This window comes from Carcharhinus amblyrhynchos, chromosome 8 (genome assembly GCF_965287045.1).
Source record: "Carcharhinus amblyrhynchos chromosome 8, sCarAmb.v2.hapA, whole genome shotgun sequence".
Taxonomy (NCBI): domain Eukaryota; kingdom Metazoa; phylum Chordata; class Chondrichthyes; order Carcharhiniformes; family Carcharhinidae; genus Carcharhinus; species Carcharhinus amblyrhynchos.
The window spans coordinates 121,611,047-121,683,135 of record NC_137331.1 but is presented as its reverse complement, the minus strand read 5'-3'; the positions used below and the strand labels follow the sequence as shown (position 1 = coordinate 121,683,135).

The following is a 72,089-nucleotide window of genomic DNA, read 5'->3' as shown; positions in this document are numbered from 1 at the left end:
AATTGAATTCAAATTTCACCATCAGCCTTGGTGGGATTCGAACCCAGGATCCCAGGACCATAACTGAGTTTCTGGATTAATAGTCTAGTGATAATACCATTAGGCCATCGCCTCCCTGTTTGGCCATGTTATAAACGTACTTTCCTTGGACTCAAACCCAGAGCTTCTGACTCAGAGGCAGGGGCATAACCCACTGCACCACAAGTCAACAATTTAGAATCATAGAATGACTATAGTGCAGAAGTAGGCCATTTGGCCCATCAAGTTGGCACCAACAACAGTCCCACCCAGGCCCTGCTACCCCACGTATTTGCCCTGCAGTACCCCTGACACCAAGGATCAATTTAGCCATAGCCAATCAACACCAACCTGCACACCTTTGGACTGTGGGAGGGGGAGGAAACCCACACAGACATGGGGAGAATGTGCAGACTCCACACAGACAGTGACCAGGAATTGAACCCGGGTCCCTGGCATTGTGAGGCAGGAGTGCTAACCACTGTGCCACCATGCCACCCAAATTTAGTTGAATACTTTTATTTATTTGATATTTAAGACCTGATAACAGAACTGGGGGACATGAAGGCAACATTAACTTCCAGACCATGCACGCATTTCAGAGGAAGCTAGGAGGGTCTATGGGATGGAGAAGAAGGCCGAATAGCCTCCTTCTATATTCAGTGAGGAAGAAAGGAATGGAAAGATACGTTGATGGGTTGAGACGATGGGCAGTGGCATGTATGAAGCATAAACATCAGGGACGGCACGGTGGCACAATGATTAGCACCGCTGTCTCAACAAGAACAAGAACAAGAACAACACACACAGCACGGGAAACAGGCCCTTCGGCCCAACGAGCCCGCGCCGCCGTCCCACTGTCTCAGTGACCTATTCATGATTTTAGTCTACGCCTAATGTGCGAGGATCAGGGAGGTCCAATATAGGGACAATTTAGTACCTAATCAATCAGCCTAAAAGCACATCTTTGGGGATGTGGGAGGAAACCGGAGCACCCGGAGGAAACCCACGCAACCACAGGGAGAACGTGCAAACTCCCACAGACACAGGCCCAAATCCATGTGTCCGCACAGCAACAGAGATAGTCTCTGAGCTGTCATGTTGCCCTCGAGATGGTCCAGTTTAAGCACACTAACGACAAGAAGCAATAGGCAACTCCCGAAGCAACGTCCAAGAGCAGCCCACTACAACCTGCCGCATGCATGCCCCTTGCTGGACTTAAATGCCTGTGGAGACAAAAAATTCATTATTAAACAGACAAAGACTGTAACATCCCTGAGGCAAAACGTATTCCCAAGCCTACAATGTTTAGTAAGGCCTACTATATCCCCCTATATGTAGCCCGCTCATGTGGCTGTCTAAGTGACTCTTAAACAACCCTAGCGTGCCTGCTTCCACCACCTTACTCGGCAGTGCATTCCACACCCCCACTACCCTTTGCGTGAAAAACTGCCCTCTAATATTTGTCTTATACCTAGCCCCCCTCACCCTAAGCCCGTGACCCCTCGTTCTATCTATTTCTAATAATGGAAAAAGCTTACCACCATTTACTCTATCTATCCCCTTCATAATCTTATAAACCTCTATTAGATCCCCCCTCAGCCGACGTCTCTCAAGGGAAAACAGCCCAAGTTCATTCAATCTTTCCTCGTAAGACAGCCCTTCCATACCAGGCAACATCCTGGTAAATCTCCTCTGCACTCTCTCCAGGATCTCTACATCCTTCCGGTAGTACGGCGACCAGAACTGGACGCAGTACTCCAAGTGAGGCCTAACCAACGTTCTATACAACTGCAACATCAGACTCCTACTCTTATATTCTATACCCCTTCCTATGAAGGCTAACATACCATACGCTTTCCTCATCACATTCCGCACCTGCACCGACACCTTCAGGGACTTGTGCACTTGCACCCCCAGGTCTCTCTGCGTATCTATACTCCGGATAGTTCTACCTTTTATCGTATAACTCCCCTCCACATTATTCCGGCCAAAGTGCATCACCTCGCATTTCTCCGGATTAAATTCCATTTGCCATCTATCTGCCCAATCTACCAGCCTGTCTATGTCCTGTTGCATTGCCAGGCACTGCTCCTCAGTACCCGCCAATCCAACCATCTTAGTGTCATCAGCAAATTTGCTGATCCCACCACCTACCCCCTCTTCCAAGTCATTAATATATACCACAAACAGAAGAGGTCCTAGTACCGAGCCCTGCGGCACACCACTGGTGACAGACCTCCAATTGGAAAAGGAGCCATCCACTACTACTCGCTGTCTCCTCCTCCCAAGCCAGTTCTCCACCCATCTACATACCTGGCCTTGTATCCCATGAGCCTTCACCTTTTCTATCAGCCTACCATGAGGGACCTTGTCAAACGCCTTACTGAAAAGTCTCATAGACTTCTGGATGAGTACACGGGATTTAATAGGATTGAGGGTTATAGATAGGCCTGGTAGGTAGGGATATGATCAGCGCAACTTGTGGGCCGAAGGGCCTGTTTGTGCTGTAGTTTTTCTATGTTCTACAGCGCCAGGGGCCCAGGTTCGAATCCCAGCTTGGGTCGCTATCCGTGTGGAGTCTGCACATTCTCCCCGTGTCTGCATGGGTTTCCTCTCAGATCTCCGGTTTCCTCCCACAGTCTAAAAATGTGTGGGTTAGAGCCAGGCTAATTTACCATTTAGTGTTAGAGGGACTTTAGGGGGATTAATAGGGTAAATATGTGGGGTTACAGGAACAGGGCCTGGAGTCCCTAGACATGGAGTCCACTAGAGGTAGACAAAAGTCGTAGGTAGAAGAAAGACTTGAATAAGGCACTCAGTGAGTGTTAAAATGGGCGGCGCGGGCTTGTAGGGCCAAAGGGCCTGTTTCCTGTGCTGTGCTGTTCTTTGTTCTTTGGGTGGGATCGTTGTCGGTGCACACTTGATGGGCCGAATGGCCTCTTCCTGCACTGTAGGGTTACTATCACCAGGATTTGGTTTGATTTATTATTGTCACATGTATTAACATATGGTGAAAAGTATTATCTTCATGCTACACAGATGAATCCTACCGTTCATAGAGAGGGAAACAGGAGGGTACAGAACGTAGTGTTTCAGGGCCGAATGGCCCTGCTTCTGAGCAGTGGATTCAAATGTAACTCAGTGTCGTTGGGCCTGTGTTTGCAACGCTGCAGTTTTCCAGCAGTATTATGCACTTGTCATTGAATACAGGCACAATTGCCAGCTGCCTTTGCTGGTTCAGCCTCACGCAGGTCACTGATAGGATCTTGTCTCAGTAAACACAGGTGCAAGAGGACTCCGGATCTCACGCGGATTTGGCTTCAACACAGCTGGAAGGGACACGAGGAAACTAGCACCACTGTTACAACCAGAAAATGTTGTTTCAGGGTGGGCCCTGAACCGAGCTGTTTCAAACAGAAGCGCTGGCAGCACTGTGAGGGTGAAGCTTGGAGTGAGGCCCAGGATTGAGGCATACGTACTTACCCAGAGGGCAGACCAGTCAGCCACCCATAACCGACCCAGGTTATACACTGTCCATCCCAATGGTACGGATCCCACCTTTCCCAGTACTGGTGCCATTGTCCCACGATCCAGAATCCATTCCTTCCGCACCAGTGAGGGATGACCTAAGTTCCGGAAACCCGGATTGGGTTGAGATGAGAAATGATAAAGGCAAGAATTTAACTGTGGAAATGGTGTACAGGCCTCTTAATTGTAACTTCACATAAGAAATAGGAGCAGGAGTAGGCCATCTAGCCCCTCGAGCCTGCCCCGCCATTCATTAAGATCATGGCTGATCTGTCGTGGATCAGTTCCACTTTCCCGCCCTCTCCCCATAACCCTTAATTCCCCTGTCTATCAGAAACCTATCTACCCGTGACTTAAATATATTCAGCGAGGCAGCCTCCACCACTTCAACGGGCAGAGAATTCCAGAGATTCACCACCCTTTGAGTGAAGAAGTTCCTCCTCAACTCCGTTAGTGCAGAGTATAAAGAAAGAGATAACGAGACCTTGTCAAAAAGTTATGGCGATAGTCATGGGGAATTTTTGTCGTAGAATCGCTACAGTGTAGAACGAGGCCATTCAGCCCATTGAGTGTGTACTGAACACAATCCCACCCAAGCCCTATCCCCACAACCCTGCTGAGGAATGCATTGCCAAGTGAGGTGGTTGAGGCAGACATGTTAGCAACATTTAAGGCTTATCTAGGTAGACACATGAATAGATGGGGAATAAAGAGATACAGATGGTTGGTCTAGATAGGACAACATCATTGGCACAGTATTGAAGGGCCAAGGGAGCTGATCCTGTACAGTACTGTTCTTTCTTCTTTGTTCTTGTTAATTTAGCGTGGCCAATCAAGCTAACCCGCACATCTTCGGACTGTGGGAGGAAACCGGACCACCTGGAGGAAAACCCACGCAGACACGGGGAGAATGTGCAGACTCCACACAGGCAGTGACCCAAGCCGGGAATTAAACCCGGGTCCCTGAGGCAGCAGTGCTAACCACTGTGCCACCGTGCTGTCCCTAAATCAGTATCTGGACATAGGTGGGAAAGTTGAATGGGCAATGGTAGCGTAGATGAGTTCATAGAATGTTTTTGGGAAGGCTTCTTAGAACAGCGCATTTTAGAGCTAATTAGAGGATAGGCTATACTAAATCTGGTACTGTGCAGTGCGAGGGATTAATTATTAACCTCAGAGTGAAGACAGCCCCAGGAAGCAGTGATTATAATGTGATGGAATTTTACATCCAGTTTGAGGGAGAGAAGAATGGGTCTAAGACTAGCATTTTAAATGTAAATAAGGGCATTTATGAGGGCATGAAAGCAGAGTTAGCTAAAGTGAACTGGAAAATATGCTTAAGGGATGGATCAATAGAGGTTTAGTGGTAGACATGGAAAGGGATCATTCAGAATACACAGAATAGACACATTTTGATGAGAAACAATTCCCAGGGGAGGGTCCATCATCTGTGGCGAACTAAAGATGTTAAAGACATGGCAAGAGTGGGTAGTCAGATGCTCTTTCCTAGGGTAGAAAAGTCAAGTACTGGAGGACATAGGTTTAAGGTACGTGGGGAGAAGTTTACAGGAGATGTGCGAGGCAAGTTTTTTACACAGAGGAAGGTGAATGTCTGGAACACACTGTCCAGGAAGGTGGTACATAAGAACATAAGAAATAGGAGCAGGAGTAGGCCATCTAGCCCTTCGAGCCTGCCCCACCATTCAATAAGATCATGGCTGATCTGAAGTGGATCAGTTCCACTTTCCCGCTTTCTCCTCATAACCCTTAATCCCCTTGCCTACCAAAAACCTATCTACCCGTGACTTAAATATATTTAGCGAGGTAGAGTCCACCACTTCAACGGGCAGAGAATTCCAGAGATTCACCACCCTTTGAGTGAAGAAGTTCCTCCTCAACTCCGATTTAAACTGCACCGCCCCCCTTTATCTTATGGTGGAAGTAGGTACAATGGCAGCATTTACTGGGTATGTGGATGAATACATGAATAGGATGGGAGTGGAAGGATATGAACTCTGTAACTGTATGCGGTTTTAGTTTAGGCAGGCATCATGATTTTCCAGCATTTTCTCATCTAAACTTAACATGTTGGGAGCCTCAGGTTCAATTTAGCATGGCCCATTCCACCTAACGCGCACATCTTTGGACTGTGGGAGGAGACCGGAGCACCCGGAGGAAACCCACGCAGACACGGGGAGAACGTGCAAACTCCACACAGACCTGAGGTTGGAATTGAACCTGGCGCTGTGAGGCTAACCACTGTGCCACCGTTCCAGCCAATCTAGATTGCTAAGCTTTGGTTGGATAAGTGCCCAATGTTTACAGATAGGAGCGGATAAGTAAAGCTGAGATAAAGATCAGTTGTCATCTAATTGAAAAGCCGAGGCACTGAGATCCCTACCCTAATTACCTTTCCATCGGTGCACTTTATTCTGTGCAAATGTTTGTAAGTGCTTCGATGAATATTATTATTTTTTGGAATGTTGAACACAAAGTAAATAACAAAATATCATTCCAGTTGATAGTCACACACACCGTTCCAGGACATCTATTCAACAATAGACTCATGTAAGGTATCATGTTGTAGGATTAGATTATTATTGAGAACATAAAGCACAGGGAGCCACTCCCTGGTGTGTGCAGTGTTTGTGATACTGGAGAATGTGTCACTATGTCCTCAGTCACAGGATATGACTCATATCCTGAGACTGCGCCCAATGGCCGTGTACCTTTCAGGCAGGAGGTAAAATCTTCTCAGCCTTAAGGCACCGCCTTCAATCGGGAAGGAGACTTAAAGGGAAAGTCCACTGGCTCCCGGAGGAATTCCCTGTTTCCCCGTTGGTTTTCCCACAAGTGGCTTCAGAGAGGTGGCGAATTCTCTTCCCCCAAACCCACAGCCCGAGGCAATTTGAGGGCAATTCTGCCACCACCGCTTCAGCCCCCCCCCCCTCCCCCACCCCCCCAACCCCCCAGCAGCCCCCCGACCCTTCACCCCAACCCCCAGCCTGCTTTATCTGAAAGTCCTCCACTCGCAGGAGACAAGAGGGCAGCAGGAGATCAGAGCAGCGTGAAACGCTGCACTGCTCACATTGACGGACCAGCTTCACGGTAGCACAGTGGTTATGTCACTGCTGCCTCACCGCGCCAGGAACCTGGGTCTGGTCCCCGGCTTGGGTCACTGTCTGTGCACATTCTCCCCATGTCGGTGTGGGTTTCCTCCGGGTGCTCCAGTTCCTTACAAAGGTCTGTAAAATAATGACGGGCGTAGGTCAGCTCGATAGCCAACATCTTTTCCCAAAGGCAGGGGAGTCTAAAACTAGAGGGCAGAGGTTTAAGGTGAGAGGGGAGAGATACAAAAGGGTCCAGAGGGGCAATTTTATCACACAGAGGGTGGTGAGTGTCTGGAACAAGCTGCCAGGAGGCAGCAGTAGGGGCGGGTAAAATTTTGTCTTTTAAAAAGCATTTATACAATTACATGGGTAAGATGTGTATGGAGGGATATGGACCAAATGTGGGTAACTGGGACTAACTTCATGGTTAAAAAGAGGGGCAGCATGGAAAAGTTGGGCTGAAGGGCCTGTTTCCATGTTGTAAACCTCTATGACTCTATGACTCCCACAATCCGAAGGACATGCTGGTTAGGGTGCGTTGGCCGTGCTAAATTCTCCCTCAGTGTACCCGAACAGGCGCCGGAGTGTGGCGAGAAGGGGATTTTCACAGCAACTTCATTGCAGTGTTAATGTAAGTCTACTTGTGACAAATTTAAACTTTAAATAATCTGCAGCCTGCATATCTCTGCGATTGTGCAGATAGGTCCAGTGGACAGCACTGGGCTTGAGGGTTGGGTTCCAATCCCACCTTCAATATCGCAACTCCAGCTCACGCTGCCCAGAGGACAGTGGCTCAGCTTCCTTCTGGAGATGCACTGGTGATATGGCACCGAGACAACCGTGTAGATTTCTAGTCTCTTCGGAGAGTTACACTGAATGCGGCTCAGAGAAGGTCCACGAGGCTGATTCCTTGGATGAAGGGGCTGGTCTATGAGGAGAGGTTGGACCTATCCTTATTGGAGTTAAGAAGAATGAGAGATAATCTCATTGAAACATAACTTATTGAGGGTTTTTTTCTAATGGTGAGTACCCATAAGACTCTTCCCCTTGTTAGAGAATCTAAAACTGGGGATCATAGTTTCGAAATAAGGGTTATAGAGTCCCTACATTGCAGAAGGAGACCATTTGGCCCATCGAATCTGCACCAACGGACTGTCTGACAGAGCATCTCATCCAGGTCTAGCCCCTGCACTATCCCTGTAACTCCATACATTCATCCCACTGATCACTCTAACCTACACATCTTTGGACAGTGGGAGGAAACCAGAACACCCGGAGGAAACCCAGGGAGAACATACGGACTCTGCACAGACAGTGACCCAACCGGGAATCGATACTAAGTCCTTGACACTACCAAGGGGCAGTGCGATGGGTAAGCATTAGTGAGCCAGATGGGTTTTAATATAAATTGATGATAGGTTCATTACTGAGACTAGCTTTGTAATCTAGGTTTATTAAGTGTGGGCGGCACGGTGGCACAGTGGTTTGCACTGCTGCCTCACAGCGCCAGGGACCCGGGTTCAATTCCAGCCTTGGGGCACTGTCTGTGCAGAGTCTGCACATTCTCCCCGTGTCTGTGTGGGTTTCTTCCGGGTGCTCCGATTTCCTCCCACAGCCCAAAGATGTGCAGGTTAGATAGATTGGCTGTGCTAAATTGCCCCTTAGTGTCCCACGATGTGTAGGTTAGATGGATTAGTCTTTATAAATATATGGGGCTATAGAGATAGAGCAGGGGAGAGGGCCGAGGTAAGATGCTCTGTCAGAGTCAGTCCAGACTCGATGGGCCGAATGGTCTATTCTGCACTGTAGGGATTCTACGATTTTATGATCTAACTGGAATTTGAATTTCACCTGTTGTGTTGTGATTCGAACCCACATTAGCCTGGTGTCTCTGGATTACTAGTCCAGCGACAATACTACTGTGCCACCACCTCCCCTAATGTAAAGCAGCAGAAGGTTTTTGGAGGTAATGCAGGAGATGGTGATCTAGACACCTGGAGGCACAGCCAGAACTGACAAGATGATCATATTTAGGGATAGACAGGACTGGAGGAGTGCAGGGATTCTGAAGGATTGGAGAACAGTAGGAGGGTAGAATGAGGGAGGGGAGAGGCCTGAAGGAAGGGAGAGGCCTGAGGGAGGGGAGAGGCCTGGGGGAGGGGAGAGGCCTGAGGGAGGGGAGAGGCCTGGGGGAGGGGAGAGGCCTGAGGGAGGGGAGAGGCTTGAGGGAGGGGAGAGGTTTGAGGGAGGGGAGAGGTTTGAGGGAGTGCAGAGGCCTGAGGGAAGGGAGAGGCCTGAGGGAAGGGAGAGGTCTGAGGGAGGGGAGAGGCCTGAGAGAGGGGAGAGGCCTGAGGGAGGGGAGAAGCCTGAGAGAGGGGAGAGGCTTGGGGGAGGGGAGAGGCCTGAGGGAGGGGAGAGGCCTGAGGGAAGAGAGAGGTCTGAGGGAGGGGAGAGGCCTGGGGAGGGGAGAGGCCTGAGAGAGGGGAGAGGCCTGAGGGAGGGGAGAAGCCTGAGAGAGGGGAGAGGCTTGGGGGAGGGGAGAGGCCTGAGGGAGGGGAGAGGCCTGAGGGAAGAGAGAGGTCTGAGGGAGGGGAGAGGCCTGGGGAGGGGAGAGGCCTGAGAGAGGGGAGAGGCTTGGGGGAGGGGAGAGGCCTGAGGGAGGGGAGAGGCCTGAGGGAGGGGAGAGGTCTGGGAAGGGATTTGAAAATAAGGAAGGGAATTTTAAAAACTGAAGCACTGTTGAACCAGAAGCTAACACACAAGGAGCGGTTGAGTAGCTTGGGCTTGTACTGGTTGGAGTTCAGAAGAATGAGGGGGCGATCTGATTGAGGTATATAAAATGCTAAAGGGAACTGATAAGGTGGGTGTTGAACTGATGTTCCTCCTTGTGGGGCCAGTCTAGAACAAGTGGTCATGGGTATAAAGTGAGAGGCGGTAGGTTCAAAACTGAAATGCAGAGAAAGCACTTCTCTCAAAGGGTTGTGGAGCTGTGGAACTCTCTGCCCCAGAGTGCAGTGGGGACAGAATCAATCAACAGGTTCAGGAAAGAGACGGATATATTTCTATTGTTGAGATCAGGATAGGATCAGCTGTGATCATGTCCAATGGTGGACCAGGCTCGAAGGGCAGAATAGCCTACACGCTCCTAATTCCGAAGTTCCTACAAGTCAGCAAGCATTGTGGGTGATGGATGAAGCAGACTCAGTGAGAGTCTCAGAAGAGCACAGAAGAGTTTTAGAATGAATCAACGAGTTTAAGGAGAGGAGATGGCCTAGTGGTATTGGTGCTAGACTATTAATCCAGAAACTCAGCTAATATTCTGGTGGAACCCGAGTTCGAATCCCAGCAGATGGTGGAACTTGAATCCAATAAAAAAAAATCTGGAATTAAGAATCTACTGATGACCATGAATGTGGGCAGCACAGCGGATAATGCTGCTGCCCCGCAGCACCAGGGACGGGGATTCGATTCCCGGCTTGGATCACTATCTGTATGGAGTTTGCATGTTCTCCCCATGTCTGCATGGGTTTTCTCCAGTTTCCCCCACCCCAGTCTGAAAGATGTGCTGGTTAGGTGTATTGACCCAATCGGACGCTGGAGTGTGGCGACGAGAGGAATTTCAAAGTAACTTCATTGCAATGTTAATGTAAGCCTTCTTATAAATACGTAAATAAACTTTAACCATTGTCGGGAAAACCCATCGGGTTCAATAATGTCCTTCAGGGAAGGAAATCTTACCCGATCGGACTTACACATGACTCCAAAGCCACGGCAATGTGATCAACTCCCAACTGCCCTCGGGCAACTAGGGACGGGCAATAAATTCTGGTCAGCCAGTGACACCCATATCCCAAGAATGAATAAGAAAATTGAGGTTTGCATAAGGTGAAACATGGGAGTGACTGTGTTATTTTGTCTCCGCAATATTGCGGTCAAAGTGTTGATTTGGCAGAGAAACAGAGATCCTCTGCGTAGCTCCTTTCTTAGATTTATAGTTAAGATTTGTTCCTGATAAGGTTAACATTAAGGAGTTGATAGCTGACATTTCTGTTCTGCTGCAGAGCGTTTCCGATATTCATTATAATATTGTGCAAGCCTATAAAATACTTCCACATTGCCAAATGTATTCTGACGGGATTTGGCTTTCTGGCACAGCGGTTAACACTGATGTCTCACAGCACCAGGGTCCCGGGTTAGCGTCCCAGCTTGGGGCCACTGTCTGTGTGGGGTTTGCATGTTCTCGCTGTGTCTGCGTGGGTTCTCTCCAGGTACGGATTGGGGATTATAACTATAAAGGTCCAGAGTAGATGGTAATAAGAAGAATCTTGTTTACAAGATGGTTTCATTAACTTAGGGATCGAGCTGAGAACGTATTTTCTGAGAGGCCGGGGACGGAGCAGGTTTTGGTGGAGCCGCCAGTCAGCCGCACTTGATACTATTTGGCATTTTGACAGAGCCACTTCAGAGGGGAGTTGAGAGCCAACCACCTTGGAGTGACATTGGAGTCACACAGGCTGTATGCTTGATCATCCAAAGGACATGGTGCCACAGAGACACAGTGGTTAGCACTGCTGCCTCACAGCTCCAGGGACATGGATTCAATTCCTGCTTTGGGTCACTGTCTGGGTGGAGTTTGCACATTCTCCCCATATCCGCGTGGGTTTCCTCCGGGCGTTCCGGTTTCCTCCCACAGTCCAAAGGTGTGAGGATTAGGTGGATTGGCGATGCTAAGTTTCCCCTTAGTTTCCCTCAGGGGGACTAGCAGGGTAAACGCCTGGGGTTACGGGGATAGGTCCTGGGTGGGATTGTGGTCGGTGCAATCTCGATGGTTCAAACGGCCTCCTTCTACACCTTAGAGATTCTATGATTCTACGTTGCTACAGTTCAATTAAATTTTAACTAACGTAGCAAAATCTCCTGAAAATTTTAAAAAACTATTCACAAATAATGCAACCAGGTACACCCACAGTGCTGTTAACAAACAAAACAAAGAACAACCCAGCACAGGAAACAGGCCCTTCGGCCCAACAAGCCCACGCCGCCGTTTTAACACTCAGTGAGTGCCTCATTCCAATCCTTCTTCTACCTATGGCTTTTGTCTACGCCTCCTGGACTCCACAATAAAGGGGTACAAATTTAGAGAATTATATGTGCACCAGAGGTCTAATTTAGGGACAATTTGTTAACACCAAATTAGGGAGAGAGTTCCAGGATTTTGACCAGTGAAGGAAGAGCGATATATTTCTAAGCCAGCACAGAGAGTGACTTGAAGAGGAGTTCCAGGTGGTGTACTGGCTAGCCTTACCCTTCCAGGTAGTAGCGGAAGGTGCTGCCTAAAGAGGTTTGGTGAGTTCCTGTTGCTACAGAACATCAATGGTGGAGGGTGTGAATGTTTGTGGAAGAGTTTTTTAATTTATCTATTAGGGTCACAAGTAGGTTCGTATTAACACTGCAATGAAGTCGCTGCAAAAATCCTCAAGTCGCCACACTCTGGCACCTGTTCGGGGACAAGGAGGGAAAATTTAGCAAGGCCAATGCACCCTAACCAGCACGTACTGCAGACTGTGGGAGAAAACCGGAGCACCCGGAGGAAACCCACGCAGGTACGGGGAGTGTTCCTAAGTGACCCAGGCCAGGAATCGAACCTGGGTCCCTGACACTGTGAGGCAGCAGTGGTAGCCACTGTGCTGTCATGGTGCTAGTTATGCTGGCTGCTTTTTCCTGGATGGTGTGGAGCTTCTGTTTGACCTTCATTCATCAGAGCAAGGGGAAAGTACCCTGACTTGTGCTCTGTAGATGGTGGACAAGCTTTGGAGGGTCAGGAAGTGAGTTACTCACCACAAGATTCCCAGCCTCTGGCCTACTCTTGTAGCGATGTGGAGATGCCAGCCTTGGACTGGGGTAAGCACAGTAAGAAGTCTCACAATACCAGGTTAAAATCCAACTGGTTTATTTGGTAGCAAAAGCCACTAGCCTTCGGAGCGCTGCTCCTTCATCAGGTAAGTGGGAGTTCTGTTCACAATCAGGGCATATAAAGACACAAACTCAATTTACAATGTACTGGTTGGAATGCGAGTCTTTACAGGTAATCAAAGTCTACTCTTGTAATCACAGTATTTCTATGGCTGGTCCAGTTCAGTTTCTGGTCACCGGTAACGCCCAGGGTGTTGATAATGGAGGAACTAATGATAATAACTGGCTGATTGATTGGGTACTAAATTGTCCCTAAATTGGACTTCCCTGATCCTCGCACGTTAGGCGTAGACTAAAATCATGAATAGGTCACTGAGATAGTAGGACGGCGGCGCGGGCTCGTTGGGCCGAAGGGCCTGTTTCCCGTGCTGTGATGTTCTTTGTTCTTTGTTCTTTGTTCTTTGTTCTAATAACGCCATTGAATATCAAGGGATGATGGTTTGATTAGGTGTGCATTTTTTGTGTATAGGATATAGCTGGGCAATTTTCCATATTGCCAGGTTGATGCCAGTGCACTGGGTGTTGAAGTGGAAATTTTCCTGCTTCTTGACTGGAACTCAACAAAAGTACTTCTGACAAAATAACTTGTCTTTATTCATGAAAGACTGCATGCAGTATTGGCAGTAACTTGAGTTTGGAGAGCAGTCGTTACGACTTGCTAATTCCTTTTCAAGTCCGCGTTTACATAAAGAATCAGTTCAATATTTATACATAATCATTATCAGTTTGTGTGACCAGGGCTTGTTCAGGAATTCGATCAGTAGTAGCGTCATAAGCAAGGTCATAAATCATGACCACCGAGAACTCTTTGTCTCATCATTCATACCTTTATCTTGTCCATTGATAGAACAGAAGGTCGGTGACCCCTGATCTTATCTTGTCTCACTCATACAGCCCTAGGTTATGTGGAGCCAGCCTTATCAGCTCTTGACTTTCTCTGGTCTTATTCATGTCTCCGGTTATGTGGAGTCAGCTTTCCTTATTTTGTACCAAGTAGTTGACCAATTTTCCCATCATGCCATTACTTCATTCGTACAGCTTCACATTGGAATAGTTTGGCTAAGGGCAGGCAAGTTCTGAAGCACAGGTCTTCAGCACTATTTCCAGACTATTGCAAGGGCCCATAGCTAAAAGACTGACGTCTGTGATGGTGGGGTTCTCTGGAGGAGGCCAACATGAATCCTCCATTTGGCCCTTCTGGCAAAAGAAGGTGTAAATGCTCCAATCTTATATTTTGCACAGATGTGCTGGGCGCCTCCATCATCGAGGATGGGGATATTGTGGAGCTTCCTCCTCCAGTGAGTAGTTTAATGATCCACCACCATTCATGGCTGGATGTGATCTGACCTGTTGGTTGCGGACTTGTTTAGCTCGATTGCAAGCCAAACAGCACAAGCAGCAATTAAGTAGTCCTGTCTTGTAGCTTCAGCAGGTTGATACCCCATTTTTTTTTAGGTGTGCCTGGTGCTGCTCCAGCCCTCTCCATTGATCCCCTGGCCTGATAGTAATGGTTGAGTTGGGGGATATGCCAAGCCATGAGGTTGCAGATTGTGCTGGAATATAGTTCCGCTGCTGTGGATGGCCCACAGTGCCTCATGGATGCCCAGTCTTGGAGGTTCTATATCTGTTTGAAGCCTGTCCCACTTAGCACAGTGGTAGTGCTACACAACACAATGGAGGTTATTCTCAATGTGAAGACAAGACTTTGTCTCCAGAAGGACTGGGCAGTGGTCACTACTACTGATATTCATGGTGGGGACCGCACATGATAATAAGCCGAAGGTTTACTTACCTGTGGTCAACCTACTCCTTCATGAGGTTCAGAGCTGGTATTGAGGACTCCCAGGGCAACCCCAGAGAGGAGATGTCAGGGGTAAGTTTTTCACTCAGGAGGGTGGTGGGCGAGTGGAATCGGCTGCCGTCGGTGGTGGTGGAGGCGAACTCGCTGGGGTCTTTTAAGAGACTTCTGGATGAGTATATGGGATTTAATGGGATTGAGGGTTATAGATAGGCCTGGTAGGTATGGATACGATCAGCGCAACTTGTGGGCTGAAGGGCCTGTTTGTGCTGTAGTGTTCTACGTTAACCCCTCCGGACTGTACACCACCATGCTGGGCCTGTCCTGCTGGTGGGATAGAACATACCCAGGAATGGTGACAGTGGTGTCTGAGACGTAGTGACACTGACAGAGCCATTCCTTACAGACAATGTTGTGTGACAGCTCTCTCAATTCTGGTATGAACCCCAGAGGTCAGGAAGGAGGATCGAAGGGTGGTTTTTGCCATCGTCGTTTTTAATGCCGAGATTGATGCCAGGTGAGCAGTCCAGATTCATTCTACTTTTGACGACTTTGAAACAGTGAGTGGCTTGCCGGGCCATTTCAGAAAGCAGAGAGTATTTATTCAAACTTTGAATAGTGAAACGGTGCAACGATCGGATCGAAGGGTAGAAAACCCCCACTGATTTCCTGAGTGAGACACTGAGCACGGGTGGGTGAATTAATAAGGAACCAGTTAAATTAAAATCAGCAAGGGTTAATTATTAAATTGAAGAAAGCCTGATTGTCAGTGAGGGGTTAAAAGCAGAGTTTCTATGAGGCTTCTTCGTTCGCTGAGGACCCCATAGTTTCAAAGAGGGTCACACATCAACAGACTCAGCACCCAGATGAAATTCCAAAACATCCTGAAAATATATCCTTTCTCTTTAGTCAACTTCTTCTAAATTTACTATCCAAAAGAGTCCTGCTTTTGCGATAATTTTTTTCAAGGTCTTCGTAGAATCCCTACAGTTCAGGAGGAGGCCATCTGGGCCATCAAGCCTGCATCAACTCTCAGACACGGTATCTTTTCCCAGCCACCATCCCTCACCCCCCAGATCCCCATAACCCCACACATTTACATTGGTTAATCCACCTAACCGACACATCTTTGGATACGAAGGGGCAATTTTGTTTGGTCAATCCACTTAACAGCATGGTGGCATAGTGGTTAGCACTGTTGCCTCAAAGCGCCAGGGACCCAGGTTCGATTCCCAGCTTGGGTCACAGTTTGCACGTTCTCCCTGTGTCGACGTGGGTTTCCTCCGGATGCTCCAGTTTCCTCCCACAGTCCAAAGACGTGCGGGCTAGGTGGATTGGCCATGCTAAACTGCCCCTTAGCGTCAGGGGACTATCTAGGATAAATACATGGGGGTAGGGCCTGGGTGGGATTGTGGTGGGTGCAGATTCGAAGGGCTGAATGGCCTCTTTCTGCACCACAGGATTCTATCTTGGGACACTAAGGGGCAACTTAGCATGGCCAATCCACTAAACAGGCAAAGAGGCACATCTTTGGACACTAAGGGACAATTTAGCACGGCCTGTCCATCTAAGCTTGGTTGAATTAAACTAACTTCATTAAATGGGAAGTTGGGATGCTGAGATCAATTCAGTTACAGACAGCAAGACCAGGGATCAGAAAGTAACCATGTACATGGTCAAACCTGAAAACATTATATAGCACTGAATTCATTTTATTTGGTGTATTCATAAAGAAATACATGTTTGTTAAAAAAAAGTGTCAAATTCATCATACTCTCCCAGACAGTCACAATGTATAATATCAACTTTATCTTAAATACATTGACAGATGTACAAAAGTCAGATATCTCGGTACATCACAAACTCCACTCTGAACAAACATAGCATTCAGGTGACTCATTGTTAAATTCAGAGCTTCCTTAGCTTGTCAGATACCTCACAATCTTATGCAACTTTGGTTCACTACCTGTGAAAGTCATGGCACTACAGTAGATAATATCACATTTGATCAGATGCCACAAGCAACAGGTTTACTTTACAGCATTTCCAAATTATTGGCGGATATTTACACCAAGGTTGTCGTGGAAGGTTTTGTAATCTAATGCCTGTCAAAAGTAATTAAGTTGTCATAATCCCAGGCGACCATAGGCCGCTCTCCCCTTTGCGGGCGGGGGAGAGCAGACTGGTGGTGATTTCACCCGAGGATCACCACACCTCAAGTGAGGGGCAAGGGGGTTGAGAAAGCTTTGGTGAATAACCTCAGCCGGTACAGGTATTGAACCCGCGGGTGTTGGCTTCACTCTGCATCACACACCAGCCGTCCAGCCAACTGAGCAAACCAAACCCGACCTTAGAATCTCTATAGTTCTGGAGGAGGCTATTCAGGCCGCACAACAATATTCCCACTCAGGCCTTTTCCCCCATAAGTAACATGCACTTACCCTGACGGTCCAACTGATACTAAAGGGCAATTTAACATGGCCAATTCCCCTAACCTGTACGTCTTTAGACTGTAGGAGGAAACCGGAGCATCCGAAGGAAAACCACGCAGATACGGGGAGAAGATGCAAACTCTATGCAGGCAGTCACCCGAGGCCAGAATTGAACCCAGGTCCCCGGTGCCACGGGGCAGCAGGTTAACAGGAGCACACATCTGAACAATTCCATTACATGCAACTTTGCTACAAACATAAATGAATACATTTTTACTCTGTACCCCCCGCAGATATTATTTATAGCTACATCACAAAGATGTCTATACCTTAACTCAAAGGAACAGAACAGGGACAACCAAAGTCTCACTTCTGCCTACTTGCCCTTGTTGCAGACAGCGAGAGCTCAGTAAATTTACACAAAGCTTATCAATACTGCAACTTGAAGCTGAACCTCAGATTTCTCTTTAAAAAGGAAGACAACATTCAGCACTTTTCCACAGAGAATGAAGCCCTCCTACCAATCAAACTGCAGTTCTTTCCAACATAACCCAACCACACGGGGAGTGTTACGCTATTCAAAGCGCTCCTTTTATCCAGTTGGCAGGTCTTTCCTGTTGGTCGTCGAACTTCAGTAATGACAAGGATTTATATGGCACCTTTCAACAGAGCAAAATGCCCCAAGGCGCTTCAGAGGAATTTTAAAAAAAAACAATACATTTCAGCACCGTTCCATGTGAGGAGATATTAGGCCAGATAAACAAAGGCTCAGTTCAAAGAGGTAGGTTTTAAGGAGGGGGGAGGGGCTTAAAAAAAAAGGAATTGAAACAGTCAGACAGAAAGAGGCTTTGGTTGCATCACCCCTGAAAAATTAAAGTTCAACTTAGCTAAACTGGCAAAAAAAAGACCCAACAGAAAAGCAACAAGAGTCACACTACTAACTTGAACAAGAAGTGTTTACATTTTACAAAGCATAGGGACAACATCTACCTAGATGCTGCTAGCAAATCAGTTCAAGAAGGCATGCCTGAAATAACTCCCACAAGGCCAGTGTCCCTTCAGCAGGTCTACTTACAATAGTTAGTAACATTCAGATAGGTACTTTCCAATACAGTGTATACACCCCGGGTGCCGGTAACCCCGACACTCCACCTTATATAGGTCCTTGCAGGGCGCCAGGATTAGACCGCATTAACTACCTCAATCAGGGAGCTCATACTCTTAGCAGGTCCACCCCATGGACCTCGTTAAAGTCATTACCTGGAGCTGCTACCTTCTCACAGCGAACAATGTGTTTGCGCCCCCTACACCCCAGAAATAGTAAAGACGGACAGACTGGGTATGCCTCGGAGATAGTAGTCAAACACTGCATTCACCTGACAAAGGGGCAAACCCCGAAAGCTTGTGAGTTTACTATCAAATAAATTGGTTGGACTTTAACCTGGTGTTGGGAGACTTCTTACTGTGTTTACCTCGGAGAGACAGCTCCCACCGCAAGAACAGGAAGCGGCACTGAACCCTCCTCCCCCCTTCCCCCCAAAAAGGTTTTAAACTCGCCCTGGCACGCTCCCATGGACTACGTTACTCAGGCGCCTGTTCCAACTTTCAGGTGAGTCCAAGCAGGGATCCACGAGTTCCCTGAATAGAGCTTCATGATACGACAGACAGACAGACAGGCTGGAACAGGAAATCTGGTGCTGATTCACTTTCTCCACAACTATACAACGTCACCGAAGCTCAGGCCAAGATCAGCTAACTTTGATAAAGTTGCTCCTAACTTTTATTAATCGAACATGCACAAAAAGAAAATAATCAAGGCTGACGAATTAAATCTCACTCGGGTGATTTGAAACCAGTATGAGATGGAAGACATTCGATCACCAGCGTTAACGACAGGACTTATCATTTTCGGGAACGTACTTGTTTAAAGTGTAGCCAGCACAACTCCAAGGCTAAAGCTCCACCCAAAGGGTGGAAAGGCAAGGCTGTGTGTGTTTCGCCCTGTGTTCATATCCTGACCCTCACCAGCAAACAGCAACAACATTTTGAAACACTGAACATTTTAGAAGATTAATTCTCTTGCACATTCAAGCCAAATGCAACCAGCTTCCTAATGCATTATTCAATTGCTGAATCAAGGCAGGTTTGTTGGAAGATTTCTACCATTGGAGCAATCTGGTATTTGTTTAGTACAACGGAAGTACAGGAAAGAACACAAGTCATTAACTGCCTTCAAAAAGAGCCCAATGAAACACCTTCACAAAATTTCCAAAACACCTCTCGCAAGATACAAAAAAAAAAGAAGCCACGGTTTCTGAGGTTGGGTCGTAGTTGTTATCTATTTAATGTCATACTGGCCAAGGGGCCAAACCTGGGTTCCAAACTGTTCAAGTACTCCACATTCTCTCTCATATCACTGTAGCAGCCAACGGACCCATTGGCTGACTCTGCTCCCTCAAATCGATAGTCGTGTATGTAATCTTCGGGGAAAACCTCCTCTCGCAGCTCCTCTTCTTCATAAACCTGGAGGAAAGCGAAACGTCAGGTTAAAAACCTGTAAGCCTTTCCAGGAGGAACAGCCAAACAAACATTCATTTCAACTTCATTCTGGAGGCAAGGTTTTTTTTTAAAATTTTACACAGGGGGTGGTGGGTGCCTGGCTCTCACTGCTGGGGGTGGTGGTGGAGGAATCAGATACAATAGTGATTTTTAAAGAGCATCTTGACAAATACATGAACAGGATGGGAATAGAGGGATACGGACCCTGGAAGGGTAGGGGTTTTAGTTCAGTCGGGCAGCGTGGTCAGTGCAGGCTTGGAGGGCTGAAGGGCCTGTTCTTGTGCTGTAATTTTCTTTGTTCAAACTCAAAGCTCCTTTTTTTTGACATGCCAAAGTGTATCATTTTATTATATTGCAGATTCTTTTGTTTATTCGTTCGTGGGACATGGGCGTCGCTGGCTGGCCAGCATTTATTGCCCATCCCTAGTTGCCTGAGGGCAGTTGAGAGTCAACCACATTGCCATGGCTCTGGAGTCACATGTAGGCCAGACCGGATAAGGATGGCAGGTAAGGATATTAGTGAATCAGATGGGTTTTTCCTCACAATCCACAAGGGTTTCACGGTCAATCAATTCTTCATTCCAGATATTTTTTATTGAATTCAGATTCCACCATCTGCTGTGACGGGATTCGAACCCAGGTCTCCAGAACGTTCGCTGAGTTTCTGGATTAACAGTCTAGCGATAATACCACTAGGCCATCGCCTCCCCATTTGGGTCAGTTTCAGATGTTTGAAATTAATAATCTTTTGTGAAATGTCTATTATGGAACATAATGCAATGATATAACCCAAGTCTCCTATACAGGCAAACTAATGTGATATTGACAACAGAAATAAAAGCAACCGACTTTCCAATTCAAGAATGAGGCACTATGGACAAGAAGCGGGGGGTGATGGCCTGGTGGTATTATCGTTAAACTATTAATACAGGAACTCAGCTAATGTTCTTGGGGACCTGGGTTCGAATCCTGCCACAGCAGATGGCGGAATTTGAATTCCATAAAAAATATCTGGAACTAAGTATCTACTGGTGACCATGAAACCATTGTCGATTGTCAGAAAAGTCCATGGGGTCACTAATGTCCTTTAGGGAGGGATATCTGCTGGCCTTGCCTGGTGTGGCCTACATTTGACTCCAGAGGCACAGCAATGTGGTTGACTCTCGACTGTCCTCGGGCAGCTAGGGATGGGCAATAAACGCTGGCCCAGCCCAAGACTACCATGTCCCACAATGAATAATATAAAAAAAAGGGGTCAGCTGGTGTGGATTGAAGGAACAACATGCATTACTTACCAAACAAACCTAAATGTTCTCAAAGGTAGTTAAAGGAAAGGAGAACAAGGTGGGCGGAGGGCTATTCACTGGTTCATTCCTCAGGGCTGTGCCTTGACCAGAGTCAAACTGCCTGGTTTAAATTTTCAAACAACGATTGGTGTATTTTCTGTGGCCACACTGTTACCAGAGTCCACTTGCCAACCAACTAGCACTGTTTTCTCATCCTGTATAAAGCTGTTGTTTCCTCAACATTGGTTTTCTCGTGATTGTTCTGATGAGTGCAAGATGAAAGGCCTTAACGAAACGTTTTTCCATCAGCACTCCATTTAGGGGAGGCTCTGGTTTGGTGGCAATATCAGGGAACTAGCAATCCAAAGACCTTGGGTCATGCTCTGTGGTTTGAAGAGGCTCTGATGAGACCACATTTACAATATTACAAGCAATTTTGGGTCCTGTATCTCTGGAAGGAAGTGCATTGATTTGATTTATTATTGTCACATGTATTAACAGTGAAAAGTGTTGTTTCTTGCGTGTTATACAGACAAAACATACCATTCATAGAGAAGGAAATGAGAGAGTGCAGAATGTTGTGTTACAGTCGTAGCTAGGGTTAGAGAAAGATCAACTTAATACCAGGTAGGTCCATTGAAAAGTCTGACAGTAGCAGGGAAGAAGCTGTTCTTGAGTTGATTAGTACATGAACTCAGACTTCTGTATCTTTTTCCCGACGGAAGAAGGTGGAAGAGAAGGTGGGGTGCGTGGGGTCCTTAATTACGCTGGCTGCTTTGCCAAGGTAGCAGAAAGTGTAGACAGAGTCAATGGATGGGAAGCTGGTTTTATGTGATGGATTGGGCTACATTCAAGACCCTTTGTAGTTTCTTGTGGTCTTGGGCAGAGCAGGAGCCCATACCAAGCTGTGATACAACCAGAAAGAATGCTTTCTATGGTACATGTGTAAAAGTTGCTGGGAGTCATAGCTGACATGCCAAATTTCCTTAATCTTCTGAGAAAGCAGAGGCGTTGGTGGACTTTCTTAACTATAGTGTCAGCATGAGGGTTTTCAGGACAAGTTGTTGGTGATCTGGTCACGTAAAAACGTGAAGCTCTTGATCCTTTCTACTTCATCCCCATTGATATAGACGGAGGCGTGTTCTCTTTTATGCTTCCTGGAATGCTGGCCTTAGAGAGGGTCCAGAGGAGGATCACGAGAACAATCCCAGGAATTAAAGGTTTGACACATGAGGAGCGTTTGAGGATCCTGGGTCTGTATTCAATGGAGTTTAGAAGGATGAGGGGGGGATCTCATTGAAACTTACAGAATGCTGAAAGGCCTGGATAGAGTGAATGTGGGGGAGATGTTTCCATTAGTGGGAGAGACTAGGATCCGAGGGCACAGCCTCAGAATAAAGAGATCATTTAAAACGGAGGTGAAGAGTAATTTCTTCAGCCAAAGGGTTGAGTAACGATGAAACTCATTGCCACAGAAGGCTGTGGAGCCCAGGTCATTGACGGCATTTTAACACAGAGATCGATAGGTTCTTGACTGTAAAGGGATCAAGGATTATGGGGGAAAAGCAGAAGAATGGGGTTGAGAAACTTATCAGCTATGATCGAATGGTGGAGCAAACTCGACGGGCTGAAGGCCTAATTCTGTTCCTATGTCTTATGGACCCAGTTTGAATCCCGTCATGGCAAATGGTGAAATTTGCATTCAGTTCAAATCTGGAATTAAGAATCTACTGATGACGATGAAACCATTGTCGATTGTGGCAAAAACCCACCTGGTTCACTAACGTCCTTTAGGGAAGGAAATCTGCCATCCTTACCCGGTCTGGCCTACATATGAATCCAGAGCTATACAGAGCGTGGTTGACTCTTCAAGCCATTCAACTCAAAGGCAATTAGGGATGGGCAATAAATGCCGGCCTGGTCAGCGATGCCCACATCTCATGAAAGAATTTTTTTAAAAAAATTCACTTCAAACTTTCCTCACCAACTCACCTCCTGGCACTCCGCAAAAATAAAAAATGCTTATGTCACATATAGGAAAATTACAGATAATCGAGGCAGCATGGTGGTTAGCACAGCTGCCTCACAGTGCCAGGAACCCGGTTCAGTTCCCAACTTGGATCACTCTATGTGCCGAGTCTGCATGTTGTCTGTGTGTCTGCATGGGTTCCCTCTAGATGCTCCGGTTTCCTCCCACAGTCCAAAAGACGTGCTGGTTAGGGTGCGTTGGTCATGCTAAATTCTCCCTCAGTGTACCCCGAACAGGCGCCAGAGTGTGGCAACTAGGGGATTTTCACAGTAATTTCATTGCAGTGTTAATGTAAGCCCCTCCATGACACTAATAAATAAGCTTTAAACCCTGTAACAGCTTAAATTTATGGCGGGAACTCCATATTTACCTGATCAACTTGTGATCGTAGCACATCCATCAGGTTGTGACTGTTTCTGCGACTCAGTATACTTGACTCAAACGTGGTCAAATTTGTATTCGCCATGTCGGTCTGGGACTGCAATGTCTGTATGTTCGTTTCTGTATAAATCTGCCCAGTGTTGACGTTCAACATCCCATCCTCTGTCCTCATCATACCACCACTCATTCCCGTCGCGCCACCCGAGTAGCCAAGAGTGGAAAACTGCCCTTTCACAAAGTTTGTTTCCTGGTTACCGGAACGCTGGTCACTTGGCAAGGTTAAGTTATCTTTCCGAGACAGAGGAATCTGCAGGGCATCAGGGTTCTGAAAAATGGGAGCACGGCAATTAGGGAATTGCATTTTTACAAGTCCATAAATATTCTTGATCAAGTAAAAACAACCGACCATAATTCACATGATAAATACAAGTGATACTGGGCTACATGGGCACATCAAGCTACACATTGTTTGCTCTAAGAGGTAGGATTTAAGGTACGCCTTAAAAAGGGAGAGGGGAAGATTGGCAGAGATGTTTAGGGAAGGAATTACAGAATCCCTACAGTGCAGGAGGCCCATTGGGCCCGCACCAACAATAATCTCACCAAGGCCCGATCTCTGTAACCCCACGTATTTACACTGCTAATTGTTTGACACTAAGGAGCGATATACCATGGCCAATCAATCAATCTAACCAGCACACCTTTGGAGTGTGGGAGGAAACCCACGCAGGCACGGGGAGAACATGCAGACTTCGCACAGTCACCCAGGGCTTGATTTGAACCTAGGTCGCTGGCACCGTAAGACAGCAGTGCTAACCACTGCGCCACTGTACGGCCCTTAGGTCTCAGCAACTGAGATTGCTCCAGACGTCAGCACAGATATCTCAGATGTACAAGACTGGGGAGATTTACAGAGATTGTGAGGAACTTGAAAACAAAGATGATCAATTTTAAAACAGACACGCTGCTTAGTTGGGGGGCCAAGCGAGCACCGAGGGGTAACAGAAAAAGGGAACTTGGTACAAATTAAAACATGGGCAGGAGTAGTGTGGTGATTGTCCCTTTAAGGGCAGCACAGCAGAAGAGGGTAACCTGGCTTGAGGGACGAACTGGGACCGAGAGTGGATTATCACCCCAGGGACTGGGGCGATCTTATGGCAGAAGACATCTAGAAGGCATGTGGAGACTGGGGCAGCTAGTGAGTTGTGAGCCTCCTTACAAGCTTTGCCTCGCTGACAAATACTTACTGGATTCCTGACAAAGTCTGGAGTGTGCGTAGTTACATTGGCAACGAGGACAAAACATTACAAGGACACTGCCTCTCATCCAACTTGTGTAGTGAGATGGTGCCAGACCCGGGGCGGGGGAGAGAACGAGCCTGGATTAGCCAGTACAGTCCAAGTGCCATGCCTGGCCACTGCTGCGACGTAGGAAATGCAGCAGCCAATTTATTTATTTATTTTACACAGAAAGCTCCCACAAACACCAATCTGATAAATGACCAGATAACATACCAAAAAAAAACATGATCTGGCCCAGATACTGGGACAGTGCCATGAGATCTTTGGTTTTCACGCTGTGCCCCTGTTTAACAACCTCCTTCTAAAAGGCATCGAAGAATAAGTGAGAACCTGGATTTGGTGGCAAGTGTGACAAAGAGGTGAGGTCACTAGCTACTGAACTAGGTGAGAGACGCAGAGAATAGCAATACCCCACCTTGTCTTGCTGGCCACCGCCCTCTTCATTGAAGGTAAGGAGGTTTTCGTGATATTGATTATCGGGATTTAACGGAAGTTTTTTCTTTTGGTCACCACCACAATAAAATGCAAATGCTGCCAGGAGTAAACCTGTTAAGAATATGAGAGAGGATTATTATGCACTTTTAAGATTAAGGTAATACTCTAGAGAGATCAGGGTCCGAAACCCTCCACGTCAGATGGAGGAACTTGAAATCAATAAGAAAAATTGATCATTGATCGCAGGAAAAACCAACTGGGTTCATGGAATGTCCTTTAAGAAAGGAAATCTGCCACCCTTACCTAGTCTGGCCTATGTGCAACTCCAGACCCACAGTAACTCTTAATAATAGTGCGGCAAGTCACTCAGTTCAAGGGCAATAAATGCTGACCCAGCCAGCAATGCCCACAACCCATAAATGAAGTAAAAACTAAACATAAAATGGGTGTTTGCAACAATCAATGGCAGTTCTGGGACATTACTGAGATAAGCTTTCATTCCAGATTTTAGTCAATTGAATGTATTAATTGAATTCAAATTCCATTAGCTGCCATGCTGGGATTTGAACATACCTAAGGAAGTGGCCCAGGCATTCAGAGAATACCTACAGTGCAGAAAGAGGCTATTCAGCCATCAGGATTACACTAACAACAGTCCCACCCAGGGCCTATCCCCATAACCCCACATACCTAGTTCCCCTTGATGCTAAGGGGCAATTTAGCATGGCCAATCCACCTAACCCACAATCATAGCATCCCTACAGTGCAGGAGGCGGCCATTTGGCCCATCGAGTTTGCAGTGACCCTTACCCAGCTTACCCAGTGACCCGACACATTTCCCTCGCTAAACCCCTAACCTGTACATCTTTGGACACTATGGGGAAATTTAGCATGGCCAACCTACTTAACTCATGCATCTTTGGACACAAGGGGGTAAATTGAGCAGCGGCCCAAACAACCTAACCTGCACATCTTTGGATCGTGGGAGGAAATCCGCACGGACGGGGGGAGAACGTGCCGACTCCGCACAGAGAGTGACCCAAGGCTGCAATTGAACCCGGGCGCCGTGAGGCAGCAGTGCTAACCACTGTGCCATCGTGCCGCCCACATTACTATGCCAACGTCTCCCCATTGATGACTGAACTACTGAAAACCGTGACAATTACCCCGTGTTCACTGCCTTAAGTAGTGCCACCGAATAAAATCGGGAAACCCTTGGTTTTGCTTTGTTTCCCCCTTAGCTCTGTGGGAATAGAAACTTCTAAAAAGAAAAAAGGCTAGGCAAACTCTTGAAACTCACACAGCAGCAACAGCGCGGCCAACATCATGACCAGGATTCCCATTCCGCCAAGGACGGCATTTTTAGCTACAAGCTTTTCGGTGCAGTTTTCATTGTTGAGGCAGTGACAGATTGTAATTTTCACGGTATGTAGTTTGCCCTGGTGCTGTTGATCCTGAATCATGACAGGAACTTCATAATAACCTGGAGGAAGTCTATCGACCGGTTTTAGGTAGGCGTAGGATGCTGAAAGACACGAGATTGTGATGAGCTGGAGGTGGCAAATCCACACTTCATGAAACCATACAATTTCTTCCAGGTTGCAAACGTAAAATGCCACACTGGACTTATCACTCCTTGCGAAAGGGTTACTGAAAATATCTTGTGAAACCCCTGATGAATTATACACTATGCTCGGAAACTAAAAGCGCACACAGATTGTTAGGTGCAAAACCATAATTTACAACGAACTCTATGTAACCAGCAATTAACATGAGCAGGAAAACCTGTTCAAGTGCCACCCAAGTTTTTTTTTAAAAATAGTGGGACAAGTAGGCTTACTGCAACGAAGTTACTGTGCAAGTCCCCAAGTCACCACACTCCGGTGCCTGTTTGGGTGGACTGAAGGAGAGTTTAGCGTGGCCAATCCATCTAACCAGCACGTCTTTCAGACAGAGAGGGGAACAAAGAACAGCACAGCACAGGAAACAGGCCCTTCGGCCCCACAAGCACATGCCGTCCATTTTAACACTCAGTGAGTGCCTTATTCAAGCCTTTTGTCGCTCGTCGACGTTTTGGTCTACCTCTAATGGAACTTCGCAATAGAGGGGGGTGGAAATTTAGGGAATTATATGTGCGTCAGATTAAGGGAGATCCAATTCAGGGACAATTTATTGACGCCAATCAGCCTAAAAGCACGTTTTTGGGGTGTGGGAGGAAACCGGAGCACCCGGAGAAAACCCACGCAAGCACGGGGAGACTCCCACAGGCAATGACCCAAGCCGGAGATCCGACTCAGGTCCCTGTAACTGCACAGCAAACAGTGATAGTCACTGAGCTGTCGTGTTGCCCGTCAGTTGGTCCAGTTTAAGCGTACACTAACGGACGTGAAGCACTAGGCAACTCTCGAAGCAACATCCAAGAGCAGCCCTCGCACGACCCACCGCGTGTATAAGCCCCTTGTTGGCCAACAAGGCGGACCGAATCGCCTGTGGACGTAAAAGGAAACCGGAGCATCCGGAGGAAACCCACACAGACACGAGGAGAACGTGCAAACTTTACACAGACAGTGACCCGAGCCGGGAATTGAACCCAGGTCGCTGGAGCTGTGAGGCAGCAGTGCTAACCGCTGTGCCACTAGCGCTTCACCCACAACATTTACTTTCTACCTTGCAAAGGGGTGACACGGTGGCATAGTGGTTAGCACTGCTGCCCCACAGTGCCAGGGACCTGGGTTCAATTCCCAGCTTGGGTCACTGTTCTGTGCGGAGTCTGCATGTTCTCCCCGTGTCCACGCGGGGTTTCTCCCAGCTGCTCCGGTTTCCTCCCACAGTCTGAAAGACGTGCTGGTTAGGTCCATACGCCGTGCTAAATTCCCCCTCAGTCTACCTGAACAGGCGCCCGAGTGTGGCGACTAGGGGATTTTCGCAGTAACCATAGTAAGCCTACTTGTGACTAATAAACAAGCTTTACTTTAAACCAAGGTAAATTCACGTATCATCTGCCACATCCAAGTGCAATGAACTTTTGACACAGATGTCAGCTGGGGAAAGGCAAGCTCTAAAAAAAATACAGGCGTGACAAATGCTCCCACATCAAATACTCATAAGAAATAGGAACAGGGAGTAGGCCATTTAGCTCTTCGAGCTTGGTCTGCCATTTCAAGACAATACGGCTAAAAATCACACTCACTGACTCTGCACAACATGCATGCACACTACCAACACTCTCCAGAACTTATCAGTAACTACTGCATCCTTGACTGTCAACCTTCACAGTAAATAAAACATCAAACGAACACAAGACTAAATTAAAGGCAAGACACTTGCAGGTGAAATCAAAGCAAATACATTCCAGAGAAGGGTCATTCAGACCCAAAACGACTTTCCCAAACATGCGCTGCCAAATCTGCTGAGCCGATCCAATATTTCACAGGGTAACAGTCAAGAATGCAGTAGTTACTGATAAGTTCTGGATAGCGTTGATGGCATACACGCACGCAATGTAACTTAAAACATTTACAGATTTTCAAATATCTCTATAGCACAGGAGGCCATTCAGCCCACTGAGCCAACACTGACAACAATTCCATCCAGGCCTCATCTCCATAACCCCACATATTTACCCTACTAATCCCTTTGACACCAAGGGGCAATTTAGCACGGACAATCCACCTCGCCAGCACGTCTTTCAGACTGTGGGAGGAAACCGGAGCACCCGGAGGAAACCCACGCAGACACGGGGAGAATGCAGAGGATTGACCCGAGCCAGGAATTGAACCTGGGTCCCTGGCATTGAGAGGCAGCAGTGCTAACCACTGCGCCACTGTGCTGTTTTTCGATTTCAGTTGTGCAAAGTGGCATTCGGTGATGGGCACTGCTCACGTCCACTGAAATATCAGACTCTACACAACTACAGAAACGGAGATACGGTTTAAAAAAAGCCATACCCATTTTCTCGAAGATGGACCACTTTTTTCTAATCTCTGGTGGACTCTCTGGAAGCAGAAAGGTGAATGGAGCCGAATTGGGCGACGCATCAAGATCCTTAGCCGATATATTCGCAAATTGGCGGATTCCGTTCTCACATATATACAAATGACTATTGTCAATGATTGGAATATTGTCATTCTCGTCACTCAGGTTTATGATCACAGTTCCAGTCCCAGTTCTTGCAGGAACTCCTATGTAACAAAACAGAAAAAACAACCAAAAAGCAGTGAAATACAAAACTTTCCTCTAAAAACCTCAAAAATGTTTCAAGCTGTACGAAAAGAGACAAGATCATGTTCGGACGAGTTCATTTGGACGGCCCATCATGGTGGCGCAGTGGTTAGCACTGCTACCTCACAGTGCTAGGGACCCGGGTTCGATTTCCAGCATGGATCACTGCCTGTGCGGAGTCTACGCGTTCTCCCCATGTCTGCGCGGGTTTCCTCCGGATGCTCTGGTTTCCTCCCACAGTCCGGAAGATGTGCTGGTTAGGTTGATTGGCCATGCTTTTACAGTTTATTTGTTGGTCACAAGTAGGCTTACATTCACATTGCAATGGAGTTACTGTGAAAATTCCCTAGTCGCCACACTCCAGCACCTGTGCAGGTACACTGGAGGAGAATTTAGCAAGGCCAACACACCCAACCAGCATATCTTTGGACTGTGGTAGGAAACTAGAGCACCGAGGGGAAACCCACGCAGACACGGGGAGAACATGCAAACTCCACACAGACAGTGACCCAAGCGGGGAATCGAACCTGGGTCCCTGGCACTGTGAGACAGCAGAGCTAACCACTGTGCCGCCCCTAAATTACTCCTTAGTGTTGGGGGATTAGCTGGACAAATAAGTGGGATTGTGTGGATACAGCCTGGATGGGATTGTGGTTGGTGTGGACTTCTGGGGCCAGATGGCCCCCTCCTGCACTGTAAGATTCTAAGTTCTATGTTCGAAGAGCTACAGTGCAGGAATCCAGGCGTGGTTTGTTCCAGCATCCCAGGAATTCTATGTTGAAACAGTTGACTCGAAGCAGGTAGTTAAGTGGGAGTCAAGGCACAGCTTGGTCAAGTGCTGGTAAATGAGGTTAAATGGGAGGTCAGGTGTTTCACGCGTTGTCAGTGCAGACTCAAATGGGCCGAAGGGCCTCTTCTGCACTGTATGATTCAATGATTAAATGGCAGAATTGGCTCGTTGTATTGGCTAGCATACTCCTGTTCCTAAACATACTGGGGGCCATGCAATGGTCCCCCCCCTCCTTCCCGTGTGTGGATAGACTTGGTGTAACAGTGTGCAAGGGAAAGAAATGCAAATCATCCAGTGCTTTTTTTTTTTAAATATTGTATGTTAGCAATACCAGGTCAATAAGAGGAAACTAACATGTTCTTCAACACGCAGGGTGACTGAGGGGTGGTGGGACATTCTCCTTTTGCTGAGGGGACTGGAGAGGTTAAGCAGCTGCACTAGCTAAAGCTTAAAGAAACATAGAAAATAGCGGCAGGCCATTCAGCCCTTTGAGCCTGCTCTGCCATTCTATGTCGCAGCTGATCTTCTAAATCAACGGCACGCTCTCTCACCCCCCACTTCTGTTAAAAAAAATTCATTCGTGGAACACGGGCGTCGCTGGTTAGCGTTGCTGCCCTCACAGAGCCAGGGACCCGGGTTCCATTCCCGGCTCGGGTCACTGTCTGTGTGGAGTTTGCACGTTCTCCCCGTGTGTCGGCGTGGGTTCCCTCCGGGTGCTCCGATTTCCTCCCACGCTCCAAAAGACGCGCGGGTTAGGTGGATTGGCCATGCTAAACTGATCCCCTAGTGTCAAGGAGATCAGATATAGGGTAAAATGCATGGGGGTGAATGAAAATGGGGCCTGGGTGGGATTGTGGTCGGTGCAGACTCGATGGGCTGAATGGCCTCCTTCTGCACTGTGGGGATTCTATTCTATCCATTCATCTTAAAGAATAGAGGCCTCAGCTTTAAATCAGGAAGCTAAAAAGCTACAATCAGGCCTTACATTTGCCGCAGCTATTTTCTGTCCATTTCCTGATTAACAAGAGAATCTTGGGCCATCCCTCGTACAAAATATTGGCAACTTATTGAGTCAATTTTCCAGTTATTTAGAATTTGTTGGACACCACCACTGGGCAAAACACATTTAACTTCCAGGAAAAAAAAAGGGGTAGTTCCTTCATTTCAATCAATTAAGTTAATTGGTGTCCCCTGTGCAGGTTGGAAGAAATAAAAATGAAATTGCGGACTCCTAAATTCCACCAGTTGGATAACCGACGGACAACTTAAGAACTAGAAGCAGGAGTCGGCCCCTCGAGCCTGCCCCGCCATTCAATAAGATCATGGCTGATCTCTTTGTGGACTCAGCTCCACTTACCCACTCACTCACCGTAACCCTTCATCCCTCAGCTATTCAGAAATGTATCTATCCGTGCCTTAAAAACACTCAACGAGCTTTAAAAAGATTCAACTTGGGTTGCAGGAGTGGGCCCTGTGGGGGGCTCTCCTCCCTCTCAGTGAACCTCAAGGTTAAATCAGGCTTATTCACCAACCCATGGCCCCCTGAATAAGGCTGAATACATTTGAAACACGCAAATAGTTAATAACAAATCATAGAAAATGCTTAATTATTTATGCATTAATAGAACCGGCACCAAAATAAATATTTACACTTGATTGGACCCAGAGGGAGCGCACGCCTCTCACGGTCAGTGTTGTGAGCAATCAGCCCCCACCTCACTTCACTCACCCTCGCTTTACGTGCGAGTCACTTTAGCCACACCGGCAGGAAGAAAAAGCCACATGGACGGAAACTTGTGGAACGCGGCAACCCTGCGCCCGGGCAACATTCAATAAAACATCTCGTGGGCCGCACTCAGAACCCTGATGGAGCAGAACTCTCAGCTGAGGCCCCAAAAACAAACAGCTCCATCATAGCCTCTCTGCTCTTATATTCTATGCCTCAACCAATAAAGGCAAGTTTCACCATACGCCTTCCTATCCACCTCATCTACCTGCTTTCAAGGATCTACGGACATGAATGCAAAGTCACTCTGGGGCCCCTGCATTTCTGAGCATCCTACCATTCATTGTCTATTTCCTTGCCTTGTGAGTGCTCCCTGCACGTTGGACTGTGCAGCACTGGCCTCCTTATTTAAGGAGAGACGCAACTACATTAGAAGCAGTTCAGGAAAGGGTTCCTAAACTGACACCTGGAATGGGTGGGTTGGACGGACAGGCTAGGCTTGCAGCTACTAGAGTTTGGAACAGTAAGAAGCAACTTGATTCACACATACAAGATCTTGCGGTGGATGTAGAGAGGGAGTTTCTTTTTGTGGGAGAATCTACAATTTCTGCACACGTGGCTTCAAATCCCATCTCGTTGATTTTGTTGCATCTATTTTAGTGCCCCACACGGTCTAACCGTTAGGATTCCTGGTTTTCGCCCAGGTTCGACTCCCGGTATGGGGATTCCCATTTCGGTGGCACAGTGGTTAGCACTGCTGCCTCACAGCACCAGGGACCTGGGTTCAATTCCAGCCTTGGGTCACTGTCTGGTGTTTGCATGTTCTTGGCACAAAGGTTGGTGGATTTGCGGATAGCGATGAGGACCAGAGGATATCTCAGCATGTAGATCAGTTAGAGATTTGGGCGGAGAGATGGCAGATGGAGTTTAATTCAGACAAATCTACGTCTAATACAACTAGAAAAACCACAGTAAATGGCAGAATCCTTAAGAGTATTGATAGGCAGAGGGATCTGGGTGTACAGGTACACAGGTCACTGAAAGTGGCAATGCAGGTGGAGAAGGTAGTCAAGAAGGCATATGACATGCTTGCCTTCAACTGCCAGGGCATTGAGTTTAAAAACTGGCAAGTCATGTTGCAACTTTATAGAACCTCAGTTAGGCCACATTTGGAATATAGTGTTCAATTCTGGTCGCCACACTACCAGAAGGATGTGGAGGCTTTGGAGAGGGTACAGAAAAGATCTACCAGGATGTTGCCTGGTATGGAGGGCATTAGCTATGAGGAGAAACTTGGTTTGTTCTCACTGGAATGACAGAGGTTGAGAGGTGACCTGATAGAAGTCTACAGGATTATGAGAGGTATGAACAGAGTGGATAGCCAGCTTTCTCCCTGGCTGGTAGAATCAATTACTAAGGGACACAGGTTTAAGGTGCGAGGCGTAAGGTTTAAAGGAGATGTACGGGGCAGATTTTTTCTTTTTTTTTTACAGAGTGTGGTGGGTGCCTGGAACTCACTGTTTGGGGAGGCAGTGGAACCAGATACAATGGTGATATAATCTGGACAAATACACGAATAGGATGGGTATGGAGTGATATGGTCCCCGGAAGGGTAGGGGGCTTTAGTTGAGTTGGGCAGCATGGTCGGTGCAGGCTTGGAGGGCCGAAGGGCCTGTTCCTGTGACCGCGTGGGTTTCCTCTGGGTGCTCCGGTTTCTTCCCACAGTCCAAAGATGTGCTGGTTAGATTGATTAGCTGTGCTAAATTGACCCTAGTGTCATTATTTTATTTAATCTTATTTATTATTTTCATTTCTTCCTTTGTTTTTCTTTTTTTTAAATCTTATGATATTTTTCCCCTGACCACTGTTTCCCCATCCCACTAAGGACGTATCTTAAGTAAATATTTGGGATTACAGGAATAGGTCCTGGATGGGATTGTAGTCAATGCAGACTCGATGGGTCAAATGGTTTCCTTCCGTACTATAGGGATTGTATGGATTCCATCTATGGAGGGACCACGTTTAGAAAGAAGGACTCACCCATTGGTTTGAGTGTTTTTGGAACTCTCTTCCTCAAAAGGTAATGGAAGCAGAATTTCCGTTTAAGGCAGAGGTAGAAAGATTCTTGTTGAGCAAGTGAGGTGAAAGATTATCGGGGCTAGGTAGGACGTTACAACCTGATCAACCATGATCTTAGTGAAATGGGAGAGCAATCTCAAGGGGCCGAGTGGCCTACTCCAGCTGCCAATTCACATGCTCATAAAGTGAACTGTCTGTACAGCTAAAGGAGCAAACCTAACCTTTTGATCAAGAAATAAATCACCTTCTCGACTGCCATTTAGTTATTGAGGAAATCTACTAAGTCAGCTTACTTTTTCCAACAGTCAATGAATTAAAGTACAAAAAACGTGCATTAAATTTGTACTTACTATCTTCGATGGCCAGCACCGTAACATTGTACTTATTATTTTTTACATAGTCAGATTCGCGATCCAGCTTAGCAGTAGTCTTGATCTTGCCAGTTTTTGGATCGATGGAAACCCAATCTGCAGGATCAAGTAACTCCATGTATCTAGATAATCAAACAAGAAATACAACATTTCATAATCTTTCATAACATCTTCATAAGGTCCCTCTTGTCCTCACTTTTCACCCCACTAGCCTCCTCATTCAAAAGGGTTCTCCGCCATTCTGTCAACTCCAGCATGATGCCACCAAACATTTCTTCTCCTCATTCCCCACACCCCCCCCCGTCAGCATTCCGCAGAGACCGTTCTCTCCGGGATACCCCGATCCCGCTTCTCCATCACACCCAACACCTCACCCATTGCCCAGGGCTTTGCAGTACATCTTCGGTCTGTCTGCAAGTGAAACCCAGACCTCCTTGTCTCTGGCCACTTCAACACACCACCCTGCTCTCCTGTCTTCATGTCCATCCTTGGTCTTTTCCAATGTTCCAGCAGAAAAACAGGGTTGTGTGGGTTAGGTTGATTGGCCATGCTAAATTGACCCTAGTGTTAGGGGGATTAGCAGGGTAAATATGTGGCATTATGGGAATAGGGCCCGGGTTGGATTGTGGTCAGTGCAGACTCGGTGGGCTGAATGACTTTCTTTTGCACTGTAGGGATTCTATGAAAACCCAACACAAACTGGAGGAACAGCACCTCACCTTCCGATTGGGCACTTTACAGTCCGGAAGGCTGTACAAAGTCTGAAGTTGTTGAACCCAATTTCTCTCTCCCCTACCTTCACCTCATTTCCAACTATTTTATTTCATCTTATTTATTTATTTTCTTTCTTCCTTTGTTTCACATTTTAAAAAAATCTTGCTGACAATATTTTCCCCTTACCACTGTCTCCCCTCCCCCCCCAACCCACCCCACTAAGGACATGTCACAGGTTGCCCTTTGATTCTCTGCTTACCTTTGTTCTGCCATTTACGCATCCTGATCTCCGAATGGGGGCCCGCTATCAGCACCCTTCTTAGCCATGAACACCGCCACTCACATTCCCTGTGTCTTTTTGTCTCTGACACCTTTGTCAATCACATCCTTCCCCTCCCCAACCTCCTCGCTAACAGTATAAATATCATCCAGGCTTGAAACATCAGCTCTTCAAGTCATGGGTAGATAGGTTTTTGGTAGGCAAGGGAATTAAGGGTTATGGGGAGAAAGCGGGAAAGTGGAACTGATCCACTTCAGATCAGCCATGATCTTATTGAATGGCGGGGCAGGCTCGAGGGGCTAGATGGCCTACTCCTGCTCCTATTTCTTATGTTCTCTCTCCACAGATGCCGTCAGACCTGCCCAGACTTTCCAGCATTTTCTGTTCTCATTTCGTAGGTTAGCTCCTTTCGTGTGTTAACACGACCACGAAGGACGTTTAATGAGAAGCCTGCTGTTCCATTTGAACAGGCCTTTATTCAATAAACTCGTACTTACGAACTTACAGTTGCCTAGGCTCCAAACTCTGGAATCCCCTTACACTGCCCACTGCTCCCTGTGAGACGATCCTCAAAACTTCTACTCGGCCAAACATTTGGTCACCTCGCTTAATCTCTCTGAGCATCATATGCTGTTTTACAATGTTGCGCAGCACAGTGGCAAATACTGTTGCCTCACAGCGCCAGAGACCCAGGTTCAATTCCAGCCTCGGATCACCGTCTGTGGGGAGTTTGCACGCTCTCCCCGTGTCTGCGTGAATTTCCTCCGGGTGCTCCGGTTTTCCCCCACAGTCCATAGATGTGTGGGTTAGGTGGACACTTTTTTTTTGTATCATTCTGGTGACAGAAACGAGATGCTCTCCGCCCTACGTTTTTTTTTGATTCATTAGTGGACATGGGCGTTGCTGGCTGGCCAGCATTTATCGCCCATCTCTAGTTGCACAGGGGCAGCTGAGAGTCAAACACACTGCTGTGACTCTGGAGTCACAGACCAGGTAAGGACAGCAGACAGACTCTGCCCGTTGAAGTGGTGGAGGCTGCCTCGCTAAATATTTTTAAGACGCGGGTTGATGGGTTTTTGATAAGCGAGGGGATTAAGGGTTATGGGGAGAGGGCGGGAATGTGGAACTGAGCCACGACAGATCAGCGATGATCTTATTGAATGGCGGGGCAGGCTCGAAGGGCTAGATGGCCTACTCCTGCTCCTATTTCTTATGTTCTAATGTACTATGCACATTGGAATTCAGAAGAATGAGAGGTGGGGTGAGGGGGGTGGGGGGATCTTAGAAAAATGTGTAAAAATTATGAAGAGAATAGATAAGATAGAAGCAGGAAAGTTGTCTCCACTGGCGGGTGAAACCAGAACTCAGGGGCATGGCCTCAAAATAAGGAGGAGCAGATTTAGGACTGAGCTCAGGAGGAACTTCTTCACACAAAAGTGTTGTGAATCTGTGGAATTCCCTGTCCGGTGAAGCAGTTGATGCTATCTCATTGAATGTTTTTAAAGCAAGGATAAATTTTTGAACCGTTAAGGGTTATGGTGAGCGGGCGGGTAAGTGGAGCTGAGTCCACAAAAACACCAGCTATGATCTTATTGAATGGTGGAGCAGGCTCGAGGGGCCAGATGGCCGACTCCCTGCTCCTAGTTCTTATGTTCTTATTTTCTTCCCTAAAAGACATTAGTGAACCAGATGGGATTTTTTGACAATCAGCAACTGGTTCATGGTTATCAGTAGATACTTAATTCCAGATTTTTTTTTTGAAACATTGAATCACCATCTGCAGTGATGGGATTCGAACCCAGGTCCCTAGAACATTAGCTGAGTTTCTGGACGAATAGTCTAGCGATAATACCAGTACAGCCAGGCCCATTGCTTACCTCTACTTTTATAAAGAAAATAATGTTTAAACAGTACCGTATCAATACTTGTGAAAAAAATAACATTCCCTGTTAAAATACCATTGTCTTGGCCAGCACTCCCCCATCAACCTACATCAGACAGTTCATTCGTTCCCATGTCGTTGCTGCTTGTGGAAACTTGCTGTGTGAAAATTGGCTTCCTATTACATTACAACACTCATGCACTTTGTAAGGAACGATTGCGTTGGCTGCAATGTGCTTTGCCACACCCCGAGTTCTCGCAAGAAGCCATGGACAAAAGTGCTTTTGTTCTATTGATGGAAGGGGTGGTCCTACCTGATGCCACTGCTGCTCTTAGTTTCAGGATCCTTTGCCGTATAAGATCCCAGAACTGTCTCCGGGGGCACATTTTCCTTTATCCAGAATTGCTTGACGAGTGGTTCAAATTCTGGACCTTCGTCCACGTCCTGCACGTTAATCACCACTGAAGCAGTTTTCCTCGAGGCAGAACTCCCGACAAAAGGGACTTGGTTCTCCACAGCAATTTCTAATGGGATAGTTGACTCTGTCTCAGCATCCAGCGGCTACAGATCAAGACAGTGCACAGTGAACAGTGAACACCTCAGTAGCCAAGCAATCCTGCAAGACGGACCTCAAAATAACTCATTCCTTGGATCACGGCCAGCACAGTTAGCCATGGCACTGAACATTTTGGGGTGGGCACATTACCTTAAAGGCACTACGTAAATTCAAGTGCAGTTTCCCCAGCCTCCATCGCATCCCATCCCATCCCACCCACATCCAACGTCCACCCCCTCTGCACCTAACCTCACCCCACCCAGCCCCCAACCCATCCCCACCCCACCCAAATCTCCCTCCCCTCTTATATTTGGGTCAATGCCAATAATTTTAACCTGAAGTTTGCAACATTGTGGTAATCAGTTTTAGAATAAGATAACAAAAGCAGAAAATGCTGGAAAAACTCAGCAGATATGGCAGCATTGGTGGAGAGAGAATAAAGCCAAGGCTAAATCCACTGCAATTGTACAGGGTGCTGGTGAGGCCACACCTGCAGTAACGTGTGCAGTTTTGGTGTTCTTATCTGAGGAAGGATGTCCTTGCTATAGAGGGAGTACAGTGAAGATTTACCAGGTTGATTCCTGGGATGGCAAGCCTGTTAGAAGGTTCACCAGGCTGATGCTGGAGATGAGGGGGTTAGCCTATGAGAAGAGATTGAATAGACTGGGTCTCTACTCGTTGGAGTTTAGAAGGCTGAGGGGGGATCTTATAGAGACTTATAAGATAATGAAGGGGATGGATAGGGTAGAGGTAGAGAGATTCTTCCCGCTTAGAAAGGATAGCAGGACTAGAGGGCACAGCCTCAAAGTAAGGGGTGGGGGGTTGCGGTTCAGATCGGCATTGAGGAGGAACTTCTTCACTCAAAGGGTGGTGATCTCTGGAATTCAGGACTAGAGGGCACAGCCTCAAGATAAGGTGGTGGTGGTGGGGGGGGGGGGGGGGAGCCAGTTTAGAACGGAGTTGAGGAGGAACTTCTTCACTCAAAGGGTGGTGAATCTCTGGAATTCTCTGCCCGTTGAAGTGGTGGAGGCTACCTCGCTAAATATATTTAAGACACGGGTAGATAGGTTTTTGGTAGGCAAGGGAATTAAGGGTTATGGGGAGAAAGCGGGAAAGTGGAACTGATCCACTTCAGATCAGCCATGATCTTACTGAATGGCGGGGCAGGCTCGAAGGGCTAGATGGCCTACTCCTGCTCCTATTTCTTATGTTCTTATGTTATGAGGAGACACTAAGTCAGTTAGGATTATATTCACTGGAGTTTAGAAAAGAGACACTGGATCGCATAAAAAAAACTTATAAAATTCTAAACAGTTAGACAGGAAAGATTCTGTATGCCCGTAGAATGTACGATTCTATTATTCAGAAAGAATGGTGGGCAGAGTCCAAAACTAGGTGTCATAGTTTGAGGATAAGTGGTAAACCTGTTAGAACTGGGGTAAGGAGAAATTTCTTTGCTCAGAGAGTGGTGAATGTGTGGAATTCACTACCATAGAAAGCATTCATTTGTGGAACATGGACATTGCTGGCTGGCCAACATTTATTGCCCATCCCTAGTTGCTCTCGAACTGATGGCTTCCTAGGCCATTTCGGAGGGCGGTTGAGAGTCAACCCCATTGAATTTGATGATCAGCCATGATTACAGTGAATGGTAGAGCAGATCTGAATGGCCTACTCCTGCTTTATGTTTCTACAAGTCCCTTCTTCAGACCTGCTGAGTTTTTCCAGCATTTTGTGTTTTTGTTTCAGATTCCAGCACCTGCAGTACTTTGTCTATATCTCTGAATAAAATAAATAGTGCATGCTCTTATGCAGAGAGCACACACTAAAACCAAATGGAGGTAAAATGATGGTGATACAATCATAGAACATAGACATAGAACATTACAGCGCAGAACAGGCCCTTCGGCCCACGATGTTGCGCCGACCAGTTACAAAAACAATGACCCACTAGCCTATACCAATCCCTTTTCGTCCATAAACCTATCCAGAGATCTCTTAAACGCCCCCAAACTAGACGCATCTACAACTGCAGCAGGCAGGGCATTCCAATCCCTCACCACCCGCTGGGTAAAGAACCTACCCCTGACATCCGTCCTGTAGCTACCCCCCCTTAGTTTAAAGTCATGCCCCCTCGTGCTAGCTTTCTCCATCCGAGGAAAAAGGCTATCACTATCCACCCTATCTAAACCCCTAATCATCTTATATGTTTCAATAAGATCCCCTCTTAGCCGCCTTCTTCCCAACGAAAACAACCCTAGATCCCTCAGTCTCTCCTCATAGGACCTCCCCACCATACCAGGCAACATCCTAGTAAACCTCCTCTGCACCCTCTCCAACGCCTCCACATCCTTCTTGTAATGCGGGGACCAGAACAGTAATGCGGGGACCAGAACAACCAGAATCAACGGTGTCAAAGGCCCAGGAGATGTACAGCACCAGGACCTGTCAAGGCTGGTTAGCAACTTGGATTCGGTCTGGTTTGAGGGGTATAAATTTGACTGCATTGATTCAAAGAAGGGTGGGGGGGGGGGGGTACCTGCAACTCCCAAACGATCCACATTGGATAAAATAACTTTGGCCTCAAAGGCAGCACAGTGGTTAGCACTGCTACCTCACAGCACCGGGGACCCAGATTCCATTCCCAGCTTGGGTCACTGTCTGTACGGAGTTTGCACATTCTCCCCATGTCTGTGTGGGTTTCCTCCAGTTTCCTCCCACAGCGTGCAAGATGTGCCGGTTAGATGTATTGACCAGAACAGGCACTGGAGTGTGATGCTGGGGGTGGGGGGCAGAATTTCACTGTAACTTCACTGCAGTGTTAATATAAACCTACTTGTGACTAATAAATACATCTTAAGACCAAAATATGATCTTGTTTGCATGAAAAGGGATTGTTAAAATTGTCTCGCGATCGTTTCACCAAAAACCTCAGGTGCAGAAATCCTTCGAACCAAACACTACCACCATTAGCTTACCTTTACCACGTACAGGAGGCCATCATTGGTTTTGGGATCGGTTGTGATTTTGAAATTTCCACGATCGTTCCCTTTGATGATAGTGAAGACAGCTCTGCTAGCTTTTGTGTTTGCCAAATCCTTATCCTCTACAGGTAGTCGGAGGATCATCAGGTCACTTACCGTCTCATTGACGGCAATGGTAAACTGAAACAAGACAAACATTTATCTCATTCTATTGCAATTCTTTGAGGATGTATTGACTTTTGAATGGACCTACCTCGCATTAAGTTGATCTTTCTCTGCGCCCCAGCTATGACTGTGACACTACATTCTGCACTCTCTCCTTTCCTTCTCTATGAATGGTATGCTTTGTCTGTATAGCACGCAAGAAACAATGCTTTGCACTGTATCCCAATACACGTGACAATAATAAATCAAGAAGGAATTTCTTCACCCAGAGAGAGTGGTGAACGTGTGGAATTCACAACCACGGAGAGTATTTGAGGCCAAAACGTTGTCTGATTTCAAGAAGAAACTAGATATAGTTCTCGGGGCTAAAGGGATTGAGGGGTATTGGGGGGGGGGGGGGTGGGTGGAATATTGAATTCGATGATCAGTCCTGATCAAAAATGAATGGTGGAGCAGGCTCGAGAGGCCGAATGGCCTCTTCCTGCTTCTAGTTTGTGTTATAAACTTAGGCTCCGATTTAAGTCAACACAGTTGTTCAATCTTAATGGTGAGAACATGATCAATGATACAGTACAGTTAATATAGGTTTGAGGGGGGTAAATAAAGCAAAAAATTCAGAATTTTTGATTGGATAGTCATTGCTTAGGTCTTGGAAATAAACGTTACCGCAACTACAATGTCCTTGAGGGAAGGAAATCTGCCACCCTTACCCAGTCTGGCCTGCGTGTGACTCCAGGCCCACAGCAATACAGTTGACTCTTACATACTCTCTGAAATGGCCTAACAAACCAAACCATTCAGTTCAAGGGCAATTAGGAATGGGCACTTAATGCTGGCCCAGCCAAACATGTCCACATCCCATAAATGAATTAAAAAAAACCAAAAGGAAAACAAATGCTTTTTTGGAGGTGTGTAAAATCATGCAGGACATAGATAGGGTGAATGCACATGGCCTTTTTTCCCCCCGGGAAGGGGAATTGAAAACTAGAGGGGCATTGGTTTTAAGGTGACAGGTGGAAGATTTTTTTAAAAGAGGCCTGAGGGGTAACTTCTTCACGCAGAGTATGACGCGTGTGCGGAATGAGCCACCGGAGAAAGTGGTTGAGGCGGGTTCAATAGCAACATTTAAAAGACATTTGGATAAGTACCTGGATGGGGAAGCATTCAAGCGATATGGGCCAAAGGCCGGCAATTGGGACTAACTGAGAGGGCACCATGATTGGTATGGAAAAGTTGGGCCAAAGGGCCTGTTTCCGTGCTATATTGCTCTATGACTTATTAGGGTGGATTAGCACTGCTGCCTCACAGCGCCAGAGACCCAGGTCCAATACCAACCTCGGGTCATTGTCTGTGTGGAGTTTGCACATTCTCCCAGGGTCTGCGTGGGTTTCCTCTGGGTGCTCCGGTTTCCTCCCACAATCCAGCAGTGTGCGGGTTAAGTGGATTGGCCATTTAATTGACCCTAGTATCGTGGGATTAGCAGGGTAAAAACATGGGGTTACGGGAATAGGGCCTGGGTGGGTTGTGGTCAGTGCAGACTCAATGGGCTGAATGGCCTCTTTCTGCACTGGAGGGATTCTATCGCTCTAAGTGCTATTTGGCTGAAACTAAACTGGTTTAATGCATTTGTTAAAGTAATGGGCATTTCTGAAACGTTAAGCACCAACTTCCAACTCCAGTTTCCAAAAGTTTATACTGCGTATGTAAAGTTAATAAATATTAAATGAGAAGGTAATTCACGATAAAGTGTAGAAATGACCACATTTATCATCTTCAGGCAGTGAAAATCATAAAACATTCTAAGGACACCTCCTTAGAGCCGAGATTAAGATTTAGTCGCAGCTTCTGAAACCATCAAGGGATTTTGATGGGAATAAATCAAATGAAATTTGTCTTTAGCAGCAGGGCGCTCAGTAATCAGAGGGCACAAACTGTGCGAGATGCAGTGGGAAAGGAGGAAGTGAATTTAGTTTCATGTTACAATGCGGCATCATGGAATTCCTTACAGTGCAGAAGGAGGCCATTTGGCCCATCAAATCTGCACTGACTCTTACCCAGGCTTATCCCGTGACCTCACATATCTACCCCGCTAATTCTTTTAATTTATACATCTTTGGACACTAAGGGTCAATTTAGCACAGCCAATCCACCTAACCTGCACATCTTTGGACATAAAGGGATACCTTAGCAAGACCCAAACAACCTAACCTGCGTAGGAAGGAAGGAGGGAAACCGGAGCACCCGGAGGAAACCCAGGCAGTCACAGGGAGAATGTGCAGACCCCACACAGACAGTCACCCGAGACCAGAATTGAACTCAGGTCTCTGGTGCTGTGAGGCAGCTGTGCTGAACCACTGTGACACCCTGTAGCGTGAAAAGGCAGAGGAAGATTTAATAATAACTTTCATTTGGGGAATCGGATAACTTACTCAGGAGGATAGAAAACTACAGGGTTGTGGAGGTAGGACAGAGCAACTGGGACCAGTTGAATAGCTCTCCCCAAAGGGATAGCCCAAGAACGATGAGCTGACTGTGCTAGATCTACGCTATAAGTTTCTACGATTCCCACATCAAGCACAGAAGAACGACCACACTTTATCCAAACAAAAAAAGGGTAGGTTATTTTACGCAGACATCAGCGACTTACTTTGGAGGTCCTGAAGGTTGGAGGATTATCATTTGCATCAGTAACATGCACAAGAACAGTTGCTGTCGAAAATAAGCCGTTAACTGCCCCATCCATGTCTCGAACCTCGACGATGAGGGTGTAAGTGTCCTGTTCCTAAGAACATCGAACGTGCAAAGATAAAGCGGTGCATGCAATTTCCAAACGGCAAACTTCAAAATCACACGCGCATTTTGGTGTTTGCACAAGGCAGAACAAACCATTTGGTCTCACTGATCCTGGTCCAACTTCCAACAAGATTACAGCTGATCTACACCATTAAGAACAAAGGACAGTACAGCACAGAAACAGGCCCTTCGGCCCTCCAAGCCCGTGCCAATCCTGATGTCCTAACTAATCTAAAAAAAGACCTTCTACCCTTACTCGATCCCCTTCCCTCTATTCATGCACCCATCCAGCTGCCTCTTCAACGTTGATGTGCCTGCTTCCATCGCCTCCTCTGGCAGCACGTTCCAGGCACACACCACCCTCTGCGTGAAAAACTTCCCTCACATCTCCCTTAAAATTTCCCCCTCTCACCTCGAACCTGTGCCCCCTTGTAACTGACAACTCCACTCTGGGGAAAAAGCCTCTGACTATCCATTCCATCTTCCTGCCTTGTTCCCTTAACACCCAAAAATCTCTTGATCTCTATTACTCAATGACTGAGTTGCATGGTCCTGGAGACAGAAATTTTTCATCTCAGATCAAAATAGTTCTCCCTTTATTCTGAGGCAGTGACCTGGTGTTCTAGATTATTCAACCAGGCTGACTAATTCCTCAATCATATGTGTTTGTGTTTTAAATTTAGACATCCTAAACCCTGCTTAAGCACTGCTGGATTCCTAGAATGAACATGTTGGTGGGAAGTGAAATGATTCGAGTATATATGGATAACCATGGAAGCTTCAAGGGGATCTGGGACAGGCTGAGTGAACGGGCAAGAACATAGCAGGTGGACAATAATGTGAATCAGTGTGAAGACATTCGATGGGGTCTTTGAAGAGACTTTTAGATAAGTACATGGAACTTAGTAAGATAGAGGGTTATAGGTAAGCCTAGTAATCTCTAAGGTAGGGGCATGTTCGGCAAAACTTTGTGGGCCGAAGGACCTGTATTGTGCTGTAGTTTTTCTAAGTTTCTATATCCACTTTGGTAGAAAAAACACAGAAAGGAAGAGTATTTCTTAAATGGCGAGGAGTTGGGAAGTGCAGGTGTTCAAAGGGACCCGAGTGTCCTTGTTCACGGGCCACTGAAAGCTAACATGTAGGGTACAACAAGCAATTAGGAAGGCAAATGGAGTGTTGGCCTCCAGCATGAGGTGATCTGACTTACAGGAGTAAGGAAGTCTTGCTGTAGCTATACAGAACCTTGGTGGGACCTCACCTGGAGCACCGTGTACAGTTTTAGTCTCTTTACATAAGGTAGGACTTATCTGCCATAGGGGGGAGTGCAACTGAGGTTCACCAGGTTTGCGATTGTTCGTCCATCATCGATGAGGACCTCGACATCGTTAGTCATTTTGAGGCTGGTTGCGGTGTGTCCAAAGATGACTGATCAACCATAGAACCCTACAGTGCAGGAAGAGGCCCTTCAGCCCATCGAGTCTGCACCGAACACAATCCCAACCAGGCCCTACCCCCGTATCATACCAATAGTCCCTCTAACCTACACATCCCTGGACACTAAGGGGCAATTTCTTAGCATGGCCAATCAACCTAACCCGCACATCTTTGGACTGTGGGAGGAAACCGGAGCACCCGGAGGAAACCCACGCAGACACGAGGAGAACGTGCAAACTCCACACGGACAGTGACCCGAGCCGGGAATCGAACCCAGGACCCTGGAGCTGTGAAGCAGCAGTGCTAACCACTGTGCTACCGTGCCGCCCCAGGCCAATTCGGGCACCAGACTAATTCCTGGGATAGCAGGATTGTTTTAAAAGGGGAGTTTGAGACAACTGGGCCTGTAGGCTCCAGAGTTTCGAAGAATGAGGGGTTGACCTCATTGAAATTTTGTTTTTACAGGACGTGCTAGTGGTTTATGTAGGTCAGATAAGAACATAAGAACATAAGAAATAGGAGCAGGAGTAGGCCATCTAGCCCTTCGAGCCTGCCCCGCCATTCAATAAGATCATGGCTGATCTGTCGTGGCTCAGTTCCACTTTCCCGCCCTCTCCCCATAACCCTTAATCCCCTCTTTTATGCTTCCCCTGGCTAGTGAATCTAAAACTAGGAGACAAATCTCAGGATAAGATTGAGATGTGGAGGAATTTCTTCACTCAGGAGGGTGGTGAATCTAGAATTCTCTCCCCCAGGAGGACTGCGGAAGCTCCATCATTGAGCATGTTCGAGAGAGAAATCTGAATAACTAATGACATCCTGGGATATGGAGGCATAGCGTGGGAAATAGAGCCATGATCAAACTGAACGACGGGGCAAGCTCAAAGGGCCAAATGGCCTGCTCCTAAGAACATAAGAAATAGGAGCAGGAGTAGGCCATCTAGCCCTTCGAGCCTGCCCCGCCATTCAATAAGATCATAGCTGATCTGTCGTGGCTCAGTTCCACATTCCCGCCCTCTCCCCATAACCCTTAATCCCCTCTCTTATCAAAAACCCATCAACCCGCGTCTTAAAAATATTTAGCAAGGTAGCCTCCACCACTTCAACGGGCAGAGAATTCCAGAGATTCACCACCCTTTGAGTGAAGAAGTTCCTCCTCAACTCCGTTCTAAACCACCCCCCCTCTATCTTGAGGCTGTGCCCCCTAGTCCTATTATCCTTTCTGAGCGGGAAGAGTCTCTCCGCCTCTATCCTATCCATCCCATTCATCATCTTATACGTCTCAATGAGATCTCCCCTCATTCTTCTAAACTCTAACGAGTACAAGCCTAGTTTATTCAGCCTCTCCTCATAGCTCAACCCCCTCAACTCCGGCATCAGCCTAGTAAACCTCCTCTGCACTCCCTCCAAGGCCAAAATGTCCTTGCGTAAGTACGGCGCCCAAAACTGCACACAGTACTCCAGCTGCGGCCTCACCAATGCCCTATACAGCCGCAGCAAGACCTCCCTACTTTTATATTCAATCCCCCTCGCTATGAAGGCCAGCATCCCATTCGCCTTCCTGACCACCTGCTGCACCTGCAAGCTGGGTTTTTGCGACTCATGCACAAGGACCCCAAGGTCCCTCTGCACCGCCGCCTGCTGCAGTCTTTCGCCACGTAAGTAATAATCCTTCCTACCATTATTCCTACCAAAGTGGACCACCTCGCACTTGCCAACATTAAATTCCATTTGCCATTTCCTGGCCCATTCGCCCAGCCTATCTAGATCCTTCTGTAGACTCTCCCCACCCTCCGCACAATTTGCCTTTCCACCAATTTTGGTGTCATCAGCAAATTTCGACACCCTACACTCGGTTCCCTCCTCCAGATCATCTAAATAAATGGTAAATAGCTGAAGCCCCAGCACCGACCCCTGGGGCACTCCACTAGTCACCATCCGCCAATCCGAATACTGTTCCTATATTCCTAATCTGATACAAAATGTGCGCTTGGGAGGAACAGTTTGCTCATAGTCATATGGTTCTGAAAATTCTCCATCATTGGGGTTTTCCTGGTCTTACGTCAAGGTCTACTGAAGACCAATAGGTTGTAATCCAGGATTCCAATTAGGAGGTAGAAACCCAGAATAAATCCAATAACCTAGCTAGATATTCCATCTACGTCAATTAAAACCGAAACGTTGATTAACTATCAACGCAAACTCAGAAGCCATTGTATTGCATAGAAATATCAGCTCTCTCTCTTGAATATCAATGGATTGGGGCAATCTGAGGTTACACATCACCCAGCTGTGTCTTTCAGGTCTCACGTCGCTGACTATGCTTTAAACTGAGGACCGGCAGAAATGGGATTCCAATTTAGGAATATGTGAAGGAAGTTTACCTCTCGGTCCAGTTTATCATTCCTCGTCTTGATTTCACCCGTGGTCTCGTCAGCAGAGAAAAGCAAGCCGAATTTCGAGACCGGTTGCTGCGAGAGGATTCTGTAACGTAGGGAAGTGTGAGGGGTGTTGGGTTCATCACGGTCAGTAGCATTAAGCTTCAGGAAGATCGTACCTAAAAAGTGTAAAATTAATTGTTAGTTTCAGTAAAGACCACGCAAGGTGAACCCGGCTAATTACAGGCAGTTTCCTTTCCTGTCTGCGCGAAAGAGCAGGTTAGGAAAAAAAAGAAGGATGACAAGACACCAAACAGGGTGCCAATAGCTTACGTTCATGTCAACTACCTCTATTCACCCCATTTCTGCTAGGTTGTTAAGAGTTAGAATTAAGTCCAAGATGTCTAGTGATGTACGCTGGGGCATTTTTAGATCGAGGCCAGAATTTTCCAGCTGTTCTCCAGTCGGGCTTCTCCAGTCCCGCCGGCAGTACGACCCTGTTTTCCCACTGACACGGAGTGGCGTCACTGGAATTCCCATTGGCAGCGGCAAAACCAGAGAATCCCGCCGCTAGCAAACAACGCCGGGAACCACGCGGCTGGAGAATCTCACCCCACATTCCTGCTGCCCAAATGTGAGTTAGATATCCCAAATAGATTCAATAACCCAGCTAGATATTCCACCAATTAAACACAAAACTGTAACATTGAGTACCTATCAACGCAAACTCAGAAGCCATTGTATTGCACAGAAATGATGGCACGTTAACAGGCCAAGGGTCACATTTCTGCTCCATACAAGCCCCCCCACATCTTGGTTCATCCTTCATTCTTTTCTCCCTCGTGCACTTAAGCCAGTCGCTTACCAAAAAGTACACCAGTAGGAACGGCACAGGGCTAGTAGTATTTCCAATTATATTAATGATAATTGCAATCGAGACAGCTACAATTTAAAGGCATCGAGTCGATGCACTCTTATCCGCTCTGGAGAAAGAGCGCTCATGTTTTTAGGCAGTCTAGCCATCAACCCGAGAAGTTAACTCTGTTCCCCCCCCAGCGTCTGCAGTATTTCACAGCCCTTACCAACTGATGAACATTCAGCCACGCTTGCCGTGATCTCCGTTTCAGTAAACTGGGGGGCATTATCGTTGGCATCATTGACCTTAACAGAGAGGGGAAGAGGGTCTTCAAGATGGTAGCCCTCCTTGGTCACCGTCGATCCAACCAACTGAGGAACGGAAAACGGGGAGTGGTTACAAATTGTCGGCAACAAACGCTATTCCTTTTTCACAAGCGCGTCCAAAACAGCTGCACAGCAGAGGCAGTTTTACAAAAGGGCTGCTGTCTGAGCATTTAGGTTCCAGCGTTCTGCACCCCAGCACTTAAGCTGCAGAAGAACCAATCGGGCTGTAGAATGTTAGAGCACAGGAGAAAGCCATTCGGCCCAAGCTGTTTTTCACTATATCCCAATGCACGTGACAATAAATTAAATCAAAATCTCTCTCTCTCCTGGGAAAAGATAACGGGCCTGATTTTGCCTCCATGGCAATGGGACAAATTGAGCAGCGGTTCCTGGGAGCTAGGCTCAGCTCAACTTGGAAATCTGGTGACCAGAAGCTGGCACGTTGGCACAGTGGTTAGCACTGCTGCCTCAGAGTGCCAGGGACCCGGGCTCGATTCCCGGCTTTGGTTTGATTTATTATTGTCATGTGTATTAACATACAGTGAAAAGTATTGTTTCTTGTATGCTATACAGACAAAGCATACTGTTTATAGGGAAGGAAACAAGAGTGCAGAATTTAGTGTTACAGTCATAGCTAGCATGTAGAGAAAGATCAACTTCGTGTGAGGTAAGTCCATTCAAAAGTCTGACAGCAGCAGGGAAGAAGCTGATCTTGAATCGGCTGGTACGTGACCTCAGACCTTTGTATTTTTTTCCCCCCGACAGAAGAAGGTGGAAGAGAGAACGTCCAGAGTGCGTGAGGTCCTTAATTATGCTGGATGCTTTTCCGAGACAGTGGGAAGTCAGTGGATGGGAGGCTGGTTTGCATGAAGGATTGGACTACATTCACAGCTTGGGTCACTGTCTGTGTGGAGTCTGCACATTCTCCCCGTGTCTGCGTGGATTTCCTCCCACAGTCCGGAAGATATGCTGGTTAGGTGCATTGGCTGTGCTAAATTCTCCCTTGGCGTACCTGAACAGGTGGCGGAGTGTGGCTACTAGGTGATTTTCATAGTAACTTCATTGCAGCGTTAATGTAAGCCTACTCGTGACTAATAAATAAGCTTTACATTTTCAGCATTTGAGCACTCAAAACAGCATAGCGTAAAAGACCAAATGCCAGCAATGATGAGTACATGGGATTTAATGGGATTGAGAGTTATAGATAGGCCTGGTAGGTATGGATATGACCAGCGCAACTTGTGGGCCGAAGGGCCTGTTTGTGCTGTAGCGTTCTATGTTCTAAAATGGGATGAGATGGATCGGTGTTTCACGGCTGGCACAGACATGGTGGGCTGAAGGGCATTGCTTTGTACTGTAAGCTCTCGAGGGCAAAAGCCAGGCCGTCACCCTTGACTGATCTCAAGTCGCGACGCGACTCTCGCACTCGAGGACCTGCAGCAGAGGAAAAGGAGCATCTCTTCTGGGCTGAATCACTTTTGCAAGTACGCAATAGAACAAAAGGTCAGAGATACTTACCTCCAACACAGGATACTCTTCACGATCCACAGGCTTCTGCTGAAATATTTTCCCAGTGTGGGACTCGATACTGAAAACACCCAAGGGAGGACGATCTACTCCTTGTCCACGTAGCTGGTAGATCATGGTATAATTCTGCTGATACTCTGACTGTATCTGAAAATACGCAAAGAATTAAAAATCGATTAAACTTAAACACAGGTTGCGTTTTTCTCCCCCCTCTTTGTTTAACTGAGATTAGTTTAATTTTAACCAATATTGTAGCTTACATACAGTTTGGAGAAGCTTGGGGAAAGGTCCTTTGTAATTTTCATTGATAGAAAACGGAAGAGGTCTCCAGCGTCGTTTCTGTCGCCGCAGTACGACTGCGCGGCGGACTCGAGCGGGCCATTGTATCGACTGAAAAACATTAAGCGCAACGCAAGCAGTGTGAATTAGAACCACAGAAAATTACAGCTCAGAAACAGGCCTTTTGGCCCTTCTTGTCTGTGTCGAACCATTTTTTGCCTAGTCCCACTGGACCATATCCCTCCACACCCCTCTCATCCATCAACCCGTCCAAGTTTTACTTAAAAGTGGCCCCGCATTTACCACTTTATCCGGCAGCTCATTCCACACTCCCACCACTCTCTGCGTAAAGAAGCCCCCACCCTAATATTCCCCCCCCCACAGTGCAGAAGGAGGCCATTTGGCCCATCGGGTCTGTACCTACTCCATAAGAACATTTTACCGAGCCCCCTACCTCCCCCTCCCCCCCTCTCTCCAGGCTACCTTATTCCACCAGCCCTTTCAATGCCCTAACTCCATGCATTTACCACGGCTAATCCACCTAACCTACACACCCTTGGAAACTAAGAGGCAATTTAGCATGGCAGATAAACCCAAGCTGCACATCTTTGGACGGTGGGAGGAAACCGGAGCACCGGGACCTGGTGACGTAGTTGCAATATCACTGCACTAGTAATCCACGAAGACTAGAAACATGGGTTCAAATTGTACCAAAGCAGCTGGCTGAACTGATTAATAAAACAATACAAAGCTAGTCTTGGTAATGGTGACCCTGACACTACCAATTCTCGTTAAAAAACTCATCTGGTTTAATACTGATCTTCAGGGCAGGAATCTGTCCAACGTGATTCCAGATCCACAACAATGGGGTTGACTCTCAAGCCGCTCCTCTGAAGCAAGACTCTTCAGTTGAAGGCCGGTTAGGGATGGGCACCAAATGCTGGCCCAGTGACACCCACAAACAAAGAATGAAGAAAGAAAAATGCAGGAAACGTAACATCGATTCTCTGAGACTGGAGTTCCTTTTTCCTTATAGCAAACAGACGCTAACTGAGGGGATATCGCGTTGTTAGTGTACGCCTAAACTGGACCAGCAGATGGGCACCATGACAGCTCAGTGACTATCACTGTTTGCTGTGCAGATACATGGATTTGGGCCAGTATCTGTGGGAGTTTGCGCATTCTCCCCGTGGTTGCGTGGGTTTCCTCCGGATGCTCCAGTTTCCTCCCACACCCCAAAGATGTGCTCTTAGGCTGACTGGTGTAACAAATTGTCCCGAAATTATTCTCCCCTCAATCTGGTTTCCAATGTGGAGTGCCATAAGCATAGACTAACACGAGGGGACATAGCTTTAAATTGAGGGGTGGTAATTATAGGATGGATGTCAGAGGTAGGTTCTTTACTCAGAGGGTAGTAAGGGCGTGGAATGCCCTGCCTGCAGCAGTTGTGGACTCACCAACTTTAAGGGCATTCAAATGGTCAGTGGATAGGCATATGGATAACATTGGAATAGTTTAGGTTAGAGGGTCATTAGATTGGTTCCACTGGTCGGCGCAACATCAAGGGCCGAAGGGCCTGTACTGCGCTGTAATGTTCTATGTTCTAGACATGGGTCAAGGGTGGAAAAGGAAAAGCACATTGTTAAAATGGCGGTGCGGGCTCATTGGGCCAAAGGGCCTGTTTCCCGTGCTGTGTTGTTCTTTGTTCTTTATATACACTGACAAGGACACCAGGGGACCACCCGAGAGGATAGATGGAATTTTGACTTTTACTTCTATCCCGAGATGTGGGTGTCACGGGGGCTCAGCCAGTGCTTATTGCCAATGCTTAATTGCACTTAAGAAGGAGGAAGGGAGCTGTCATGATTCGCTGCAGTCCCTGTGGTGTAGGTACACCTACAATGCTGTTAGGGTGGGGGTTCCAGAACTTTAACCTGATGACAATAAAAGGAATGGCCAATATATTTCAAAATGAGGATGGTAAGTGATTTGGGAGGGGAACCTCCAGGTGGTGGGATTCCCAGCTATCTGCTACCCTTGTCCTTCTAGACAGTAGAGATCGTGGGTTTGGAAGGTGCTGCCCAAGGAGCTGCAGTGCACCTCGTAGATAGACGGTACACACTGCTGCCACTGATCTTCGCAGACAGAGGGAGTGAATGCTTACATAGGAGATGGGGTGTCAATAAACTTTGCCCTGGATGGTGCCAGAATTCTTAAGTGCTGTTGGAGCTGCACTTATCCAGGCAAAGAGGGAGTATTACATCACACTGCTGACTTGTGCCTTGTAGCTTTGACAGTCTTTGGACAGTAAGGAGGTAAGTTACTCCCCATGGAACCCCCCAGCTTCTGCCCTGCTCTGATAGCTATGTTATTTATGCGGCTGGTACGCTTCAGTTTCTGGTCAATGGTAACTCCCAGGATTTTGATACTGGGGAGTTAAGTGATGGCAATGCCACTGAATGTCAAGGGAAATGACCAGATTCTCTTTTGTTGGAAGAACCCGATTGAAGCAGAATGGTCCATGGCCAATGGATCTGGACAGCCCTCTACCAACACACAGTGGTCAGACTAATGCAAACCAGCCTCCCATCCACTGATTCCACCTACACTCCCCACTATGTTGAAAAAGCAGTCAGCATAATCAAGGACCCCATGCGCCCCAGAATGGTCCCATCATATATTAAGCTGTTCTCCCTTTCTGCCCTACCTGTGACAGCAACACTACATCCTGCACCCTTTCCTTCTCCTCTATGTACTCTGTGGATGGAATGTCTATGTCGCACCAAGAAACAACACTCTATTCTAATACACGTGACAACAATAAATCAAATCCAGGGTCCAAACTACATGACGTGAAAGCAGTGCAGGAATTGGGTTGCTTTCCCACGTGGTCAAGTGTGGCCAAGAAAAAAAAAAGCATTGCTTACTGTTAAACTTGGCAATGTTAAGACTTTGCTCAACTACGTTGAGAAAGCAGTCAGCATAATCAAGGATCCCACGCACCCCGGAATGGTCCCATCATATATTAAGCTGCCCTTCCTTTTTGCCCTACCTGTGACACAACGCTATATCCTGCACCCTCTCCTCTCCTTTCCTTCTCCTCTATGTACTCTATGGAAAAAATTGCCCCCTCCTGGACACTTTTGTATTTCTCCCCTCTCGCCTTAAACTTAGGCCCTCTGGTTTTAGACTCCCCTTCCTTTGGGAAAAGATCTAGGTGATCCATGCCTTTCATTATTTCATAGACCTCCAAAAGATCACCCCTCAGCCTCCTACGCTCCAGGGAAAAAAGTCCTAGTCTATCCAGCCTCTCCTTATAACTCGATCCATCAAGTCCTGGTAGCATCCCAGTAAATCTTTTCTGCACTCTTTCTAGTTTAGTAATATCCTTTCTATAATAGAGTGACTAGAACTGTACACAGTACTCCAAGTGTGGCCTTAGTAATGTTTTGTACAACTTCAGCAAGACGTCCCAACTCCTGCATTAGGTAAATCGTTACGGAAAGGGGTAAAAGAAGCAAGTTACTTACCTGTACGTGCGGTTGAATCAACAGTCGGACATGAATTGTGCATTGCATCGATGACGCTGAATCTCGCAGCTCAATGTCAAAGGTCCGCCTTGGTTCAAAGTGGAGAGCACACGTCGCAAACAAGGAACCATCAGGCTTCACACCAAAATCCGCATCACTGGTCCTGATCTGAAGAGTCTCTGTTTGGCAGCATCCTAAATTCACTGTGTAAAAAAAAAATTTAGGGCCATCAAAACATCATTTTTAATTCATTACTCATGATGCATCTAAAGGCTACACTATTGGGATCACCAATAGAGATGGGAAAGCATGAAGAAAAGATCAATAAAAAGCATTCAGGTGGAGTTCATAACATGCGCAGAGGAGATTCCCAGAAAGTAGACTGGGGCTATACTCATTGGAATTCAGGAGAATGAGGGGAGATCTTATAGAAATATATTAAGATTATGAAGGGAATAGATAAGATAGAAGCAGGGAAGTTGTTTCCACTGGCGGGTGGAAATAAGGGGGAGCAGATTTAGCACTAGGTTGAGGACGAACTTCTTCACCCAAAGGGTTGTGAATCTGTAGAATTCCCTGCCCAGTGAAGCAGTTAAGTCTACCTCGGTGAATGTTTTTAAGGCAAAGATAAATAAATTTTTGAACAGTAAAGGAATTAAGGGTTATGGTGAGCGGGCGGGCAAGTGGGGCTGAGTCCACGAAAAGATCAGCCATGATCTTACTGAATGGTGGGGCAGGCTCGAGGGGCCAGATGGCCAACTCCTGCTCCTAGTTCTTATGTAAATATGCCTTCAGTTGGTATGTCAATAACGAGCAATGCTCAGGGATGAAGAACACAGAAGGTGATCCCTTAACTTTCCAACTCGAGGTGCAAGTGCTACCCACTGAGCCATGGAAAACTCAAGGTTCACGCTTATTTGGGGAGGCAACGGTCTAGTGGTATTATAGTCTAGTGGACTATTAATCCAGAAAGTCAGCTAACGTTTTGAAACCGAGGTTCAAATCCCACCACGACAGATGGTGGAATTTGAATTCAATAAAAAATATTCGGAATTAAGAATCTAGTGATGATTCCAAAACCACTGACGATTGTCAGAAAAAACCCACCTGGAAGAGGCATTGTGGCCACATCCAGGTGGAATGGTAGAAGCCAATGAGAGATCTGAGGAGTTTCAAATTCCAAACTAATTAAGACACTTTTATCGTTTTGCCCTCCCTTCTATTTAAGGACAGTACAGTGGTTAGAACTGCTGCCTCACAGCTCCAGGAACTCAGGCTCAATTCCGACCTTGGATGACTGTGTGAAGTTTGCATGCTCTCCCCATGTCTGCATGGGTTTCCTCCGGGTGCTCCGGTTTCCTCCCATTATCCAAAGGTGTGCAGGTTAGGCAGATTAACGTTTCATAAGAACATAAGAACATAAGAAATAGGAGCAGGAGTAGGCCATCTAGCCCTTCGAGCCTGCCCCGCCATTCAATAAGATCATGGCTGATCTGAAGTGGCTCAGTTCCACTTTCCCGCTTTCTCCCCATAACCCTTAATCCCCTCTCTTATCAAAAACCCATCAACCCGCGTCTTAAAAATATTTAGCGAGGCAGACTCCACCACTTCAACGGGCAGAGAATTCCAGAGATTCACCACCCTTTGAGTGAAGAAGTTCCTCCTCAACTCCGTTCTAAACCGCCCCCCTTTTATCTTGAGGCTGTGCCCCCTAGTCCTACTGTCTTTTTTGAGCGGGAAGAGTCTCTCCACCTCTATCCTATCCATCCCATTCATCATCTTATACGTCTCAATGAGATCTCCCCTCATTCTTCTAAACTCTAACGAGTACAAGCCCAGTTTATTCAGCCTCTCCTCATAGCTCAACCCCCTCAACTCCGGTATCAGCCTAGTAAACCGTCTCTGCACTCCCTCCAAGGCCAAAATATCTTTGCCTTTAGTTTCCCTTTAGTATCGCAAGGTGTGTAGGGATTTGGGGGATTAGCCATGATAAGCGCGCGGGGTTACAGGGATAGGGCTAAGATGCTCTGTCAGAGAATTGGTGCAGACCCAATGGGCTGAGTGGTCTCCTTGTGCACTCTCAGGATTCTGTGATCGCAAGAACAACTCGTAGTCACATAGCGCCTTTTAAACACAATGAACCACTCCCAAGGAGCATTATCAAACAAAACTTGACGTCAAGCCACATAAGATGATGTTAGGACAGGTTTGGTCAAGGAGATAGGTTTTTATAAGGAGGACAGCGAGGGGTGGAGGGGGTTAGGGCAGGAATTCAAGACTTTGGGTTGCTGAAAGTACAGCTATAAGTGGTGGAGCAAAGGGAAATAGAGGTATACACAAGACATCAGTTGTATTACCTTTTGCAATCACTTGATGCTTCTTAACGTCCCCACTGCGCACAGTCACATCGACAGATTTACTGACACAAGCCTCACTAAGCCTTGTGAGCACCTAAAACAAAAACGAGATCAAATTTAGTTTCAAAATTAACTTTGCGCTCCCAAGTGAAAACATGGAGCTCAAATGAAAGGATCGGTGCACCATCGCTTTTACACTAAAATACGACCACAAATATTTAGCTTAAAAAGTGCTGAAAAATCAAACAGAAAATTCTGAAAATATGGAGCACCTGCACCCATCATTAAAAATTACTAGGGAGCAGAAGAGATTCTTACAGTAGTGATGGGAAAGCTGTAAGCGGGCCACTTTCCGCTCCTGCACCTCACTAGGTCAGAAGATTAAAAGTCAAGCTTGCTCGCTACTCATGATCAAGATTAAATACATTTAACCTACACCAAAAATTTCATAATGTGTTATAGAAAATGCTTAATCATTTATAGATCAATAGAAATAACTTCAAATCATAAAAATAAATATTGACATCAATTGGGCAGCACGGTGACACAGTGATGAGCACTGCTGCCTCACAGCGCCAGGGACTCAGGTCCGATTGTCAGCTTGGGTCACTGTCTGTGCGGAGTTTGCACATTCTTCCCGTGTCTGTGTGGGTTTCCTCTGGGTGCTCCGGTTTCCCCCCCAACAGTCCAAAGATGTGCTGGTTAGGTGGATTGGTCTTGTTGAAATTACCTGTTAATATCATGGGGACTAGCTAGGGTGATTGTGGGGATAGGGCCTGGGTGGGATTGTGGTCGGTGCAGACCTGATGGGCCAAATGGCCTCCTCCTGCACAGTAGGATTCTATGGTTCTATGACACATCAGCCCCAGAGGGAGCGCACTGCTCTCACAGTCAATGTTGTGAACAATCAGCACCCACCTCACTTCACTCACCCCTGCTTACGGGCAGAACGGTTGCACAGCAGTTAGCACTGCTGCCTCACACAGCCATGATGTGGAGATGCGGGCATTGGACTGGCGTAAACACAGTAAAAAGTCTGACAACACCAGGTTTTAGTCCAACCGATTTATTTGATAATAGACTCACACGCTTTCGGGGTTAGCCCCTTTGTCAGGTGAATGGAGAGTTCTGGCCTCAGACAGAGCATATAAAGCACAGACAGCTTACAGATTACTGATTAGAATTCAGGTCTTGAACAGCAGGTTAGGTGTAAGGATTCGCATTCTAATCAGTAATCTGTAAGCTGTCTGTGCTTTATATGCTCTGTCTGAGGCCAGAACTCTCCATTCACCTGACGAAGGGGCTAACCCCGAAAGCTTGTGAGTCTATTATCAAATAAATCGGTTGGACTAAAACCTGATGTTGTCAGACTTTTTACTGCCTCACACAGCGCCAGGGACCCTGGTTCAATTCCCCCCTTGGGTCACAGTCTATGTGGAGTTTTCTCGTTCTCCCCATCTCTGCGTGGGTTTCCTCCGGGTGCTTCGGTTTCCTCTCCCAATCCAAAGATGTGCGGGTTAGGTGGATTGGCCATGGCTAAATTGCCCCTTAGTGTCCCAAGATGTTAAGGTTAGATGGATTAGCCAGGGTAAATTGCCCCCTGATGGTCCAAAATGTGTACGTTTGGGGGAATTAATGGGGTATATATGTGGGGTTATGGGGTAGGATTGGATAAGAGTTGGTTTTGATTTATCATCACATGTATTGGTGTGCAGTGAAAAATATTGCTTCCTGTGCATTTTACAGACAAAGCCTTTCCTCCCAGTAAGCTCCTCCATTTTCTTTAGAGTAGTGGGTGCTAAGGGTACAAAGTGGGTCCTTCTGCACATGGTGGCGATGGAGGGGAGTTTGAGGTGGAGGGTGGGGGTGTTGGCAGATTACTTTGGAACAAATGGTAGGGTAAATCAGCCTGGTGTTACATTACAGCACTAAAAGTCTACTCAGTTCAAATGTCTGTGGTTTTGCTTCACAAAAGCCTCCTTGCCCTGCCTAATCAGAATGTTTTTCTACTGCGCTCTGTCTTGTGTTTACCGAACTTTCAAAGAACGAAGAAAATTACAGCACAGGAACAGGCCCTTCAGCCCTCCAAGCCTACACAGGCCATGTTGCCCGACTGAACTAAAACCCTGTACCCTTCTGGGGACCATACCCCTCCATTCCCATCCTATTTGTGTACTTGTCAAGACACCCCTTAAAAATCACTGCTGTATCCCCTTCCACTACCGCCCCCAGCAGCAAGTTCCAGGCACACACCATCCTCCGTGTAAGTCCTTCTCTGATCAGAACCTTCCACACACCTGACGGAGGAACACCGTTTCCAAAAGCTTCTAAGATTACTATCAAATAAACTGGTTGGACTCTAACCTGGTGTTGTGAGACTTCTCACTGTGTATACCCCAGTCCAACGCTGGCATCTCTACATCATAAAAAAATCTGCCCCATTCATCTCTTTTAAACCTTGCCCATCGCATCTTAAACCTGTTCCCTCTAGTAACTGACTCTTTCACCCTAGGGAAAAGCTTCTGGCTATCCACTCTGTCTATGCCTCTCATAATCTTGTAGATGTCTATCAAGTTGACCCTCCACCTCCGTCATTCCAGTGAGAACAAGCCAAGTTTCTCCAACCTCCCCTCGTAGCTGATGCCCTCCACACCAGGCAACATCCTGGTAAATCTTTCCTGTACCCTCTCCAAAGCCTCCACATCTGTCTGGTAGTGTGGCGACCGGAATTGAACACTATATTCCAAGCGCGAACACTATGTTCCTTTAACTGAATCTACGCTTGCCATTTCTGTGGCAGCGAGTTCCACATGCACAGGTTAAAGAATGTTTCTCCCAAATTCCCTACGTGGTTTATTAGTGACTATCTTCTATCATCCGGTCCTTAGTTTCCAACCACCCAACAAAAAGAATCGCGTCTACATCAACCTCACTCAGTCTTAAATATCTCAATCGAGTCACTCCCCAGATAGAAGTGCGCACATTTGCTATGTGGATTCTTCGTCACAAACTACATTTTCCCTCATTGGGCGTCCTGTGCATACATCTGCAAACTTTCTATTTCATTCCACCCCCATATTTCACCTCTTTAAATGTTTGCACCTTTGTTCAGTGCAGGACATTCCCATTTTATTTAAATTATTTAATTAATTTGGGGAAACCTTCTCTGCATCTCACTCAGCTGTTTTCACTCTCTCTCATTTCAGCACGACGCAATCACCCCACAGTCCGTTCTAAGCCACGTTTACAACTGTCTCATGTTCAACTCAAAACACTAATTTTTCCTCATGCTCGAGCATTGCTGAAGATTAAGAAACATGCTACCAAAACTTTTCATCTTGCACTCAGCAGGACAACTTGCAAGATAAACCAACAGTAAAGGGGGCAATAATATGTACTTCATAGAATTCAGTGCAGAAGGAAGCCATTCTGCCCATCGAGCCTGAATCGACAACAATCCCATCCAGGTCCATAACCCATGAGGTTTTTACCCTAGCTAGTCCCCTGACACTAAGTGACAATTTATCATGGCCAGTCAGCTTGACTTGAACATCTTTGGACTGTGGGAGGAAACAGGAGCACCCGGAGGAAACCCACGCAGACACAGGGAGAACGTGCAAGCTCAACACAGACAGTGACCCAAGCCAGGAATCGAACCTGGCGCTGAGAGGCAGCAGTGCAAACCACTGTGCCACCTGTTGGAACATGAAAAATATATTACGATCTTTCTGCAACACCACTCCAGTTTATTGACATTAAAATAATGCACTCTACTTATGGACAAATTTTTCATCTCTCTCACTTTTTCACCAGTTGAAACTAAAGAGGTTCTTTTTCTGGAATTTATATATTTAATATTCTACAAGAAGTCAGCTTCTTTTTAAGCAAACAGTTTTCAAGAAGGCCTCTAAAACAGACAATAGGTTAACAAAATGGTTCTGTGGATGAGATGCCACAGTTATGCAGGTTGAATGGAAAAGCTCGGGTTTTTTATTAAGAAAAGAGAAGGCTAATAGGAGATTTGACAAAACTGATAAATCATAGAGTCTCAAGTGAAGTACGTAGACACGTTCTTCCAGTTTGGCTTGTTGGCATGTTGCATTAAATAAGGACAGATCTCAAATTAAAAGAATTTGTGAGAAAATTGGCATGAACACTTAGTGTCTGAGCTCTGCATCGGAGCAGGAGGTAAGACCACAAGACACAAGGGCAGAATTAGGCCACTCAGCCCATGGAGCCTGCACCGCTATTCAATCATAGGTGGTTCTCCCCATGGGAGAGAGAGCGGCAAGCACGCTGAATCACAGAGATAGGGCAGCGGGAAGACACTGGGTGGGATGCTCTTCCGGAGAATAGGTGGAGACTCAATGGGCTGGATGGCCGCTTTCTGCACCGCAAGGAACTTTATTCAATTAGAACTCTCCCATGGGCACAGGAAATCTGGGACATCGTTCCCCAAAAAGGCTGCCAGTGCAGGACCAATTGAAATCAATAGACAATCACTCATTGCATCGAGCAAGAAAAATAAAATCCGAGTAATTTAGTTGGAGGTACAGATTTTTAAAAATGCATCCTTGGATGGGGTTATGACTTTAAATTCCAGATTTTTTATTGAATTCAAATTCCACCATCTACCACGGAGGGGTTTAAACCCGGATCCACAGAGCATCTCCCTGAGTCATTGGATTACCAGCCCAGTGACAATACCACTCTGCCACTGCCAGCCAGTCAAATTTAAATGATAGAACACGTTCACGGAACTAAATGGACTAATCTTGTTCCCTATTTAGCTTACCCAAAGAACACCCGCATAGTAGTCTTCAAGTTGGCAACATCTCAAGTGCAATTAGGGCATGACAAACAAATGTTCATCCATGGGAGACAAGCCGTAGGCAGATTAGACACCGAAATGGTACGTGCTGTCTGTGCACAGTGACCCGAGGCCGGAACTGAACCGTGGCACTGTGAGGCAGCAGTGCTAACCACCACAACTTCCGCCCAATCCCCATATCCCCTGGAAGGCCAGGGCCTGAATTCTACCACCTCGCACCCGCCCTCCCGACCTCGGAATCGGAACGGGCGAGGGTCCGGCAACGGAAATCTCCACTGACCTCGGGTGAGAACTTCTGATCTTGCCCAAGCCCGCAAAAATCCCACCCAGATCGGTAAACAAATGATACAAGCACAAAGCTCAGCGCAAACAAGAAACCTATTTTTTTTTCAGAAATGGGGCAATTTAAAAAGCTATCGGCTTTTGCTGTCAACGTGAGGAAATCGCAGCAACATCTCAAATTATCTGTATTTTTCAAAGAAGTGAAATTTACTGCTGCTGCCTGGTCAAAACGCATTCAGAAAAGTTAAATAAAAGGATGATTAAACAAGAATTTGGAACATTGCAAACCTCAGTAACATACCATTAAGTAAAGCAGCCCTCAACTCTTACAAGCCACACTAATGACAGACTGCTGGAGGGATGTATGTACATACGCATGCAGCAAGTAACAAGGCAACAAAACATAAATACACAAAATACATTCCCTCCCTCATGGATGTCAGTGAACCAGATGGGCTTTTAGAGTTTTAAAGCTTAAATAAAGTATTATTAGCAACTGCGAGGCTTACATTCACACTGCAATGAAACTACTGTGAAAATCCCCTAGTTGCCACACTCCAGACACATGGAGGGAGAATTTAGCATGGCCAGTGCACCTAGCCAGCAAGCAGTACAGCTGGTCGTGAATGTAGCCCAATCCATCACGCAAACCAGCCTCCCATCCATTGATTCTGACTGTATTTCCCGCTGCCTTGGAAAAGCAGCTGGCATAATCGAGGGCCCCACGCACCCCATTCATATTCTCTTCCGCCTTCTTCCATTAGGAGAAGATACAAAAGCCTGAGGACACTTACCAACCGACTCAAAAAGAGCGTCTTCCCTGCTGCCATCAAGCTTTTGAATGGACCTACCTCACGTTAAGTTGGTCTTTCTCTACACCCTAGCTATGACTGTAATGCTACATTCTGCACTCTCTCGTTTCCTTCTCCATGAACAGTAATGCTGTACTGTATAGTGCACAGGAAACAATACTTTTCACTGTATACTGCCTTATGTAACAATAAATCAAATCAAAAATTTTTCAGACTGCGGGAGGAAACTGGAGCACCCAGAGGAAGCCCACGCAGACACTGGGAGAGTCCGTACAGACTGTGACCCGAGCCAGGAATCAAACATGGGTCCCTGGCACTGTGATACAGCGGTGCTAACCACTGTGCAACCGTTCAACAATGATAATTTCATGGTCTCCATCACTGAGCTTTATATTCCAGATTTACTAGTTGAATTTAATTTCCACTATTACTACAGTGGGATTTGAACCCATATCCTGTTAGCCTAGGCCTCAGGCTTACTAGCGCAATGACATTATCACTACCCCATCATTTCCCCATTGGCCTACATAATAAAGCCTCATGAGAATGTTCCACAGGTAAAGAATGAGATACAAGTTCAGGGTGCTGTTTCTTAAATTTCAGGAAATTATTGCTAAAACTTTGCTTAAAAATCCAACAGTTTATAATCCAAGTCAAACGAAACAGTAAAAAGAAATTACACATTTACTGCCAGCAGAAAACACTTAATCTAGATTGTGCAATAATTTTAAATATTTCACTGTCGTAGTTAAAGGGGGAAATGGACAAACTCATAAATGTTGGAAAAATCCATCTGGTTCACTAATGCCCTTTAGGGAAGGAAATCTGCCATCCTTACCTGGTTTGGCCTATGTGTGACTCCAGACCCACAGAAATGTGGTTGACTCTTAAAATTGAGGGGCGGCACAGTGGTTAGCACTGCTGCTTCACAATGCCAGGGTTCAGAGTTCAATTCTGGCGTTGTGTGCGTGCGTGTGTGTTTTGTCTGGGTGCTCAGGCATCCCCCCCACAGTTAGGTGGATTGGCCATGTTAAATTGCCCCTCAGCGTACAAAGATGTGCAGGATAGGTGGATCAGCTGTGCTAAACTGCCCCTTAGTGTCGGGGGGTTAGCAGGCTAAATATGAAGGGTTATGGGGATAGTGTCGGGGGGATTAGCAGGGTAAGTACAGAGGGTTATGGGGATAGTGTCGGGGGGGTTAGCAGGGTAAGTACGGAGGGTTATGGGGATAGGGCCTGAGTGGGATTTTGCTGCTGCAGACTTGACGGTGCAGAAGAGGCCATTCGGCCTGTCGGGATTCTATGATTCTGCCTTTTTCAGGACTCGCAAAACTAAAAAGTTTAAGCTGCAGTGAAATATGCTAGAATTACTTCTCGATCGAAACTACTAACTAAAAGTTCATACAAAGACTCCCCTGGCCCCGCAGGGTCTAGGGATTGCAGTTGGGGAGTGCCACATCAGGAAACGCTGGTGAATTCTCAGAGGAAGTTTCCCTGGTGCAAGGACCAGATCTGTTGGCCGCACCGTGGAGACAGGGAGCTCATTAAAGTGAGTAAGGAAGCATTTATCTCCCATTCCCTCCACCTCCCCAAACCATGTGCAGGCCATCTGCTCAATATAGGTAACCCCAATTCACACTATCAGAAAATTCAGTTACATATGGAGAAAAAAAAAGGACTAATGTCATAGCAGCCCGACACTGCAGGTGGAGGCCATTCAGCCCATCTGCACTGACCACAATCCCACCCAGGCCTTATTCCCCTAATCCCACATATTTACCACTGCTGATCCGCCTGACATGAGAGTCAATTTATCATGGCCAACCAACCTAACCCACCCACCTTTGGACTGTGGGAGGAAACCGGAGCACCCAAAGGAAACCCACGCAGACACGGGGAGAACATGCAGTCATCCAGACAGTAACCCGAGGCTGGAATCGAACCAAGGTCCTGGCACTGTGAGGCAGCAGTACGAACCACTGAGCCACCCCAAGCAAGAGGAATAGGGGGAAAACATAGAAAGGCCCCTCAGTCCATTAAGCATGCTCTGCCATTCAACATGATCATGGCTGATCATCCACATTAATGCCTTTTACCCCCCACACCATCCCCATTTCCCTTTATGTCATTCACAGATTGCCAAATACCAGTCTCTGCTTTAGACATACTCAATGCTTCAATCCACAGCCTTCTGGAGGTGGAGAATTCCCAAGACTCTCAGTAAAAATATTTCTCATCTTGACCCTAATGTATTCCCCCTTATTTTGAAATTGTCTCTTCCCAGTTCTGGATTCCCCAACCAGGGGCACGGCTTCGTCTACATCTACCCTGTCCATGTACATGCAGGCTTCAATCAGATCGCCTCTCAAAAGAGGACACAGGCCCAGTTTGCCCAATCTCTTTTCACAGGACAGTCCCGCCATCCCTGCACAAAGAACAGTACAGCACAAGAACAGGCCCTTCAGTCTCCCAAGCCTGCTCCGACCATGATGCCGAGTCCATATCCTTCCATTTCCATCCTTTTCACGTAACTGTCCAGATGCCCCTTAAACCCTGCGATCGTACCTGCTCCCACCTCCCTGGGCAGCGCGATCCAGACATTCACCACCCTCTGTGTAAAAACATTTGCCTCGCACATCTCCTCTAAACCTTTCCCTACGTACTTGAGTTTTCCACCCTGGGAAAGAGCATCTAAGTATCCATTCTGTCCGTAATCTTGCGAACTTCTATCAGCTTGCCCCTCAACCTCTGTCGTTCCAGTGAGAAGTCTGGTGAACACCCTCTAATGTCCTTGCCAAAGTCAAGAAACCAGAACTGCACACAGTACTCCAGCTATGGACTAACCACGGTTCTACGCAATTTCCAAGAACAAAAGCAGTACGTCAGATGCACAGATACAAAGACAAGTTAACTGTAATTTTAGCCATCCAGTTAATAACTCCAATGCTTATACAATCAAATTAATCATTCGCTTCACAAGAAAACCCAACTATTAATACCTACTAATATTAAAAGGAGCTAAATGCCTGGTTTAAAACAGTAACCAGGGCAGAAACTAGAATAAGTTATAAAAAAAAAATTCCTTGCAATTCAGAGAATAAAAATCAGCTTTTTTTCAAAAATTAAATTCAAATTACTCCCGCTTTCTTTCACAAACCGATGAGAAGAAAAGCTGATATCGTGGCAATGTTACAGTAGTTGCAAATTTTATTGTAGAAAGACAAAAATTACATCCTGTGCTCAATGTTATTTCCAAACAGGCATCATCTGCTCCTGGGCCTGGCAAAACGCGCCATTTACTGGTCCAGACAGCGGGCAATCGAGGGGGCCATCCGTCCTGACTGTCTGCCCCTCTACCGCGGCTACGCTCGCGGCCAGGTGTCCCTGGAGAGGGAGCATGCGGTGTCCACAGGCGCAACTGACGGCTTCCGCGCCCGTTGGGCACCGCAGGGGCTGGGGTGCAATACTGACCCCGATAATCAGATTTTAATTTGGTGTTTTCAAGTTTCCTTTGTATTTTGTTTCTGTTCGGGCTGTTCTCCTTCCTCTTGGGGAGCTGCCCCTTTTACTTTGTCCTTCCTAATTTAGTTTGAGTTTGTTTATTTGGTTTCACCTTAAAAAGAGGCCAAACTGGTATCAAAGCTGAAACTCTGTTAGGATAGCAATCTCCAACTAAATTTTGAAACTGGGCACTGTGCTGCAGCCTAGTTAATGAATGATTTTTATTTAAATATATACAATTGCTAAAGCAGTCCAGGTGGTAGAGAAGAAAAATTAATTTGTACCCATTGAAATGAACTTTGAACAGTGCATAGGCAAAAGAATGTAAATTAATATTGTAAACAAGCCCAAAACTGACACACTGAACTCCAAGTTTCCTTTTGAAAGGAATTAAACTGTTCTATTACGAAATGCACTTTTACAAATGTTAATGAATAAACCTTTTTTTTGGAGAATATAAAACAAGGCAACAGATGAGACCACAATCAGCAATGGGGTGCATGAAGGTGCCTGTTTAAATCTACAAATGGAGTTTGCTGGCTTTAGTTTTATTTATGTAATAAAGTTTATCAAAAGTTACCGTTGCAAAAACAAATGAACACCGAATCATTCACTCATTTTCTTCAAAGAAAAAAAGCACATACCGCTTAAAATATTAAATAAGGGCAGCTAATTGTTAAAGAGTAAAGTCACCCTTAAATGTTTAATATTAAAGGCAGCAAATTGTTAAAGTCTTTTTAAGAGTGTTTAGAATATCACATAAAGGCAGTCAATTGTTAAATTCTTCCTTAAATGTTTAATACACTAAAAGAAAGGTATCTAACTGTTAAAAGCCTTTTTAAAGAGTGTTTAAAATATTACATAAAGGCAGCTAATTGTTAAATTCACCCTTAAAATGTTTAAGGTATTAAAGGCAGGCAGCTAATCGTTCGTGTGCTCTTTCCCTGTATACAGAACCCCTCTCACTTTCTCCCTGCCCAAGGACTGGTTTGGTTGTAAAACAACTTGTGAACAATTTCTTCAGCGGCAGGAGAGCCCCAGTCCCGATTTTACCGTCAAAAACAAAAAGAATCCCAAACAGAGGAGCGCGGGTTTGGGAATGGAAAGGGAAGCTGAACGTGAGCAGATCCTTACCAGAAGCAGCAGAAAGGCTGCCCGCTGAGTAACCGCCGCCATTGAGCCCGGAGATCCTCACTGTACCGCAACCTGGAGTGAACGTGAGAGAGACCCTCCTGTAACAGGGAGAGGGAAACAATGTAATCTCTCTGTCTACCTGGCAAAGTAGGAAGCTTCTGTGTATCTAGTAAAGTATAAAGTTTCTGTCTGTATGTGAAAAAGTATAAAGTTTGCATATAGGTTTCTTAAAAATATAAAGTTTGTGTATATTTAAAAAAAATAAAGTATATGTAAAAAAGTATAAAGTTTGCGTATAGGTTTTTAAAAAATATAAAGTTTGTGTATATGTAAAAAGAAGTGTATATGAAAAAATATAAAGTGTATATGTAAAAAAGTATAAAGTTTGAGTGTAAAGGAAACATTTGTGTATATGTTTTTTAAAAAGTACAAAGTTTCTGACTGAGCGGAAAAAGTTTGTTTATATGTAAAAAATATAAATGTTTCTGTGTAGGTTCAGATGTAAGTTTGTTATGTACCTGTGGGGAAAAGAGGTGTTAAAAATTGGAAGTGTATGTGTGTGAAAACCTATTATTAGAGGGAGTTTTTTTTCTCTCTCTCTAAGTTTACCTGTGTTGGCCTTGCTGCTTTCTCTGCAATCTGCCTCTCGGTTTTCTGTCGACTTTAGTCTTGTGTCCCCACCCTCTATGTATCCCCACCCTCTCTCTGTCAGTCTCACCTGGGCAAGGCTCCAGATGAGTATCAGGGGGTGGGGCCTCCACACCCCTTGTATCAATGGCAGGGCGGGGAGTCAGGTAGCATTCTCTGTGTGTGTGTGTGTATGGTTAGATAACTGGCCTGTCTCCATGGTGAGCATAGAGCGGCTGTAATGAGAGTTTCCTGTAAGTGCCTCAGGACTACGTGAGTGGGCAAAACAAAAAGCACCAGGTGTCAACAAGGCAACAGAAAAGACGTATGCTCCAGGTCACAAGGTAATTAAAAGATGATTTTACTTTGATCTTCACCTATCAAGATCAAAAATCCCCCATAGCTGCAAACTACCTGTGTCACCGAAGGGGGCATCTTTCGGGTCGTTCTTTTGGGTGGGTCAAACCAAGTAAACAAACTTAAATTACGTTTGGACAAAGAAAAAGGGGACAGCTCCCCAAAAGGAGGGGGAACAGCCCGAACAGAAACAAAAAGTACTAAGGAAACTTAAGACACGTCAAATCAAAATGTGATTATCGGGGTCTATAAGGCACCTCAGCCCCTGCGGTGCCCAACGAGCGCGGAAGGCGTCAACTGTGCCCGCGGACACCGCGTGCTCCCTCTCCAGGGACACCCGGCCGCCAACGTAGCCGCGGTAGAGGGGCAGGCAGCCGGCACGGACGGCCCCGTCGATCGCCCGCTGCCTGGACCTGTCGATGGCGCGTCTCGCCAGGCCCAGGAGCAGATTCACGAGGAGATCGGCATCCTGACCCTCCCCTCTCCGCACCGGGTGTCCATAGATCAGGAGTGTGGGACTGAAGTGCCACACTCAGAATAAGGTTCTTCAGAAAATCGAAAAGGGTGTGCAATCTATAACACGAAACGTAGACGTGGTCCACGGATTCCTCGAGGCCACAGAAACAGCAGTCTCGGGAGCCCGCGAACCAGTGATTCCTACGGTTGTGCGGCACTGCTGCGTGCAGCAGCTTCCACCCCAGGCCCCCGATGTAATTGGGGGAGATTCCTCCGTACAGTGACCTACTGAAGGGGAGGGGTTAGTAATGTAGCTCCCTCCCCCTGTGTTTGTTTATCCCTCAAACATTAATGACGATATGTCCTAATGTTGATTTGGAGTCATTTCAGCAAACACAAAGATTGCTGGCTGGCTTTGTTGTAATACATTTAGTTGTGAGAACACCCTATAACCAGCTTCTGTGTATGTTTATGCTCCTTGAATCCCAGACAACATGAGTATATGTCACTTCCTTCCAAAACATTACAAACTATTACAGTTGACCCATAATGGCATTTAGTCTAACCTACTCTGTTATACCACATCTCCTCCTCCCCTTCCCCCCTCCAGTTCCTGTTTGGCTATTTCCACCAAGTGTCTGTTCGGAGTTCCAAAGCTTTCCTACATTCCTACCTATCCATAGAATCCCTACTGGGCTGAACTAGGCCATTCAGCCCATCGAGTCTGCACTGACTCTCTAAAAGAGCATTTTACCCAGGCCCACGCCCCGTGCTATCAGTGTGACCCCTCACACATCCACCTAACTTGCACATTCTTGGATATTAAGGGGCAATTTAGCACGGCCAATCCACCTAACCCCCACACATCTTTGGACTGTGGGAGGAAACTGGAGCACCCTGAGGAAACCCATGCGGACACAAGGAGAACGTGCAGACCCCACGCAGATAGTAACCCAAGGCTGGAATTGAATCCGGGTCCCTGGAGCTGTGAGGCAGCAGCACTAATCACTGTGCCACCCAAATCCAATGCTTCAGTCTCCTAGTCTTTCTGAACTTTTCAAACTTTCATAGTCCTATGAGAAATGTGTCCTAACTTTGCTTTAATAGATAAATGCCATTTTTCATTCTATCTGCGTGTTCTCTTACATCTGTAGGCTTCGCAAGTCTACCCTACCTAGTTCTCTTATTTCCAGGGAATTAGGTGTTTAAATTTTGATAGAAAAATGGAAAATGCTAGGGAGACTGTTGTAGGGGAGAATTTCTTGTTTCCCGAGCTGTGATATTAAAACTTAACAAAGCTTGTTTTGAAAAAAACAACTAGCCTTTATTATCAGAAAACTGTTTGCAGTATATGGCAGAATCTTGGAAACAGAGAGCAGATCCCTACAAACTGCTGATTCTATTCCAAGACCGCGCCAACTACAAGAATCAGTTCAGTATTTAAACATAATCATTATCAGTTTACATGACCCGATTATTCAGGAAGTTGATCAATTAGTGTCTTAGATAATGTTATAGATCACAGTACAACCTGCTACTCTCCTAAAACTCTTTCTCTCATCATTCATACTTTTATCTTGTCCTTTTGGTAGAACAGAAGAAGGCTGATGACTTTGTCATTTCCGATCTTATCTTGTCTTACTCATACAGCCCTAAGTTATGTGGAGTCAATCTTGACTTGACCTTCTCCGGTCTTATTCATGTCTTAGCTTATGCGGAGACAGCTATCCTTATTTTTTTTTAACCAAATACTTGATCAATGTTCCCATCATGCCATTACTTCATTCGTACAACTTCACAGACAGCAGGTCTGGCATCATCCCGAGAGAGAGAAAGAGAAAGAGAGTAAATGTTTCGAGTCCGTATGACCCTTCTTCATTCATATGGACTCGAAACATTAACTCTGTTCCTCTCTCCACATATGCTGCCAGAGCCACTGAACTTTTCCAGCATTTTCTGTTCTTATCTCTCATTGCAACAAGTCTGACAACACCAGGTTTAAGTCCAACCGATTTATTTGATAGTACACTCACTAGCTTTCGGGTTTTGTCCCTTCATCAGGCGAATAGAGAGTTCTGGCCTCAGACAGAGCATATAAAGCACAGACAGCTTATAGATTACTGATTAGAATGCGAATCTTTACACCTAACCTGCTGTTAAAGTCTTAAAGTGGAGTCCTTTTGGTATCTCGTCTGCTTTCTTGCACCTCTGTGAAAACTTGATGTCTGTGTCGATATGTACATTATTTCTCATTGCAGCATTGGCAGTATTTTGCCTTTATTTGCATTCCGTTGTTGGTCTCCTGGTCATCGTTGAACAAAATTCAAAATAGTAGATGACGCAGGATCACCTAATTGGGTGTTTCTTTTTCATACTGACCCCTCTAACTTCTGTTTCTTACATCAATTGCAAGCAAAGCTCTTCTGTTTCTTCTTCCTGTTCCCTGCTGTGGCTAGACGATGTAATACCTTAGGTATGGCGATCTCACCACATCACTCAGCCAAACCTTTTCTCCCTGTTGCAAACCTGACAATGTTCTTGATCTATGATGGTTATCACAGTGTTCGCCTGTTTGTTTCATAATGTATCTGTCTCAGCTTTTCTCCATGTTGGTCTCTTTGACGTGGGGCAACAATGTGCGTGGGAAGGTGTGCATATAGGCAGCATGATGGCACAGTGGATGGCACTGCTGCCTCACAGCAACGGAGACCCAGGTTCAGTTCCCGGCTTGGGTCGCTGTCTGTGCGGAGTCTGCATGTTCTCCCCGTATCTGCACGGGTTTCCTCTGGGTACACCAGTTTCCTCCTACAGTCCAGAGACGTGCTAGTGAAGTGCATTGACCGTGCTAAATTCTCCCTCAGCATACCCAAACAGGCGCCGGAGTGTGGCGACTAGAGGATTTTCACAGTAATTTCATTGCAGTGTTAATGTAAGCCTACTTGTGACACTTTTTTTAATTCATTCATGGGCATCGCTGGCTGACCATCATTTATTGCCCACCCTAGTTGCCCGAGGACAGTTGAGAGTCAACTACGTTGCTGTGGCTCTGGAGTCACATGTAGGCCAGACCAGATAAGGATGACAGATTTCCTTCCCTAAAGGTTCCAGTAGTGACCCAGATGGGTTTTTATGACAATCGACAATGGTTTCATGGTCATCAGTAAATTCTTATTTCCAGATTATTTTTAATTGAATTCAAGTTCCACCGTCTACTGTAGCAGGATTCGAACCCGGGTCCCCAGAACATTAGCTGAGTTTCCGGATTAATAGTCTAGCAGTAATACCACTACGCCATCACCTCCCCTAAACAAATAAAAAGTATATTTATCTTTACTCCTAGTTGCAACAAGATCATGTTATGAGTCTGATCATTTGACATATTGATGACGTCATCTGCTGTTTGAGTGGGCAAACAATGGTCTATCTTAACAACCTGTAGAGTAAACACTTCTCCAATAAAGCTCTTGGTTGTTTGTATATTGAAAATACAGGCAGGAGTAGGCTATTAGGCTCTTTGAACCTACTCTGCCATTCATTTAGAATCATAGAACCCTACAGTGCAGAAAGAGGCCCTTCGGCCCATCAAGTCTGCACTTACCACAATCCCACCCAGGCCCTACCTCCATATCCCTACATATTTTACCCGCTAATCCCTCTAACCTAAACATCCTAGTACACTAAGGGGCAATTTTAGCACAGCCAATCAACCTAACCCGCACATCTTTGGACTGTGGGAGGAAACCGGAGCACCCGGAGGAAACCCACGCAGACATGGGGAGAACGTGGAAACTCCACACAGATCAACCTAACCCGCACATCTTTGGACTGTGGGAGGAAACCGGAGCACCTGGAGGAAACCCACGCAGACACGAGGAGAACGTGCAGACTCCACACAGAACATAGCCTGCTAGCCTAAACTGAAAGAAAACTGGCGACGAGGAGATTGGAACCTTGCTGTCAGACTTCCCTGGAGAAATAAAAACAAATAG

The 72,089-nt window shown here is 46.4% G+C and overlaps 1 protein-coding gene across 1 annotated transcript; it reads right to left on the bottom strand.

The window, feature by feature from the left end:
• Nucleotides 1-18,527: 18,527 nt before the first annotated feature.
• LOC145346404 (desmocollin-3-like) lies at nucleotides 18,528-64,448 on the bottom strand. The gene is made up of 16 exons (XM_080193557.1): nucleotides 64,353-64,448; nucleotides 56,102-56,195; nucleotides 53,745-53,947; nucleotides 50,200-50,325; nucleotides 49,927-50,082; nucleotides 48,309-48,453; nucleotides 47,233-47,405; nucleotides 43,269-43,403; nucleotides 40,451-40,636; nucleotides 37,230-37,477; nucleotides 34,020-34,162; nucleotides 28,801-29,034; nucleotides 26,154-26,378; nucleotides 24,834-24,964; nucleotides 23,107-23,442; nucleotides 18,528-19,385 (listed from the first exon to the last, which is right to left on the bottom strand). Exons 1-16 carry the CDS (start codon nucleotides 64,446-64,448, stop codon nucleotides 19,197-19,199), a joined length of 2,820 nt encoding a protein of 939 aa, XP_080049683.1. The 3' UTR covers nucleotides 18,528-19,196.
• Nucleotides 64,449-72,089: the final 7,641 nt, after the last annotated feature.

Excerpts from the sequence above, each read along its gene's own strand:
- LOC145346404 (XM_080193557.1), bottom strand. The coding sequence starts at position 64,448 with ATGGCGGGACTGTCCTGTGAAAAGAGATTGGGCAAACTGGGCCTGTGT. Across the intron at positions 29,035-34,019 it reads GGTGCTGGCCATCGAAGATA|GAGTTCCTGCAAGAACTGGG; the intron begins GTAAGTACAAAT and ends TTTGTTACATAG. Across the intron at positions 24,965-26,153 it reads GGCCGCGCTGTTGCTGCTGT|GTTTACTCCTGGCAGCATTT; the intron begins GTGAGTTTCAAG and ends TATTCTTAACAG.